This window comes from Chenopodium album, chromosome 2, assembly GCF_948465745.1.
Source record: "Chenopodium album chromosome 2, dcCheAlbu1.1, whole genome shotgun sequence".
Classification (NCBI taxonomy): Eukaryota; Viridiplantae; Streptophyta; class Magnoliopsida; order Caryophyllales; family Amaranthaceae; genus Chenopodium; species Chenopodium album.
This window is the reverse complement of record NC_137835.1, coordinates 3,234,829-3,306,362: the sequence shown is the minus strand read 5'-3', so window position 1 is coordinate 3,306,362 and position 71,534 is coordinate 3,234,829. Positions and strand designations below refer to the sequence as shown.

Here is a 71,534-nt window from a genome sequence, read left to right as displayed (position 1 = left end):
GAAAATGAGCTTAAATTATTGGGTCGAAATTCGGTTTGTAATTCGGTTTTCGGTTTTTTTTAAATTATTGGGTCGAAATTCGGTTTGTAATTCGGTTTTCGGTTTGTAATTCGGTTTTCGGTTTTTTTTTCAAAAAAGAAAAAAAAAAAAAAAATAAAAAAAGAGAAGTAAAAAAAATAAATAAATAAAAAATAAAAAGATATTTGAGTACGTAGAAGTGTAGTGTACCAATTCATGTGGTATCGTGAGGTATGAAAACGATTTATTATTAATTGACCTAAAATAGGTGACGAAAATAGTAGGTAACCCTTTGACTTAAGTTAGCAAAATACTTTTAAGTCCTAATTAATAATTATCCATTCCACAAATGACATAACAAATGGGCCAATTAGCTTGTCGAATTTTTAAGTGTCACCTAAATATAATGATTTGACTAATCACTAATAATGTGTATGTCTCATGCTTTCATTTTTCAACCAATGAAAAACGCATTGCTATTTGCATGACAAGCAAAATTTGTGCACGCAACTCTAACAAATAGTTGTTTTGATTGGTTCAAATTACATTATGTGGTACTGTAGCATCATATCATTTTTTTTTATAAAAACTTTTTATATTAAGGTGAAAAGAAATTAAAAGTGGATGGAATGAAATTTCATTACTCTTGTATACAAACAACTTGCTCACCTTTTATTGAAACATAAATGAAAATAGTCCATCAAGCTTAGTGCTTGTAATTGTTTTAAAAGGTATTTTAAAAAATCTATTATGCTTCATCATGATTGTACATAAACGCCTTACAAAAATCGCTTTATATCAATTTTTGTTGTAAGTCAAAGAACGAGAGATAAATTAAAGCATCAAGTTGAGACAAAAAAAAATAGTATTTTATCTGTTTATTTATTGTTGATTACCACGACAACACAGTGCATAAACTTTACGTCTTTATAATTCATACATTAACTTTTTCCTTCGTAAAAGATCCCCATCTGGATTGGAAGAAAATGCTAAACACCCCACGATATGATACAAACATTAAAAAAGATCCATTATGTAGAATTTATCTACTTAACTAATCGTTATCAAGTCTATTCCATCTTATAGATAAAAGTTGTCCTTAGCAATATAATGATTCTAAAATTGATGAGACTTGCCTATTGTTTGCTTAATATAATCAAATTGGCGCTAGATAATTTTTATGTGGTGATTCTTTTTTAATTTTAAAACCTAAAATAACTTTATTATTATGTAATTCTTTAATAATCCACTTAGCTATATATAATAGATTTATAATGTAATAATCATTGATGAATCACATATAATTGGACCTATTAAAAGTAAATAAATAAATAAACTTGAAAAAATTAGGAGATTGAAAATATAAAAAATAAAAATAAAAATAATATATATATATATAGTTCGCAAATTAAATTAATGAGTGAACAATGTTTTTTTTTTTATTAATTTTTTTTTATACTCAGTAAATTGAAATAAGTTCCACTAAATTTAATTTAATATTTCATACTCTGTCCTTTTTTTTATTGGACCATGAGGGATTTTATGTCTGTCAATGCATTACTTTGGTTATTAGTATATTTAATTATAATTTAGTAAAAATTATAAAAAAAAATTGGTATTTAAAAAGTAGATTTCGAGACGAATCTAACTAGATTCAAAATGACTATATATTTTTCTAATGGATAAATCACAAAAGATAGTCAAAAAAGATTAAGTGAATAATGTAAAAGTCTTTATATTGCAATAAAAGAAAAACAGAAGAAGTATATGATTTAATACACATGTTTTATATTATTTGCAATAATTTGACATAAAATATGAGTAAAAAGTATTTAATCGTTACAAATAACACCCCTATATAAAAAGAAGTTAAAGTAATTGGACTTATTATATGAGAGACAATTATAAGATGATCCACTTGATATGTCTAGCTAATACACGGTAGGAGTAATAGTTTGTATCTTATCATAATGTTTCTCCAAAAAAAGAAAAGTTATCATATCATAATCAACAAAAATCATGTTAGTGATTGAAGTTAAAAGACGGGTGTTGGGGTTTAGATTCAAGAGAATCCCATGAAATAGAAGGTTGAAATTAAGGAGTAAATAAAAAGAGGGGACCAACCAATTACATGAAAAGTTGAAGTGATGGGTTTTTGGAGAACCAAAAATACTGATGGGTGCAATCATTTCATGTCTGACTATATATTTTGATTAATTATACCACTCGCATACGCATCACGCTTTATGCATGAACCCTTTTGCCTCTTTTGCTTAAAATTCTCTCATTATTTTGCATGTAATGACTACTTTGTCCTTAAGTTAATATTGCTTAATTAATTGACTCAACTAATTGATTAGCCATCCATTTCAACTACAAGCAACCCCATCTATACCTTATTCTTAATACGAATATAATTCAAAGGAATATAATAGGGTAATGAAATCATTATTCCACACATAACAAGTATACTCCACTTAAAAGAGTGTTAAAGTTGGCATATATCATTTGTCTTTAGGAAGAGTCTAGCTAATTATTGAATGTTTTGTCAGTAAATTATATGCGCATGCATTTGCATTTTGTTGTCATCTCGACCTTTAGAAGTTTAAATAGGATGAGATGTAAGTTGTTCTGATATGTTGAACCATTTTCTGCAGACTCAATCCTGTTTTGCAAATACTACCTCCGTTACAGGTTATATGCAACGATTTGACATAAAGTAGATACATTATTTTTAGAAGAATTATTTACAAATAAGTAAGCTCATGCCAACTAGTTTATGTAATTATTTAAAGGCAAATTATTAGTACATATCTATCAAATTAATTAGGGAACTTGGCTTGAAATGAAGAATTTTTAATTATGTTGAGGGTGACTTGTTACATGAGTCCCTTGCTTCAAAAATCACAATAGGAGTAATGATAATCTACTATATTGCTACAATAATATGTGGAGTTAGCTACTTATTAAATTTAGAGTCTCTTCTGTTGAGCTTAATTTAATTCAATTCAGTTCAGCATCCAATCATTTCAATTCAGTCTAGTCCAGTTCAATTCCTAATTTCCTCCTATCATAAACAATTCATTTAATTTCAGCCCCTACTAGTTCAATTATTTAGCTATTTTCAGTAGATTGGAACATACCCTTAGTGATTATAAATAAATACAATGTTTATATTTTTAGGAAAGTCACGTGTAATTTCTTTTCCTAAAAAAGAGAGAGAGAGAGAGAAAGAAAGAAAGTTTTTTTTTTAAAAAAAAAAAAATGTCTTAGAACATGTTATATTCAGCTTAATTTCAGTTTAGTTCAGCTCCAATCAATTTTTTTTCCTAATTTACTTCTCTCATAAACAATTCATTCCAGCTATATTCAATTCACTTTAGTTTAATTCAGCTCTTATCAGTTCAACTCCAATCAGTTCAGTTAAGTTGTTTTCAGTAAATCGGAACAAGCCTTTAGTTTATACATTATATGTGCTGAATGAGTACCCATATACATATACAGTTTTGAGATTGATGAACCATCTTGTATTACCCCTTTCTTAATATTTGGGTGAAATACAAATAACCTAAATTTATAACAATGCATTCAGATTAGAGCTAAGCTCGGAACCATACATGAAAATTAAAAGAAATTTAAATATAAGAGAAATCTATTTTTTACTCCTTCCGTCCCCTTTTGATAGTCCATTATGCGTTTTTTCACGAGAATTAATAAACACAAATAACAATAGTAAAAGTACATTGAAAAAGTAAATTGACATTGGGTATGTAAAAAAGCAGATAAAGAAAGTAATAAAAGTGCATGGAAAAAGAAAATTTACATGAGAAATTTAAATTCGCACAAATATTATTGCAAATTGGAGGGAATTTGGGTAAAAAATTAATATTAATGGTTGTTGGAAAAAACAAATGGGGTGAACATTTTGGGACTAAATTTTGTCCATAAGGGACTATCAAAAGGGGACGGAGGGAGTATCACTTTCACTAGTAAGATTTGAATCCCACACAAGCACACAACCGCACTTTTAAAATTGAGTACCAATTTTATTTTATAATTTTTAATTTTTTTTTAAAGGAACTTAAAAATGAGTGTGGTCTTGTTTTTTTTAGCTTTTGACGGAACAAAACAGATCACAATAGCTCAGAAGAATAGAGCCTACCTCATTGAATTGAGTAGTAAATTATAAATTAATTGAAGTCTTTCTAGAGACAAATAGAACCAAATTGTATTACTAGTACTAGTACTAGTACTTACAAATTAAAGAGAAGCAATATTAGATTTTTTTTAAGGAAATTAAAAAACCTTTATTACGTTTATATACCTTAAAAAAAGAGGGAAATGTTATACATAACCCTTAGGTCTACATATAAGCATTAAATTTACACTAAAAAATCGTAAAAAAATTGAGAAATTATCAGAATATAAACACTAATAACAATGATTTACGCATGTTTTTGTCATGAATTTCTAATTTTATACAATTTCCAAGAGTATATTTAATGCTTATATATAACCCTTAGTGCTAAATATAACATCACCCCCCCAAAAAAAAAAAAACCTTCACAACCAAAATTAAATTATGAAAATTAAAATGAAAAAAAAAAAGGGGTCAATGATTGTAAGCTTATAGGTGTCGGGTCAAAGAGAGACAACATAACACGCACGATCGGATGGGTTTGCCGTATGCGTGGATCCCACTTTCCTCCTTTTTCTTATTTTCTAAAAATACTTAATTCGTTTGCATGGGAAGGGTGAGGAGTGTGGTATGACACCCACGTGTCACCCAGCACAAACATGTTTTGGGCCACGTGAGTTCCTCATCTAAATATTCACTTGAACAAATTAATGTTTTTTCTTAATAAAAATAAATAATAATATTAATAATAATAATAATAAATGTATTTAATTATTCTGTCTTATTCTCAAAATACCCTCCATCTTACACTTCATTTTCACAAATGACCCCTCATCACCCTCACGCCCACGTGAACTCCCACCCGCCCATGTCCCAAACCCATCTCCCCCATCCGGGTCCACGTCCACCCCTTCTCATTTATTGTTTTCATGACTTTGGCTCTTTTGCCTATTCAACTAACTACCCCCTACATTTTTCCTCCAATTATCCCTTTCTCTTCATTCATTTTTCTCTTCCTATTTTTGGTATCTTCATTTTTATTTCTTAGCTTGCCCCTCCCTTTTATTCCTATGTTTTAAATATCGCACTTGGCCGTGTTAAGTTAAGACATGTAACGTGTTTATCTACTCATGAATTGGCTCTATACGACACGTACTGTACTGTGGTTTTATACAGTGTCGTGTCTATGTATGTTTCTCTTAAATAAATTATAATTACTCATGCACGTATGGACTTTAGTTGTATTTAATTATTAAGATTAAACATGTTTTTTTTTTTAAAATAAAATAAAATTAAACCCTAATTATTATTCCTTGATATGGATGTGGTTGACAATTTCTAAATCGGCCTTTGTAGTTATTAGCAAATTTATTACTCCGTATCATCTATCTAATAAAAGAAAAAAATTAGAAATTTATTTAGTTATTGGTTTGATTCTAAATCATTAATAATAAAATGTCTAGAAGTCAACAAAAACAAGCAAAGGTAGAACAAAGAAATAAAAGGTTTGTCATTTAGTACCATCAATAAAACTATACACATAATGATTTAAGAAGAATATCAAATCAGAGATTGGTTAATCTGTCGACATTTAATTCATGTATTATATCATTAGCAAATTTCACCGTACTAATAAAATTAATCTCAATAACTTCAAATTTAAACGATCAACAACCAATAATAATTGATTGTCAAATGAGAAAAAATCAAATAAAAATAGAACTAACATCTTATACCCTGTTTTTTTAAGCTTTTGGATAAATAGAACAAAGTACTACCTCTGTTTCATATTATGTGCAACATTTTACTAAAAATAGATGTTATACTTTATTTGCAATAAATGTTTTCTTCTTTGATTGGTTGTCATTTCTCTCCTCATTACATGGTTTTTTTGTTTTTTTTTTTTTAAAAAAATATTTCTCTCTTCATTTACCACTCACATACAAATTTTATCTAGGAATTTGTGTCGATGTTTTTGTTGGACATAATGTGTAACGGAGGTAGGCCCTGTTCGGCTGTTCTTTTGAGCTTCAGGGCAGAGCAGGGCAGGACAGAGCAGAGCATGCAGAATAGAGCAGGGATAGGTTTTCACACATTGCGGAGCAGAGCAGAGCAGGACAGAGCAAAGCAGCTCTAAAAAACCGGATCTGTAGTAGAATGAGTTTGAAAACGAAATTTTCATAGAGTAGAGCAGAAAAAAACAGTATAAAAAAAAGAGGATGTTAATCTAAAAAGTAGCAACCTTCCATTGTAAAAGTATTCAAAAAGCATTTTTAAAAAAATAAATAAATAAAAAAGGTTGGTATACGAAGCTCATAATTGCAAGGCTGTAGTATGCAGAAATAGGCACCACCCTCCATATGCAATCATGGCATTCTTATGACCCAACTCGATTCTCTTTGGACATTTCCTCTGTTTAATCCACTGCGCTATTATTTGTGGGATCCACTCTCTTTTTATCTTCTCATCCACTTCACTTTCATTGTGCTCACGTGACTCTCACGCTCTCATTTCATAAGAGAATCAGAATCCTAAGCTCATATTTTCTTCTTTATTATGGAGGTGAAATCACGCGCCAATCCTTAAAAATAGAAATAAAAAAAATAAAATAAAGAAAAAGCAAAAAAGATGTATCTGACCAAAGAAAGACATTATAAGAGGGAAAGGGTTAAGAAAGCGACTCCTTTGTCGGGGAGATCTACACCCCTCGTGCAGTCGTGCTCATACTCCCCTGCTTCCCTTTTTATTATTTTATTTTTTCAAAGTACTCTTTTCTTGTATTAATCTATTAATATTTTATAGTATAGGTTTTTTTTTTTTTTTTTTTCGATTTAATTTGTTGGTAGTCCAAAGAGTTAAGTCAAGGCTCAAAAGAACAAAAAAATACTTAAAGATGCTTAATATAGTCCTAGGTTGTGGTGACTGATAAGCATTAGAAATTGCTTTATAAATCTATTCTGACTTATTTTGTTTCGTTAAAATCAAGTCCAAATAAATAACGATCTTGCTAACGAGCGCCCCGAGGCATTAGATAAGGATAAATTATATTGGTTGAAATGGTATTAAGTTAGGAATTCATGACAAAATCACGCGTCGTTCGGTGTAATTAATGTTAATTTTACTCTAATATTTGCATTTTAATTCTCTTATCTAACACCCCGGGGGCGCTCATTAGCTTTTGCCAATAACTAATTATAGACCATTAACTTATGTCTCACTACTTCAGTACAAATACAGGTTATGCAAAATTTTCTATAATTTGATTTGTAATGTATCTACGCTGAAGAACGCAAATCTATACTTAGTATTTAAAAACTCTAACCACATAAGACACATGTTCCCATCCTATTACACTTCTCTATCTTATTCTCTAATCCAAATGTCACATGTCTTCTTACATATTTAATGTTTTAAGTCTTTCTTCAACTCTTTCATTAAACTTATACTTCATCTTCCATGCACACTTCATCTTCATCTCCCCTCTTCAATTCAACATTTTCCTTTTCTCTTTTGAATTTTAGCCCTTCCACCTCCGATCCTTTATTTAAGCCTCATTTTCAATTGAAATTCCAACAAATTAATTTCTTAAATCATATTTCGATTACACATTATACCTATTGATATTTTCTCACTCATCTCTCAATGTCATTTTTTGTGAATAACCCGTGCAATGCACGGGCAAAAGGCTAGTTAATCAGTAATATAGTTGTAAGTCTATACAAATATTCTTTAAAATCTTGTTGGCTCTTTATTGTTCCATAAAAATAATTCCTAAAATAGACATTCCGTATATTAATAACTTTGCATTAAAAAAAAGTTGATGTAATATGAAAAAAGTTACTAAACCCATACAATGAAATAATGATGGTACAGTAATGAATTTAGGAAGATGGGAGGAGTAATTAAAAAGGTGGGACCAAGTGTGATGGAAACAATATGATGAGGTTTTGATCTGTATTGTTTCTCCCCAATCATAGCCATCCAATCTGCTCATGATTTGATGCTTGTCAATGTCTTCCCCTTTTTCTTTTAATTTCCTTTTTTTTTTTTTTTGTAACAAAAAAATAAACAATTAACCCTAAGTTTGAGTTAGGTTAGGTTAGGATTATTGGTTCGTTCAATGATGGGGGTTGAGTTCAAAGAAGATCAGAGCCGTTGATTTAAAGTAAGGTAAGACTTTGAAAATCAACGGGTGATGATTAATGCAAGGACTTTTTTGATGGGTCATGTCTATCTGATGGTGGGGTCAGGTAAATGTAATTAATGAATGAATGATGAGGGCTGTGTGTGTGATATGATGCTGTTTTCTGCTGTTGGTTAATTTGTTGCTCTCTCTTTTTATTTTGTCCTCGATTTTTCCCCTTTTATTTTTACATTTTCTTATGCAAGATTACCTAATTTTTATTGTACATACGTTGAAGTTTTGAACCTATTTTTGTGTTTTTATATTTTCCTTTTGGTGCATTATCTTTCCTTTGCTTTATTTTTTAGGTAGGGTTGTACCGGTTATTGAGGAAAGTGGGGTTTTTTACTGTCTCTTTGTCTCTAAGTTAATGATGTTAGATTATGTTGAGTTATTAATTTTTGTTTTGTTGATGATTACAAGACTAATGGTCAAAATCTCACTTAAAGAGTTAAAGATCACAATTTTGAAACACTAATTTAAAATAAGAGCATGAATATTATTTCTAACACATACATGTACACCAATCTTCTAACTCGAAATTGGGTTTTTAATTTGATAATCATGTTAGAACTAATTTTCGCAAGAATGGTATAGTGGGACTCCAAGTTTGTGTTATTGAAGTACTCCGTAAACAATTTGAGAACTTAATTAATTTGGCAGTTGAGAAATTTTATCATGTGAATTTATCACTGATAGAGTACAAAATATATTCTTGGGCTTCAACCAAAAACTTAAGCTGATGATTGAGACCCAAAAATATGTTTTATACTCTATCAATCACAAGCTTTCTTGTCCTCGAAATAACTCTTGCTCGATACTTTAATCACTTACGTAAAATAAAATGACACCAAATAATGATTGAATTAGAAGTCAAAAGTGTGAGGCGTGACTAATGTTATATGAAATCTTAACTTCGTCCTCAATGAAGTGAAGATGAAATATTATACGTACAATAGTGGCCTAAAATTGTGCGTGGATGGTAGAGATTATAATCAATTTACGGTGCTATTTTAGTACTCCATATTATTCATAATATGATCTTAAGACCAAACATACAAATGAAAAAGGATGAAAAAAGACAATACATCTACAATTTATTATTGTACTTCAAAAATTAATCTAAAAAATAAATACAAGTAGTTTAAATGGATTGACCAAAATACTCTCCTCTATACATAGACCCTATTTATAGATAATTGACCAAAATAACTTGAAACAATTATGAATTGAGGATTGACCAAAATAAATATAAAATATTAGGTGCAAGCGTGTAACATTACATAAAATAAAATGCTATAAAGATACCACATTAAAAACTCACAATAAACAAATAAGGAGTTGTAAGTTGTAACTTCATGTGGTTTGTGCATGAATTGAATGGGTGTAACTACTACATAGAAATTCAATTAATTGGGGTGATACCATATATAATGTGAAAACCTCTACCTCGTGAGATGAAAAAATAATTAAAGGCTAAGAATTTAATTCAATTCTAAATGCTTTCACGTTTGTTCACGTTTGTTCACGTTTCACTCATCAATAGGAGTAGAGTCATAGGTATTTATTACTGTGGTAAATGGTAATAACTCCTTTTTACCCCCCCTTTCACAAAATTAATTAAAGAAGTGTGTGATTAATAATTAGGTATGTACCCTAAAATAGATAAAGTAAAGTTAAAAAAATTCTTAGCTTCATTAACAAGGGAAGTACTAAAATGTTAAATTAATGCATTTTGTTTGCTAGAATAACACTTTAATTTTACTTTTTGGAAAAAATGGTGGTTTTTAAGATGGAAAATGAGAAAATAAAATAGGGTAAAAGTTTAGGTAAAGGGTGCATAAAAAGTAGAGGGAATTGAATTGGAACTCTAAATAAAGAAAACACATAAATTGCATTTTCAAACACCTGAAAGGAAACCAATCTTCTTAATTTTCTCTCTCCTATTTTTTTTTTTTTTTTATTAATATATTTTTAATTTATAATTTCACTAACCTTCTACCGCTCGCAGTCAACGGTCAGCAGAGGACCCATACGCATGCAATTTGGCAAAGCAAAACCAAGATTATGAGATAAAGTCCATTCATAAAGATCAAATTTACTAACCCTTTTTTCCTCCTCCTTTTCAGAGATCATTAAAGGATGCATTATTCTCGCATTCTTTTTTTCTTACTTTCTTTCTTAATTATTTTTAGTCAAATCCCATCTAACTCTTCTTATTTTACTTTAATTAATCTCTTTGTAATTTTGTTAGAATGGTTCAATTTATAATACCTTTAAATCATAATTTTAAATTATCAAATATATTATGGAGCATTAAGGTTATGCATTGGATGAAATGAAAATATGTTCAAATTAGATAAAATAATTTCTTTGGACTAATAAAATTGTAAAGATTGTAAGGTTTGATTAGTGGTTAGAGCTATTTTTTATTTATTTATTATAATTATTATTTTAATCACAAATTCTTATACGTAGGTGGTCAATGATTTATGGATTAGTTGATTAGTATTATAGCGATTAGGGACCCCTCCTTAGGTGATACTTTGTATTATAGGGATTGACAGTGTTATAAGGACAATTGTATTCTTTTTACAAGCAATTGCGTGATGTGACCAGCCACACACAAACAATACAGTAGAGTTGTTTTACCTCAAAAATACTCCATATAACTGTAAAAAAAAAAAAAAAATTGTAGATTGAGTGATAGGTCCTACCAAATCCTTAGGAAAATATTATGCAGGTTGAGAAAATAGTGATAATAAAGGCAAATGAGTAGTCCAAGACACAAACAAGACACCCTCTTTTGATACAGTAAATTCCCAGATTTTACTACCCAATAACAACACCCAACAGTTAATTACTCTACTGATTAAAATAAAGGAAAATGCTATATATAGCCCTTAGGGCTACATATAAGCATTAAATTTACACTTGAAAATCGTAAAAAGTTAAGAAATCATCAAAATATAAACACTAATAACACTGATTTACGCGTGTTTTTGTCATGAATTCTTAAATTTATATTATTTCCAAGATTGTATTTAATGCTTATATATAGCCCTTAGGGCTACATATAGCATTACCCTAAAATAAAAATAAAAAAAATGATTGAAAAAAAAAAAGGAGAGAGAAACGACGACTAGTGCATCCCCTCTCATTAATTAGTTTTCTCTCTCATACTTTCTCTCTCCACACTGACAACATGTCATGATTGAACTGTTACACTTACATCCCTCCCTCCCTCCCTCTCCACCTCTTTCTTTTCTATATAACCCCCCTTTCCTCTTCTTCTCCCTACCTCCCCATCTTCCCCTTTTCCTTCACACTTTCTCTCTCCTCTCACTTTCTCTCTCTACAATCTGCAACTTTCTGGGTTTATTGTTATTATTATTCCATTCTCATCATACAACTACACCAACATGATGGTTGCTGGTAAAGAAGATTTGGGTTTAAGCTTGTGTTTAGGATCCTCTAATCCTAACAACAACAACAACAATACTACTACAAGTACTAGTGGAAATACTCATAATCATACCAATAATATTGGGTTTTTCATGAATAATAATAGTAGTAATAATAATCATAATAATCGTAATTTTCATCATCATCAACCTCAACCACAACCTCAAACGACGTCGTCTAACGCCTCCCCGCTACAGCTTAATCTCATGATGATGCCTTCCTTAGCTTCTTCCACCGCTTCTCCTTCTCCTCTTCTCCAGAAGCTTCCATGGAACCGTAGCACCGACTCCTTCCCACCTTCTTCCGGTCAGTTCAGATCTACTTTCTCTACCTTTCCACTTTTATTTATTTTTCAGGTTATTAATCCGGTTTTATATTCGGTTTTTTCAGATCGGAACTCAGACTCAAGCCGGTCATTTCTCCGGGGAATCGACGTAAACAGACCCGCCGGCGGTGACGAGGAAGACGCCGGAGTATCATCCCCAAACAGCACCGTTTCAACCGTAAGCGGTAAACGGAGCTCCGGCGAGAGAGACTCCATGACAACCGCCGGCGCCGGTGACGATATCGAGGTCGAAAGAGCTTCGTCTCGCGGATTAAGCGACGACGAAGACGGCGGCGAAAATTCTAGAAAGAAACTCCGATTAACCAAAGATCAATCCGCTATCCTTGAAGAAAGCTTCAAAGAACACAACACCCTCAATCCCGTACGTATTTTATATACACCTTTTTCTTAACCCATTTTCTATAATAAGGGTATTTTAGTCATTTCACTCACATGGTTTTAGCTTTCTTTACAGAAGCAAAAGCTGGCTCTGGCAAAACGTCTCGGCCTTAGGCCACGCCAAGTCGAGGTCTGGTTCCAGAACCGTCGAGCAAGGTACGATAATCAGAGCCGTTTCTCGGTTTCTGTCATTTTAGATCAATCAATTCCGATTTTACCCTTGCGAGTAAATGATATTAAGTGTTACGTATTAACGGTTTTATCATACTTGATTTGATATTACAGGACAAAGTTGAAGCAAACAGAAGTAGATTGCGAGTTCTTGAAGCGGTGTTGTGAGCAATTAACAGAAGAAAATAGGAGGCTGCAAAAGGAAGTGCAAGAACTAAGAGCGTTAAAATTGTCCCCACAATTTTACATGCAAATGACCCCACCAACTACCCTCACCATGTGCCCTTCATGTGAGCGTGTGGCGGTCCCACCTTCCGCCACCTCAGCATCGCCTGCTACTCAACCACAACAACAGCCTTCTGCTACAACTATCCCTGATTCACGGCCCAATCACACGGCCCACCATCGGCCCATGCCTGTTAACCCGTGGGCGGTTGCTGCCCCCGTGCCCATCCGATCTTTCGAGGCGCTTCGAACTCGGTCGTAATCAAGGGTGTTTTCGTCATTTCACAAGTTTTGGTTATCAGATCTGGAGGATGAGATTTTTTTTTAAAAAAAAAAGGAAAGAAAAAGAGAGATGTTATGTGATTATATAAAAATTAGTCATGTAATGTTTTGATTTGTTAGGATTAATATGGTGATTTTGATGTGGTCTTTAATATGTTTTGGTTTTTATTGACCCATCAATCAAAATTAGATCAAACCAAAAAAAAAAAAAAAAAAAAAACATCCTCTTTTAGTGAATGTTATTTAGCCTTTTTTTTTTTTTTTTTTTTTTGTTTAATTACAAAAAATAGTGCTGATTTGGCTCCCTAGATTCAGGAGAAAGGTATGAGAAGTAGAGAAGTATGTTTAGTTGTAAATTATCTATCTAATTAATTAAATTTAATTATATTATTATATAATTGGATCATTAGCTTACAATTTTCCCATATTTGTGGCAATCCTGTTTTTGACTCTTCCTTCCCTGCATTTTCTCTTGCATGACCCAATCATTTACTCCTTAACTTGTGATTATTATTTGGGGCCCTAATTATTGCTGCTATAAATGAGAATAGTGTGAATCGGAGAATTTCTTCTTAATCAAATTAAAGCTATATTCAAATCAAGAACGAAATTACTGTGACGGAGCAGATCAAGGCTAATCCCTCTTGGCCTCTTTAGATTTAGTCGTCGAGTTATCATTGTGATGTATAAATATTTTCATTTAGTCAAATTTTAACATGGGACATATTTGAATTTGGAATTGAAAAGTGATTTTTTTTTTTTTTATGCCCCTTATAATTTTAAAAATTACTTAACAATCCAACCATTATTAACTACTAACTTTGTCTTATGCTCCACCACCCATACCACCACTCACCTTTGACTGGGCCACCACCACGACTCCACCTTGACCGGTCCACCACGACTCCACCTTGACCATCATACACCACAGCTCCACCTTAAATGGTCCACCACCCACGACATATAAAATTAGTCGACGACGGTCGGCATTCATATCGGAGGCACTTGGTGGGGACGACAACCGTCGAGTCAAGTATATGTCGGACTTTTTTTTCAATTTTCGTTGTACCCGGTCGCATGTTATATGCGACTCTACCACGGTGTAGTCGCATGTAACATGCGACTGTACCAAAATAAAAAAAAAAATAAAAAATAAACTTACCGGTGTTTTCCCCACGTTTCCCGGCAAATGAACCCCCTTCCCACGCCGCGATTCCATTGTATTAAACCTCTTCCTTTTTTCCGGTTGATTTGGTATGATAAGTGGTTGATTTGGTGTGATAGATAGTGAGAAAATTGGATGATTCCGGCGACCTTAGGGTGGTGGTGGTGATGGTGTTTAACGTGATGGTGATTCCGGCAACCTTAGGGTGGTGGTGGTGGTGGTGATGGTGTTTAGGGTGATGGTGGTGGAAGGAGTATGGTTGGTGAGAAAAATTGAATGATGTCAAACATGTAAGTTATAAGGGTAAATGAGTAATTTAACACCGCGCCCTAAGTAATTCTATTGTGGCATTTAGTAACCCCCAAAATATATTGTTTGAACTACTTGTTCTATATAGCCTTCCTTAATAGATACATGGAATAACTGAGATATAATTGCTAAAAGATCACTAGAATGTTTTTGTAGAGTTTTTCCCCCTAAATTATTGTTATATACCAAGTGTATAGGGTGTGTATAGCATAAGCTTGGCAGTTTTGTCATTTTTATGATTTATATCACTTGGTAAAAGGGTATCGCTAATTTTGTGACCGATTAGCCCCTTACTATTTAAAATTTAAGTATTTTTTTTTGTCATTTTTATGTTTATATCACTTGGTAAAAGGGTATCGCTAACTTTGTGACCGATTAGCCCCTTACTATTTAAAATTTTAGTCTTTTCTGTGTAAAATATTTGGATTTACAAATTTTGATGATTAAATATAATTGTGTTTCTATTGATAGTTGATTGATTGAGAGTAAAACTTAAAAATTGAGAAAATTAATCAAATGAATGATTGTTATAATGCTTGCCTGTAATTGGACGATTGCCACCGGCAACTCAAAGCAGACCTCACTTTAAAATAGGCTTTCAAAGTGTGAAATGTCTACATTGTAGCCTAACATTTCATTATTATTATTATTATTTTGAAAGGATGTAGCTTAACATGTCATCATTAACTAAGAATGTCACCTTTTCTTAGCTAAAACATCCATATCTATAACTTCGATTGGAATATTCTTACTCCGTATTTAGGATTTATGATTCAACGGGTTTCCAATCTTACCCTTTTCTAAATAGCCTTGTTTTTCCAGACATCTTCTATTTCGTACACCTTAAGTAGTCCTTATAAAGTTATAAGAATATAAGTAACATTATTTCTTTGCTATTTAGGACATGTTCTCATACGTTAAAATTCAGTTCAATTCAGTTTAACTTCTAATTTCCTTCTCTTATAAAATATTCATTTCACTTTAGTTCAGTTAAGTTCAGTCAATGAGAATAAGATCTTACCTTTGTTTTAAAGTGTCTTTACATATTATTCCCTCCGTCCTCGAAAGAACGACTCATTTAACCTAATTTTAGTCTAAAAAAGAATGACCCATTAGCATTAAAATACCCATCAATTTACAACAATATTTGTGTAAAATTAGCTTCTCCGTATAAAATTTTATTTTTCCATATACTTTTATTACTAACTCTCTCTACTTTTTTTATAAACCCCATATAAATTTATTTTTCCAATATACCTTTACTTCTCTTTATTTAACTTTATTAATAACCGCGAAATCAACCCAAAAGGGTCGTTCTTTCGAGGACGGGGGAGTATATATTAGTCGTATTATCTATAATTACAACATTTTATTTTTTTTTTAAAAAAGTGATATGTTAAAAGATTTTGAAACAAACATAATAAGATTTTAATTTTTTTTCAATTACGCATATATTTAAATCATCAATTACAATTAAAATTTAGCATGTTTAGTAAGTGGCTCTATATACTTTGTTTTATGTACACCTACCAAAATACTTTGGTTTTTTATTTTATTGTTTATTATCTATTTATTTTTATTTTTTGTGATTTTTATTTTGATTATGTACCTTATTCAGTAAAATTTGCTGTGAAAAATTACAGTAAACATCCAAATAAAAATCATAGATGCTAAAAATAGTTAGTTGCCCGCACCAAAAAATCTAAAATTTTCACTAAGTAATGAAAATTGACCTAACAAAAAATCAATTTGAAAATCCATGGACTTCAATTAACATGATTGTCAATTTGTCACGTTTGGTTTGCCAACTTTTATAGCAAGTCCTTGAAGACCCGCACTAGCTTAAAACATCCAAATCCAAATAAAAATTCGGAAGACCATTCTAACCTCTGTTCTCACGATAAATTACTACAGGTCGATTTCAAAATTCCACCTGATTTAAAAATTCCACCCGATTTACATAAACCTATGGTAAAAACAACTCCGTAGGTAGTAGCTCTTGGAATAAACGGAGAGAGTACAAGACTCTTCCACGCATAGTTGTAGAAGTGGGGACAAATTGCAAGCAAAGTGCCAGCCAAAAATGATAATCCCAAAAGGCACAAAACCCTTGTAACCATATTCCTTCATTAAGACAATGCTGAAATGATAAGTAAATTGACAAATGGATCACAATTATATGAGATGTGTATGGCCCAATAAGACAAACTGAGGTTTATGATAGTGCCACTAATGTGGTCCTTTTTCATCCATTACGCAACATTACTACATCCCATATGATCTCATCTTAGGCGGCCCAAAAGTTATTCCCCCCATTTCATCAATTATTAGTAGCCCATTTTATACTTTATACCACTATTTATATTTACATTTATATTTGTATTTAGTTTTAAGGATAACGGGGACCATAGATTGTGACAAACTAACCAAGTTTCTTCTATATATCATATGGTATCCTATTCCTAAAGTAACTACTTTAATGGAAACATAGAACTCTTTAGGGAAGGAATATAAATAAAGAGATGTACACGTTAAGGGATCTTATGTTACGCGTCACTCTATATACGTAGTAATGTAGTATATATGTTGTTCTGAATGATAGACAATTTGATAGATCGTTATTCTATGTGGAATGTGCTCGCGCTAGGCTCATACAATCGATTTAGATCCATAGGGAGAAAAAGTACATGAACATTGGTGATACTTGATTATGCTACAAAATTCGATCAAGTTGAAAGTTTTAAGTGTTAGAGCATCAGATCACACAAATCAGCATAAGAATACATACATATATTGAGCATTCTAAGAATATATTCATGCAAAGAGGTTTTTAAACACGAAATATCTAATTGTCTATGCCTTTCAATGCAACTTGATCTTTGAATGTATGCCCTTCTTTTTTTTTTTTGCTTTAAAAGGTAGGGCATTAGCTATTTGTATAATATGCTTGATTTTTTAGGTGTTCTTTGGTCATATTTTTGCCATTTATAACTAAACATGTAATTGGTATACTATAGCCTACTTGTATATGATTAATGAACCTATTTATGAAGTTATTGAATAGTAATAAAGATATGAAAAGGAGTAAGCAAACAAGAGCTTTCAATTCACGGGTTAGCTGTTTGTTTTGATTTTATTCATTTCAAATTTTTCTATGGCTATTATCCATTATCCCTTCGCCCCCTCCCCAACCCCAAAAGGAGGGGCCAAAAGAATTACAACCCCACTTTCGTTGTGAATGGTGTTTAATTTGTACTTCGTATGAAGTTAAATGTTTCTCTATCCGGTTCTAAATGTTTTCTATTTTAATTATTTAAATTTCTAATAGAATTGTCGTCAAAATAAATAAATTAAAAGATGGATGAAGTACGACATAGAAATGGATAGACGAAGAGGATCAAGATTAAACAAACAAACAAAATGTAAAACTTGTATTAATCGGATTAAAAGGCTCATTTAAGAAAACATTACATGTGAAAATTGACTTTGTTCTACCAAATTTAGTAAAAGTAGTCTTAGAAACATTTTGTTTCTGCATCTAACACTATTTATATAGTCAATCAATCTTCAAGTTTGGAATCTCTTTTAATATTATCTCAACATATAATTTTGAATTGCTTGTCCTTCATGATGAAGTCCTTTTTTGTAACTTACTTGTTGTCTCTTGGTTTATTTTACATGAATTATAGTACACTATTTGATTGACAATAAATGCTGTGAGCCTGTGATAGTAACTTTCGGTCTTAATCTAGTGTTTGAATGTTATCTATAATATTTAATAGAGATAATTTTGTGGACCTAATATTTCATTTCAACTTTTATTTTAGCCAATTATTATGTCCGATTACATAATATTTATAGTTGTGTTGCTATCAAATGAGTGGCATGGCAAGGCAAGTTTCTTCCATGATTGTGAAGTTTTGGGTGAACCCAATAGCTTTTAATTTTTTCTTCTGATAAGCATTCCATTTATACTGAAAATGATTCAATGTTATAATTATTACCACATATTGATGTTCTTAGGGAAAGATGAATCAAGATGTTTTGTGATCATGACATAAAATCTAAAGTAAGTTAATTGTGTGAAACAATTTACATGTGAATTCTTGTCATGTTTAAGAATCACGTAGAATTCTGTACTATTTGGACAATATCAAGTAAAAAAGTACGTAGTATAATCTTTCCTCGATAAAATGATTTGAAAAATTGTTGATTGTGGGTTGATCATGATAAGAGAGGAGAAATAAAGTCAATAAACATTTATTATTCGTAATACAAAATTTTGATCATGACTCCCTCCGTCCCTAAATTAAAAACCTTTTTTTCTTAAATTAAAAACCTTTTTTTCTTTATTATGTGAGTAATAAATGATCAAAAAAGGATTTATATTAAGGGACAGATGGAGTTGTATATTAAAATGGAATGTCCGTAAAAATCATACTCACATTCTTAATACGGAGTACATTAAAAGTATACATATATACATTCAGACAAGGAAGGAAATGCGAGAGAAGAAGTAAGAGTGAGAGACATGGGCTGAGCTGAAAGCAAAAGTGAGGATTGGATAGTTTTATTTGGACTGGGCTGTGTTTTGAAGTTAATGGGCCTGCTATTCATATTTCAAGCCCACATTTGGCAATAAATTGGGCCCTCAAACTCGAGGCGGCCAATAGTTCAACCCGAAAATAAAAGGAACGTAATTTACGTGATAATTTCAATGTTGTTATTTATAGTTTAACACAAATTTTCATACGTGACTAACCTACTACTTTAATATAGAGTAAGAAAAAAAGAAAGAGGAATCAGTTTTCTAAAGATATAGGCCTTGTTTGGTAAATGGTTGTTGGCTGTTGACTGGTTCACTTGGCTTGTTTGACCAGGTGGAATGTTTGGTTGTTTATAATGGCTTTTGAAATTGGCTTTTTAAGCTGATTGCAGCCCCGTTTTTGAGGTTTTGGTGGCCCAGGGCAAAGATACAAATTGGGGCCCTAATTAAAAAATGGGTGTGCATTTTTTTTTACGGATACATACCACGAAAGTTCCCCTTATTGCATACGTGCATGATTGCATCTTTTATTCTTTCACCACTCACAAACACCCACTAACCTATACAATAAAGCCACCTTAACCTTAAACCCACCATGACACCATCAGCTTCTCTAACTCCTCCTCACCGCACTCGACCGCACCACCATCACCACTCCCTAAGCACCAAATCAACGCCTCACAAACCCCTCCTGCAACAGCACCTCCACCCACAACCACCAAGTTTAAAAAATATGAAGTACAAGATAGTAGAAACAATTTTTAAATGGAAATCAACAAAATATTACAAAATTACATAATTATATAAGAATATGAACTTACAAATTAATCATTGCCTCTTTGGTAACGGTTCAAGACAACCAATCAATGTGATATTTTTTCCCTCAATTTTTTAGTTCTTGAAATCATTTATACATATTAATGAAAAATTAAGGGAAAGAAGAAAATTTGATGAGTGATGGAGTACATGCTAAGAGGATTACATACAATTAGATTGATGCTCATTGAAAGTTAAAGAGTAAAATAACCGGTAATTAAAATTTTCAACTTCATTTGAATGGAATTAATTTGACTAGAATTTGGAAAGAGATACAATTTTTTGGAAAGAGAATTAAATTATTAATTGGAAAGTGAATAAATTAGACGGATAATCAAAGACGAAGGAACTATAGAAAGCATTTGATATTCTTCTGAAATTACTTTATGCTTATGGCCCTGGTTGTTTATAAAAGTGTTTGGTAAATAAATTGTTGGTTGTTGGCTGTTTATTAGATAATTTGGGGGCCAACAAGCCAAAAGCCATCAAAAAAGCTACTCAAAACAGCTTTTTCATTTTGTGTTGAAGAACAAACCTCTCAAGTGTCACCATATGTAAGTGTCCCACATTAGTTGAAGAATAAAGAATTAAACACTTTATGAGGCTAAGGGGCTACTCCTCCTATTGCCATATGGTTTTGGGATGGAACCTCCTTTGGACTCGTGAAGTGGACTCTCTCTCTAAGTTTGCGGGTGCGGCCCAGACTCGCGTTTAACATTTTGGCTTAAAAGTCAGCTTTTTCGCTGACTAAAAAGCCAATTACCAAATACATTTTTTGGCTGTTTGATCACATAAAAAAGCCAAAAGCTAACCAAAAAGCCATTTATCAAACATGGTCATAATGAAAGGTTATAAATTGTGTATTATATGATTCAAAAAAAAAATGTTCATCAATAAGCACAAGCTTGTGATTTATACTCCAGTAGCATTAATAAATATAATGAGTATGTATTCTATGTAATTAAAATTTGGTTTTTATTTTATTTATTTTTTTTTGAGGAAAATTAAAATTTGGTAGTTGATTGTTAATGATGCTATGTCTTAATAAATCCACAATCAGGTGGATGGTGTATCCGGTGTACACCACATTTAGCTTCTCCAATTGGATGAAGTGAAGATCCAAGTTTGATTGACAGAATTCAAACCAAATTCTACCTACACTTGGGAGTGATCCTTTGATTCCTTTCCTTATCTTAGAATTTTATTTATTGTATTATCCACTAAGAACTTCAATTAAGATTTAGCTAGTGCAATGATTACCCATAAACATGTGAATCATAAAAGATATGCCATGGTATATGGAGTATAAAGAAACAAACGCATTACAGATGTAAGCAACAAATATCTAAACCTATCATATTGCAAGATGAGATTTGTGCTCGTATTAAAGAGTATATACTTCTTCCGTTTTATAATAGTTACAACACTAACATTTTTAAACTATTTAAAAAAAAAAAAGTTGGGTTCACATGATTAATACACTTTAAAATGCAATGAGAGGTTGTTTGGAGTATAATTTAATGGGTTATGTTCTTTAAATAAGATAAATAGTACAACTTTTTCCAAAAAAAAAACTTTCATTTATAGTGTTTAACAAGTATTATGATATTTTATTGGAAATTCTAACAATTACCACCTTCTGTTATGTCCATTTTAACAATTACCACCTTCTATTTTTTATTTTGAAAATTACCACTTTCTATTTTCAAAAACATGAAAAGTTACCACCTTCTTACCCCCCAACTACCACGTGACGTCATTTTGGACCCATTCTTTCCATTCCCTCACATTTTTATTCCTATTTGGATTCTCATATCCCCTTTCACTTTTTTCCCCCAAACCACCAATAATTGTTCGTCAATTTTGATTTGGACGAGTGAATTGAAGTGTTTTTGATTGTTTGGGGGAAAAAAAGTGAAAGGGGGATGAGAATCGAGTTATGAATGAGAAATGTGAGGGAAATAGGGAGGAAAGGGAAAGAATGAGCCCAAAATGACGTCATGTGGTAGTTGGGAGGCAAGAAGGTGGTAATTTTTGATGTTTTTGAAAATAGAAGGTGGTAATTTTCAAAAAAAAAAAAAAAGGGGGAGTGCTAAACGCAACCTGACTTTACTTAGCGCAGCCTCTATTCCACTCATTTATTAGATGTAGGGAGAAAATAACCATTTTATATTTTTTTTCCTCTCAAGTAATCTCTAATAACAAGAGTGCATTAATTTAACTTAAAATACATTGAATTTGCAATGGGTAATGATTTTTACATTAGCCTCTTCAAATTTGATAAGAATCATACGAATCTATTATGTGTAGAATCAATAAAACCACTTTTCATCCTTAAAAAAAAATAAAACCACTTTTTAATATTTCGTTCAAATTGTATGAAATGATTGAGCCTATTTCGTGTGTCACCCAACTTCATCCGATTCGTGTTCATATTCATTAGATCTCATAATATTGTTCGCTAATTGATTATGTGAGTAATTCAAATAAACTAAGGTATAAATTTCTGGAAATTAGGTGTGGAAGAAGGTGGAAAGGAAAGCAGGCAGAAATGTCGTGAAGATGATTTTAGCTTAGAAGGGTATTTATGGTATTTAGGAGGGGTGTATAGTAGTAACTAGAGGTTGCGTTTAGCAATCATGAAAAAGAATAGAAGGAGGTAATTGTTAAAATGGACATAATAGAAGGTGATAATTGTCAAAATTTCCTATTTTATTTAAAAAAATTGTTGCAAGTATAAAAAACGAAGGAAGTATATACGTAGTAATTTTTTTTCTTAGTGTCCCACTCGGTTCACCTTTTAGGTTAATTCGGATTTGGAATTCAATTATGAGTAATTAAGTTTCAATCTCCTCCCAATTGTTTTTTTTTTTTTTTTTTTTTTTTGAAACCTCTCCTCCCAATTGTTATTACATGGGATTAAACATGCAGTACTCCCAACCAAGTACAACCCTAAATCTCAATCACCACTGCATCAACAATCAATTAATATAGACCGAAAAAAAAAATATGGAGTACTCCGTATTACTGAGTACTGTATATTTTTGCAAAAATGTACGCTAGAAGTCTAATACGTAGTACATAAAGATACACAATCGGTGATACTCCACGCCGTAAAGAAACAGCACGTGAAAGCATCTGACTAACCTAAAATAAGCTCATATCACGTGATACTCCTAAATGCAATCTATATCTTCCACCAAACGCAACATAAAACACACATCTACCGATCTACGAATACTGTACAAAATACACGGCAAAGTCAATTTGGTTGAACAATACAACCCATAACTGTAAACATTACAACACATGACAGCCCTGTTGGTCAAACAATTTAAGCAGAATTGATTATTAATCCGACACTCCGAGAGCCGAGAGCCCGAGAGTACATAAAAGAAGATACAATATACATCCAGTATCACGCATGCTATAAAGCTCTCAACACGAGCAAAATAGGCCTGAGTGTATACGACTCTACGAGTATGCAATTTGGAAAACCTGCCCTGTTTAAAAAGTAAACTCCAGATATAACATTAGGAGTATTTACTACTTGTATATTACACAACCCCCTTTCAGAGGTCTACAATTGTAGGTATCAATCAAACAATTTCCAGATTTCCACCAGAACGACATATAAACTTCCACATGCAGCCAACAATGACGGTATACCAACCATTCACTAGTCCAAACACAACAAAGAAAGGGAAGGGGAGGGGAGGAACAAGTCCAAGCACACTTTACGTATGAAGAAGGGGAGGAACAAGTCCAAGCACACTTTAAATATGAAGAATCTGTAACAGATTGATCCTACAAATGAAAGAATGAAGAATATTCATGTGAGCTATTTCAAAGTCAGAATTATATTCTAATTTCATCTAACTTACCTTTTATTGAATCTGACTATCTAAATAAACCTAAAAGATGACGACTACCATAGCAGCAGATGAAGAAAATTCAACTCAATCATGAATACTCCACTTTTCCATGTAAGGAAATAACCACTTGCCTATGACTCTAATCTAACAATCTGACCCTCAAGCATTGTCTTGCAAATAAATGCAAGAAACTGTACGTACAATCAGGACTGAATACCAATAAGACATAAACTTAAACAAGTATTTCTAATCAGAGACTATACAGCAGCCATTAAGCATAAAATTAGCCTCTATCCAGCATAGATCAGAGATCACCACTATTCTGCAAAGGCTGATTGATACAAAGAACTACAACAAAAAAACGCCAAAGATGATAGATAAACAGAAAGAGGACCAAAATACAGAAGTTAACAATTCAATACAGAGAATGATAAAGAATTATGGACGAGAAAGAAGATATAATGAAATCGTAAGACACAGAAAAAAAAACTGCCACGGAAAAGACACAATATGTATCACAAACCCACTCAAATATTCAAGAAAATGTAAGCAAGATTTGAAAATAGAAACAAAGGGGAATCCTCGGAAGATATGCATTGTATGGCCAGAGAAAAAAAAAGATCAAAGACTTCCAAACAATCTATGTTTTCTACTTGCAAATAACTAGTTACCATTTTTACATAGAGAATGATAGAAGGTTTAGTGGAATCACAGGGCATTGTGAAGTGGGATTGTTTCATTAGAGGAATGAGTAATTGAAACCGAACATTACTTACTCCTCAACATTCCATCACAGTCCATGCCATGTATCTATTCATGAAGTCTGACACCATCTCTCTTAAAACTAAAAAATGAAAGCCATTTCAATCAAATTCGCATTTAGTCGTCATTTTGCTACCAATGACAAGCAAGAGAACATAACAGGTAAAAAAAAAAAAAAACAATAAAAACGAGAGTAAATGAAACATGCAAGAAGCACAAGAAATTTCAACCTCCACAGATATTTCCTTGTCCAGAGAAAAGGGATGGAATAGTGCTTTACATAAACAATAAGCTTGGAAAACACAGATAAGATTTTCAATTTTGAGATTTAGGGTTTCGAAAAAGAACATGAATGCTAATCTGTTCCCAAATAAACTCAGGAAGCCTGTCACACATCATAATCCATAGTCAATAAACCACCTTTTCTCGAAATTTTTTAAGTCACTGAAAAAACTGCTGCAACTATATGAAGCTCACAGGCTATAATCAACACCATTTAATCATAAAATCAAAGATCCTTGTTATACATACTGCAACTACCCAAATCATCATGAAAATTAATCTAAAATAAAACTAAATTACCCTTGCCATTGCACTAGCTCTAGTTCTAATCTACTATGTATACCAAAAGATATAAAGCAAAAAAGTCAATGGGCATCATTCTTCTATATGTCCAGACGTCCCAAATCACCCCTCTTTACAGAGAACAGTACCTCCAAATAGAGGCCCAAACCCGGCAATCGGCAAGCTTTCAAAAAAATTCACACTCCCCTTCAATCATCCCCTTCCTATGCACCTGCAAAATTGAAACAGCAACACAATCTTAACATCCAAACCCTCAACAACTCACAGATTACAACATTTGAGCAAAATACTCAAAATCAATGCTTAAAAAATCCAGAAACAAACACTTTACCTCCTACCCAAACAGCCAGAAATTAAGCAAAAACACTTTGCAATATGTTCATATCTACCTCTGCAGAAAACAACCCAATTCAACAATCAAACAAAAATAACAAAAACCCAGAAAAATCAAAGAAACCATGAATTAAAAACACACCTTTGGCGGTACATCAAGACAACGATAATATTCAGGCGAAAACCCAACCATCCATAACCCTGGAAACACATTCTACAAAAAAAACACCAAAATCATCAACTCAAAAATCAGCAAAAACAACCCAGCAACATCAAAAACTGAATAAAACCCAGAAATTAAAACTTACATCCAATTGTTTCTGAACATTCTTTGGGCGCTTTTTAGGGCGACGAGAAGGCTTAGAACCAGTCATAGAGTAAATATCTTCTTCAATCTCTTTATTCGATAAAGAGATCCAAAACCTCTTAGTCCCTCTTCTCTCACTTCCTCCTCCGCCGTTAGCTCCGCCATTACCTTGCGTCTCCAACCCTCGCAACCGCATCGATTTCGGCAAATTATCACCCCCACTTTCTCCCACAGTAGTAGCAGCACCAGAATAAGTATTCGTTGGAGTTGAATTAGTAGCAGAAACCCCTTTCATGGCGGCAGCTCTTCTCGGCCGTAGATTCCACCCTTTCTCACCATCTCCTTCACCTTCATTTACAGCAACACCAACACCAACACCAGAACCTTCTTCTGTAACTTCTGGTTTCTTCCCACAATCTCTCTCCTCTTCATCATCCTGCGCAGGTGGCGGCGTTGGCGGAGGATGGTTGTGGTTGTTGCGGCGGTTGCGAGATGATCGAGATCCTTTAGAGTTTGAGGGCTCGGCGTCCGATGAAGATGGCGGCGGAGGAGGTGAGAGAGGAGAGTCGTAAGGTGATCGGCGACATCTTTGTTGGTCTTTCTTTGAACCCCATTTCAGAAATGTTAATGGGAAATTGTGTAGCGGCGACTTAACTGGTGCTGCCGCCATTAACAGAGGAAACGAAGCTTTCTCTCTCTAGATTCTTTCTCTCTCTAGATTCTTTCTCTCTCCTCTGGTTCTTCTTCTTGATGTTGTTGCCGTGAAGAGGCAGCGAGAGTTTGATGTTTGTGTGTGTTGTGTTGTTGGTTTCTCTACGTATAAAAGGAGTGATTGTAATTTCTTAATGTGACGATTATGCCCTTTGAGTAAATTTGGGGAGGAGTGGTGGTCGTTTTATGGGATAGGGATTGTCGTTTATGAGCGTGTTAGTGATGGGAAGAATGTGGTGTAAGAAAGGATCCTTCTCTATCTGGTGCAACTTGGGGCCTGTTCTCATCATATTATTTTTAGTTCAGTTCAGTTCAGTTCAACTTATTTCAGTTAATGAGAACAGACCCTAGGTTATTGAAGTTCATCGAGCCATCGTAGTTTTGTCAAAGATCATGGTTGTTTACTTTGTTTAAGGCGGTATCTTTGAATTGAGATAAAAAAATCTCGTCAATATATGAAATATTATATTGCGGTTTTATAATCTAATATATATCATATCATATCATATCATATAACTAATATATAAAGCTAAACTTTTAGTCAGGTCACGAGACAGCGACACTTGGCGTTTTAACTTTTTGCCAAGTGTCTCGCCACGTTGGACAGATTAAAATAGACTTTATAAGAAAAAAAAAAAAAAAAAAAAAAAAAAAAAATTAGTTTAGAATTCTATTTGGATAGAATTTTAGGATAAAATTTTTAGTTTATAGTTTTATTTTCGATAAAATACCAATATTAAATTGAATTATAATTTTATTCAAAAATATTATTATTAGTTTTTATTATGTACCTACTGCATAATGTAAATAAAAATTATCTTAAATTCAATAAATACCCGAGCATCGCACGGGACACCAAATTAATATATTAAGCTAAACTTTTAGCCAGGTCACAAAGCAGCGACAATTGGCGTTTTAACTTTTCGTCGTCAAGTGTCGCGCCACGTAGGATAGACTTAAATAGACTTTGCAAGATAAAAAACGGTTAGTTTAGAATTCTATTTGGATAGAATTTTAGGATAAAATTGTTAGTTTAGGGTTCGTTTGGCATCGTTGTGGTTTTCTGTTTTTTGGTTTTTTTGTTTTTTAAAAGTATACAATATATGTCACATAATGAATCAAAAATTATTTAGAATTATTAAAATCGTGATAATTTTGAAAACTGTCAACACAAAAGTGGAAACACCTTTTTCCTATTTCCTGTTTTTGGTTTTTAGTTTTCAAAAAAACAGAAAACTGAAAACCAAAAATGATGTCAAACAAGCCCTTAGAGTTTTATTTTCGATAAAATATCAATATTCACAAATTGAATTACAATTTTATTCAAAAAAAATTATTAGATTATAATTCTAATATAGTTCAAAACGTAAAACATCCATTTATAATATATTAAATCGGCTAAAATAATATGAGACTATGAGTACTTCATAATCTAATAGAATTTTATTACTATGTAAACCCATCAATTAGGATCGGTTTATGAGTCATCTCGAATTGGGTTACTTCAGGTTATGAGTCAAGAAATTTTCAACTCTTGCCCAAAGTTTTAGGTTCGGAACAACCCAACGGGCTTTGAACATTTATTTCATTTAATTTATTTTTTGCTATTTTTTTAGTGTATTAAATCGAACATTTCCACCAACATTATTATTAGTCATTACATGTCTATTAGATAGCAAAATCATCACAAAAGCACATCAATTCCTAACTAATTTGTATCAATGATATATTTTAAAATTTGATATATAGATTAAAAATTTATCTTACAATTCAATAAACAACCCGGGCATCGCACGGGGCACAAAACTAGTATATATATAAAGAGGAGTTTTTTTTTTGTTTTTTTTTTTTTTTTTTTTTTTTTTTTTGAGTTTTTAGAGAGCCACATAAGATTTAATTTTTTTAGCGTGCCATATAGGATAATAATTTTTAGTGATAGCCAATTAAATACGAGATTATTAATTTCTTTTAAAATTAAATAATTTAAATGACACATTGGCGAATGAGATTTCCCAGTTTAAACTAATTAAGTATAAAATATTATCTTTTGGTATCAAGAATTTTATCTAAAGATATAACAAATTTTAGCACATAAAAATATGCATAAAAAATTATTTTAAAATATTCAAACAAATCGTGCACGGGCTTTATCTAGTTTTGTATAACACCAATTAATGTAGTCCATATGAATTTATGCTATGTTTGCAAAATTATTATGAATTATAATATTGATCGCAAGCCCCTATGAAGAATACTCAAGTGCAAACTTTACATGTCATTATCTCAAAATATTTTGGTTCATGTACATGCCTCATTGAAAACGAAAATAATGAATATTGCAACTTTGCTTTGGTTCATGTACACACTACACCTATTTTATGTCTTTAGTATCTGTAAAATTATTAGCTTAGGATTGCAGAATGCGAAGTATACAACAAAAGGCTAATAATGAATAAGTAAAAATTAAGTGAACTAAATGACTTCCAATGGAGTAAGATATAGGATAAAATTTGAATGATATAGTAAACTCTTATGCCGAGCTTAGCTAAGTTATAGCCATAAACCCTTTGGAATGATTAATAATGTAAATGTGGAACAAAGTGAAACCAAAAGGTTGTGTATATGCAAGTAATGCAACTACAAGTTGTAAGTGATTTACAAATGACCATATTCATAATTTCTCTTTTGAAACTAACAACATTTAAGTGTTGTTGATGATTTGACATTATGCTTTTGTATGCTCTATTTTGTTTAAACTTATACATGTATATGATGAAAAGGACATTCAACTACTTTCTTAATATATTACACACCATAATGAAACCAATGTCAATATGAAACCAATGTCAATAGGAAACCTAATGCAAAAATACAATGAACTTATTAGTACAAATACACGATTTGCCCATTTTAGTTGCACACTCGTAAACTCTAAGTTTCTTGCATATAGTTCTTATCTGTAAGTCAACACACTGATTGAAGTTGAAAGTAGTACTGAGATGTTTAAATCCTTTCAAATGAGAAGTTATTCAGACAAAGGAAAACTCATTAATTGATTTAAAGTAGTGTGGTGTAAGACTTCTCCATATTTAGGACCATGATTCCATGCATAGGTACATACATGTTTATAAGAGATGGATATTATCTAATCTAGTAAGAAACGTTGTCAATTGACTTTAATTATCTCTACTCGTTTGGATATGTTTAATCACTACTCATACAAAATTTAGGCAACTTTAGAGGATGACATGGTTTAATAAATTCATCCTACAATAAAAAAAACTAGTGTGTGGTCCGGACGATGCTCCGGGTTGTTAGTTTGTACTTGTTTAATTTGATAATTATGTTCGGTTATTTCTTCGTAATGATTTGATAATTATCTTGAAAATTTCATAATTATGTTACAAAAAATTGTATTAGGAAAACCATATTCAATATTTTGTAAGTTTTGATTTATATATATTCAACATTTAATGATTATTTACGGGGAAAACAAAATTAGTATTTTTCATCTAATCGAAAAAACAATACGGGGTTTTTCAAACTTCAAAATTATGACATTACATAATGGAGAACAAATAGGATACTTAAACACTAATCATTATATCCAAGCTAACTATAACTTTGTTGAGTAATAAACGTTGTAAATGAATAGCGAAGGTGGTATAACTTGTAACTTGATACTTGTTTCAAGTCTTAGGGCCTGTTCTCATACGTTGAATTCAGTTCAGCTCCTAATTTCCTTCTCTTATAAAATATTCAGTTCAGCTGAGTTCAGTAAATGAGAACAAACCCTTAGTATTTGAGTTGATTTAATCTCTCGGTGCGATCAAACGTTGACCATATTTAATTATTCAATTAATTTATCAAACGTTGACCATATTTATTTATTCAATTAATTTATCAAACGTTGACCATATTATTTATTCAATTAATTTATCAAACGTTGACCATATTCATTTTTTTTTTTGGTGAAGGAGAGGGGCAAAAGCAAACATAAAGAAGTAAAATAAAACAAAACTAACAAAACAGCCTAGAATGTAGCCAAACTACATTGCTCCACCTCGATCCTTGGTCACCAATCTTGGCCAAGCCCTCCATTTAAGTTCTCCAAAAAGACCGGACGAAGGTCCCTTTGGATCGCTTTAAAGAGAGTTAAGTTTTGTTCCGCATTCACCAATCTAAATATATATTTTTCAAATTTCTAAATTAATTAACAGGGTAATTCGATGGCCCTCTTCTAACTATAAAAATTGGTTCCTTTAAAATTTAACTATAAAAATTGGTCCCCTAAATTTTTAAGGACTATTTTTAAAAAGTTACAATTATTATAATTATAAAATGTTTTTTTTTAATTTTTTTTAGTGCAGTACTACAAATCATAGAGCTAAAATGTTCATATTACTACGTTTAATAATAATTCAATAAAACAATAAACAAAAACTTTTTATTTAAAAAGTATCATCCTTCCCACATTCGTGAAGCAAATTATATCTTCATAATCAATTTAATTTTGTTTTGGAAATTAAAAGGCAAAGTTAGATTTGGATTATTTTTGTGGGTTTTAGTTTGAAAATGGTGGTCTTATACGGGAAAAAGGTGAATAGGTAAGATTATGATTTTTTTAATGAGTCAATGTTTTTTTGTATAAAAATTATAGGCCCCTGATTTTTGGGGGCCTTGTTAAGAGGGTAAGAAAAAACCGATTCAAAGCCGGGCTTGTTGATTCATGTAAACACCATGCATGCTTATGCAAATGAGAATGTAAAAACACCATAGTCAATAATAATAATAATAATAATAATAATAATAATAATAATAATAATAATAAAATAAAAAAAAAATAAAAAAAAAACATATAAAATTACACTTTACTATTGTGTACTGTTGATCATATTTTTGAATCAAAATTGAGTAATTCTATTTTAAGGACTATGAATCATATTTATTAAAAAAAAAAAGTATATTCATTTGAAAAAGGACACACTATTGACTACTCACATGACTTTTGATTAAAGAAAGGCATTACAAGAAAAAAAACATAATATGAGAAATAAGTATGAACTCACTTATACGTTATCATATGTGACGAGTTGTAGATCGTCCACTTGATACATTTTTAGTTAAAAAGAACAAAAAAATAAAGGGAAATTCTCAATGATAGCCCTTTATTTTTGCTTATTTTCAATGGTAGCCAATTTTTATTTTGATTATCTTTGGTAGCCATATACTTTTATAAATTCTCAACCGTAACCTTAATGATATTTTTTTATTAAAATTCCGTTAAATCTAACATGACTAAGGGCCTGTTCACATTGATTGAACTCAGTTGAACTGAACTGAACCGAACCGAACTGAACTGAACTGAACTGAATATTTTATAAGAGAAGAAAATTAGAAGCTGAACTGAACTGAACTGAATTGAATTTCAACGTAAGAGAACAGACCCTAAGAAACTAAGGTTAACTTTTAAAAAAATAAAAAATAAAAATGTAGTGCTTGTAGTTTAGTTAGAGCAATCCCGCGACCCCCTCCATTTTCATTCCCCTCTTTCCTCTTCAAAAAAAAAAAATTAGGGTTCTTGATTCTCTCTCCTCCTCCTCATGGATTAGCAGTTTTAGCACCATTATTGGATAATTGAACATCAAAGCCACACCCTAATTCAAGCACTAGAAATAATTGATTCTTGGGTGGGGTATCTTGATGGGTGATCGGTTTCGTGGGAAAGGGAATATTTTTCGTGGGTGGGGTTTTGGCGGATGGTGTTTTTGTGGGTTGGGGATTTTTTGGGTGGGGTTTTGGTGGGTGGCCAACTAGTTTCGTGGGGGGATTTTTCGTGGGTGAGGTTTTGGTGGGTTGTGGTTTTTGTGGGTGGAAGGTATTTTGAGTGGGGTTTGGGGTTGGCGATGGCCGATTTCGGGGGAGGTTGCGGTGAAGGGGATGGAGAGGGGGTGGTTTTTTGCGGTGGAAGGTGTTGTTGGTGGAGGGTTTTGGGGTTAGTGCATGGTGGCAGCCTGGCAGCCATCAAAGATAAGGGAATGAGAAAGAAAATGGTTAAATAGAGATAAGGGTTAATTGTGGTTAAAGTTAACGGCTATTTAACGGATTTAGGCTTAATAAGGCTACGGTTGAAAATTTATAAAAGTATATGGCTACCAAAGATAATCGAAATAAATATTGGCTACCATTGAAAATAAGCAAAAATAGAGGGCGACCATTGAGAATTTCCCAAAAATAAAATATTACCGAAGCATGTAGTCTCCGTACTACGAACACATAAACACAAACCATGCATGTTTCACTACGGAGTACTTTGAAATTCGTAACTGAACATTTTTTTAAATGACTGTGCCATGGGTCGAACCTAACCGAGCACACCCACCATTTCACAACCTCTTTCTCTCTATGTTCTTTGTGGTTCTAGCCTTCTAGGTTGGAATGTTAGATGTATTGGGCTATTATTACACTGTTCTTGCCGTCTTGGGTTTACTCCGTAATATTTGAGACCTCGGAGTAAAAATACGCCGGAAGATTCCCCCAAATTATCTCTGACGGCTCTGTAAAAAGAACCCTCACCACTCCCAACCAAAACCCCGTTTCAATTTTTTTTTTCTTCCCAATTTCTAAAACCCTATTTCAAAATTTCCCCAATTGTATTAAAATTCTCTCTCTTCCTAGAACAATCTTATTAATTTATTCACCAAATTCGAAAATTCACGGTAAACCCTAGCATTATCTTTCTCACTATTACTCTACTTCCAATTAGGGTTTTTGTTTGATTCATTTGTGCGATGGACCAAATTCGATACAACACCGCAAATTTCCCCTCTGAATCGACTAATGGTGTCAGATTTGCTTCTTCTTCTTCGCAACCAGATTTCAGCAGCAAAGCTGTTCAGGTTTGTTTCTGGAATCTCAGTTCAGTTCGTTTAGTATGTACTGCAATTTTTGCGCTATATTTCCTTGATTTTCGAACACCCCTTTTGATTTTTTTGGGTAAATTTGATTTGTTATTGCGGGTTTGTTAATTGGTGAAGTTGTTCTAGAGCTTGGCATTGCGAATAATGCAACTTGGTTAACTATAAAATGTGGATTAGTTGTCGGTGTTATTAGGATTAGTGAACTAAGTTTATCGGCGGGTAAAAGCTGGATCATTTTAGGGAGTAATTGGGAATTAGGGTAGCATTAGTGATGCAATTTGGAAGCTATAGCTTAAGTTTCTAGTATCTAGATTTATGTGTATGCTCACTATGTGGAGTGCTAAAGGGGAGAAATTAGAAGCTCGGTTGCGCCCATGCTATCGCGAGAATAATGAATTTAGTATTTGGAAATTGAAATTAGAGTTGAGGAGATTGGAGGTTTTAATTCATATAAAGTATATGGTAGATGCAAGCTTCATTGCCAAAAAGAGGGGTATAATAGAATTTGTATAGGGGTTTGTGTAAATTTCGATTATGGTAAGAAAATTAGCATTATTTTTCATTAAAATTTACTAGTGTTAAGTAAGAAAGTCTATGGCTTAAGTCCAAAGAGGAAAAAGGAAGTAAGTTGTAGAAAGAGTGGGCATTTTGGGGTGAGACCGTTGCTGGAGATGTGTGTTCATAGGAGTGGAAATAGTGGATATAGGATGCTAATAATTGTTCTAGGTGGCACTCGAACTTGTTTCCATCCGAAGATTGATAGCTATGGCACCTCATGTGTAAGGAAACTAGCTGATATAATTCTCTCCTTCCTGTATCTACTAACACATGGTTAGTCTCATTATATGATGTTGGGCAAAGTTTAGATGTATGTAGCCTTTCTCCTGACAGTCCTGAGTGTAGTTGCAGATTATTACTGAAATGCATATGTAACAGCGTAGGTATTGGATTTAGTTCTCGTTGAAGGAATTTATGGTACTTGAGATTTTAATGTGGATTGCAGATGATTTTCCATGCCACGACATTTGATTTGTGGGGGTGCTGCTTTTATTATCTGTTAGAATTTGAAATTCCTGCTCTGCTCAATGGCAGTTAGTCTGCATTATAATCATATAAATTACATTCTAACTCTTCTTGCAAAATTATAGGATGCTCTGCGACACCTGGCATCTATTGATCTGATTGATTTGTGCAATGAGGCAAAAGTTGAACGATGTCGTGCCAGCAGAGACCTGAGGAGTTGTGGTCGTCTTGTGGAGTCTGTGCTTAACTCATGTGGGCATGCATCTTTGTGTGCAGAGTGTAGTCAACGTTGTGATAATTGCCCTATCTGTAGAACTTCTTTGCCTAAGAATGGAAACATACTGCGGCCTCGACTTTACTATGAGTGCGTTGAGGCAGGTCTTATATCAAAAAATTGCAATGACAGATTTCAAGAAAAGGAAGATGGTGAAATACACCTCACTGCGGACGTCCAACGTCTTTATTCTTTGTTTGATGTTGCCATGGAGAACAACTTATGTTGTTTGATAAGCCATTGTATCCTCTCATATGATTTCTAACATCTTTGTCCTTAGTTCTTTTGTGTATTAATTTGTGGGCACATATTCTAGTTATTCACCAAAATCTGTTGATCCCATTTTTTCTTTTGCTTTTATTTAAGATAACTAAAACTCCTTTTATAAGAAAAGATAAGCTTTTAATATCCCTTGTCCAATTCAATTATTTAAAGTCAGGGCTCAAGGGAGATTTTTTTGTAAGACTGATGTGTTGGAGATTGTATTTCCTTGACAGAAATATTATAGATGTTACAGATGTTTGCATGGATGAAAGTGCTGTATCAAGTGATCCTGTAATAGCATTTCTGCTGGACGAGGTGGTTGTCAAGGACTGGTGCAAAAGCGCATTCAAAAACATCATAGAACAACTTCGAGGGATATGTATCCGAGTTGCTTATGCTTTTTTAGTTTCTTACTTTCTTATTCCATTCTTAGCTAGCATATTCTTGATTGTTTTCTTCTGTTGCTTGCATTGTTTGTTTCTTGACTTTCTGACCAGATAATCTTGAAATAACTGAGATGAAAACAAAAATGGATGCACTTCTTAAGGTCTTGGCGAAGCTAGTTGGCTTGTCCAGTGTGCTGGAAGTTTTGAACTTGTCATTTAAGGATACACATTCAGCCAAGCTTGATGATCTTAATCGCCTTCAGGAGAGCATATTGAAGACCAAGCAGGTTTAGTATGTAAAATTATCTGTTTCCTGTCCAGATTGTCAACACTGTTGAAATGTTTATACACACACACACACACACGTTTGTATGTATAATTATTCCTTTATTTCTCAATACATGTATCATTTTGGCTTTTTAGTTTTTACACTCTTCATATACCAACTTTGACCACAAGCTATTGTGGATATGTGAAAATTATTATCATTATTGTAATCTTTGTTGGATTATTTTCAATGTATGATTTCAAAATATCAAATATTAATAGTTTTTTCAATCTAATATATAACTAAAGCTATTGACAGTTAAAGTTGCATGTTGACTAGTGTGAAAGTCAAAAAGATGTATGTATTGAAATGCTTATTTCCTGCTTTTGCTATAGAATCGTTTTGCATTTATAAAGACCATCTGAGTCTGCTATATGATTCTAATTCTGCTCTGATTTCTGTTGAATTTCAGCATATGGATATGATGTTGTGGTGCATTAGACATCAGTTTTTGGAAAATGTCAGGTCTCGCCATGACAATGTTTTTACATGGCGTTCAATTGTGCGCGAAAGGAAGTCAGCTGCTGTGCAGCGAGCCTGGCCTGAAGCAGTTGAACTTTTTGGAGAGTCCACAGGACAAGATAATTCGAGTCTCTTTATTGAGGACGCATTGTTGAATCTTGAGGTTGACAAGGGTGATGAGCAGGCAAGTGCAGTTGAACTAGAAGTTGCATCTTTACAAAGGGATGGAGGTTCATCTTTCTTCAGGTCTAAGATTGAGGGTTTGGGAGGCAGCTATCCATTTGAAAACGTGAGGGCTGCCATTGATACACTCTTTCTTTGCGGAGGTTCTGACATGGTGGTTGCCAAACGTGCTATTGTATCCTTTACTTTTCATTTATATATGTTAGAATTCTGCCTTTATGCAGGTTTGTTTTAATTTAACATGAGAAAGATGCTTCTTAACTCCTGTTCAGTTGTTGTATTATCTCTTTGATCGCCATTGGACGATGGCTGATGAGGAATGGAGACTTCTTGTAGATGATTTTGCTGCTACTTTCAGTATAACTAGGCACTCTTTACTAGAGTCTTTGACCTTTTATCTCCTGGATGATCACACTGATGAAGCCCTACAGGTACCTACAAGTAGTTTTCACTTGATTAATATTGTATTATTGATTTAGCAGTGTGTTTGATGAAATGAAATGACCTATCCTCTGGATTATTAACTAAATTGACTTTCAATTGGAATTATGTTAAACATCTTTAGTATGGTACTATAATTGAGTTAATTTTTTGATAAAATCAATGCAACTTGAGTTATCTAGCATTATTTTTGTCTATCAGCTAGAATGTATGTATATATATATTTTTAGTCTTTTATACAAGTTACTTGCACTGAATAACACATTAATTAAGCATTAAAATGTGGCATGGCCAGTGATGGAATTTTGTGTACTTCTGTTATGGGCATGCTTGGATTATAGGTAATGCATTAAGGGGGTGTTGAAGGCTAAATAAGATGAGGAAGTTTAGTTTAGGTGGTGGTCATAGGGGCGATGTAGTAATAACTCAAGGAGGGAGGGTAGGAAGGGGAATCATCACCCATGATGGGTAATTATTATCCCCAATGAGGTTAGTAATTCCCGCATTCCTCCCTCCTCCTTACACAATCACTATATCATTAGATCTACTACCATGCTCATCCACCTTCCGTTTATTATTTCTTTTTTTACTCTCTCCGTACTTTATCATCAACCTAAGCATGCCCAAACTGTTAATCATTGGCTGGAGGATTTTGTGACACGGCTATTAGGTCCATGTGGTTATGTGCTCATGAACAGTGAAGCCAGTGTCTTTTAAAATTTGCGGTCTCTAATTTTTTGGTCATTATGGTTTGTTGTAAAAATTCCTGTAACTGTATTTTCACTGATATTTTTTCAATTTCATTGTTGGAGTTTAATTTTTGTAGCTCCAAACGGTTGCTTTCATATCATTGGGCATGCTTCAATCTTATAGTGCTCAAATTGTTATATTATGTAGGAAGGTTGCCACCTTCTTCCAGAGATAGCAGGTCCAGAATCTCATCCTAAGATTGCAAAAGTTCTGCTAGAAAGGAAAGCTCCTGATTCTGCTCTTATGTTTCTGCGGTGGTGTGGCCGTGATGGTGGAGCTGAGGTTTCCTTGAGTGAGGCAGTCACAGCCATTAGGGTCAGAGTGGAATGCGGCTTATTAACAGAAGCTTTTATGTACCAGAGGATGCTTTGTATGAAAGTCAAAGAGAAGCAATTGAATCATAAATTGCCAGTTGATGCTTTCGATGAATCTGAAGGTGAAGTCAGAAGTTGGACAGATTGGGTGCTTGTACTGGTAACTGAGATTTGTTATCTTTGTGTCAGAAGGAATATTGTAGACCGTGTCATAGAGTTGCCCTGGAATGATGATGAAGAGAGGCATCTTCATAAATGCCTTTTAGATTGTGCTATAGACAATCCTCTTGCAACTGCTGGAAGTCTTCTTGTTGTGTTTTATCTCCAGGTGATTACTCCCTCTCTTTTCTCGTCTCCCCTCAATTTTTTTTTCCATGTACATCTATAATCTTGGTAAATCCAGTTTCTTTCCCCATCCCATTTGTCATCTCGCTTAAAAGACTTCCCATTTTCTAAAATCTAAATTATCAAGTTGATGCAATTCTGTTTCTCTGAAGAAGAATTTTATTCAGACTGTTGTAGGCCTGGATCTGCATATTATTCAAATTAAAGCTATAAGGCCTATAACCATAGTTTCCTGAAATCTAATATAATAATATGGTTGTTTAAATACTTCAGCGCCACCGGTATATTGATGCATATCATACAAATAAGGAGCTTCAGTTAGTGGAGGAGGATTTCTTATCAAAGAACAGTGGTGATGAAGAGGGCTTGTGCAGAATGAGATCGTCAGCTGACTGGAGATCAGGATTGGTTGTAAGTACTGCCACTCTGTACTGATCTCAATCTTGTGTACTTGTTATCTCTTATTTTAATCTTGATAATCTTGTGTTTGTAGAATATTGTTTTGATTTCTTTCTCAGTTTTACCGGACTTGCTTGAGTTCTCTCTGAGCTTTTACTCTTGGTTTTTTTTAATTTTTTATTTTATTAAAGAGTGAGTTTACAATTTTAATTATTTCTGGAGATGATCTTTGGTTTAAAGTGTTTTGTGTATACTAGCTCAGTTGCATTTGCCACCATGCAACTGAGCTAGTTTAAAATGAGAGGAATGATTTTTCTCACGTGCATAGTGTGTTACCGTTGGTTATGGAAAGTACTTATAATTTTGTTGGTAGTTTTTTTTTCTGGCCATTTTTCTTTCAGTCAAGCATACTGCTTTTGTGCTGTTCTCAATATTAATTAATTTCTCTGTTCCCCTAATATTGCAACAATTGTCGTTTTCAGATGTTTCACCAAATATTGCAAGATTACCATTTATGCACATGCTCTCTCTCTCTCTCTCTCTCTCCATAATCATTTTCATTGCACTTCCACTGTTTCATATTAGTTGACATGTTTTGATTTTGAGCATTGTAAACATAAGTTAATTTGACTTCATATTACGGAGTATGATTTATACTTAAGAACATGGTCATGTGGGGTCTTGTTATATTCGTCTTAATGTATCTTTTTCAAATACCTCTTCATAATTTTTTTTTCTTATTCTGATTATTGAGGATGCCTGGAAATGTGTCAACTGAAATGAAATGGAGGGAGTATTTATAGTCATTTCACATGGTACCTCCATTAAAAGGCCACCTCTGTGAACCGGCCTCTAGTAGAGTATTGTATATTGTTTAGGTTAAGTCTCTCACTAATGCACTCTCTTGATCTTGTTTTCCTTGCATGTATACCTGTTTGGCTTTGACTGAATTGGTATCTCTCTCTTGATCAGAATAAAGCTGTGGAGCTGCTTCCAGAAGTCGAGCAGCAGCAATTGATGGCTGGAAAATTGCCGGAGGATAGGGCTTTATGCGTAGACAGGGCTGATTGTCAAAGAGAAGCAAATATTGGTAGGGTGCGAGAAAAAGCTAGTTCTATGCCTTCAGCATCCTCTTCCTTGTGCTCTTCCCTTATTCTTCAGATGGAGCATGACACTTCTTTCAAGTCATCTGGGTTTCCAATTTCGAAACCAGCTGGACATGTTGGTGATACTGAACCTGAATTTCAAAATCATGCATCTCCCTCTACTTCTCATGGAAACTTTTTTATGGACACTGAAAAATCATTAAAACCTCCATTCAGCATGGTAAAAAATTCCAAGCTTGATGATGTATTGACCTCTGGAATTCGTTCCATGAAGGCTTCGGCTCTTAAAGATTTTAATAGAGCTTCATCAAGGCTTTTCAATGGTGAATTTCAAGATGCCCAACTTGATGAAGTTTCTCCCCCAGTAGAGCAAAACGGTCTGTTTGGACCTCTTCCAAAAGTTAGCCCTCCACATTCTCGAAGGGTTATGGCAAAACCAACAAGGACGCCAAGCAGTAACCGTGGCTTATTTGATGACTCACCTGAAGAAAGATTCAAAACTGCCTCTGGCAAGAGGTTCTCACCAAGAGACCTAGATAGACCTGGAAATACGGCTTCTTTAGGTGATGCAATGGATATATCATGGAGGTAAAAGACTTAACCCTTTTGATCCTTTTGTTTTTAGCTCAAGTTGATTCCTGACTGGGTTAATAATCCTGCTCTCTCTCTCTCTCTCCCCCCCTCCCCCTCTTCTCCTTCCCATGAGGCAGGGGTGCTATCACTTTGATTCGTAGGTAAACTTATGCAGCTTTGAATTTTGCCCATCTACAATCTCTTTATTATAATTCACGTATGCTTTATCTCATAACAGTCGAGAAGTATTCAGCTCTCCTGCCGCTGATTTCAATACTAGTAGTGCTCAAAGATGGAGGTCAGATGAAACTAGTGATGAAGAAGAGCAGCAAAGTCCGGAAAAGTTGAGGGTTGCTTCGTCTCGTCCAACAACAACGAAAAGAAGTTCTATAAGGGGTCGACTGTCACGTAGATAAATTTGTGAATGTTGACTGTCGCAGGTCCTTAATTTTTTAAAAGTGGGCCAAGTTGTGAGTGTTTGCAATACTTGTTAGAAGACGAGACAGAGTTGTACACATAGCTTGCAAAGAAAAGAAATATAGCAATACTTTGCTGACGCTGGTCTCTCGACTACAACTTCTGATGGTTAAACTGCAGTGTGTAGGAAGAAAAAATTTGGTAAGAGAACACCAAATTTCACAGTTCAGTTTCAACCTGTGTTTTTTCTAACTTGAGGAGAGTGATTTGCAGAATCATGCATCCTAAGTTGAACAACGTGAGGCCTGATACTTTGCCCTTGTTCCTCCTGCATTTGTGCATCTTCTCATAGCTTCTCTACTCATCTGATGTAATTTATGTGCTATGAATTTTTTTGAAAACAGAGAATGTGAGCTTGGCTTGGGCATCATATGCCAATCAGCTTCAAATTGATGGGATTTGTTTTGGAAGGTGTCCAAGCTCAAGTAACGATACGGTGAAAGTCATTTTTTGTCCATGCTCTATCTGTAGTTCAAATCACCTGCAATTTTTAACAGCATGCTTAGTATGATCTTTGATGAGCCTCTTCTTGCCATTGTTCATCCTCACCTCATTTGAGCTTTAAATGGTGACAAGTGACAACAGTTTGAAAAAAAAAATGTCAAAGACTAAAAAGTATTATTGAGGTTAGCCAGTGTGGCTCTCTCAGAGAACTATATTAAAATCTGGAATTGATACGAATCACTGCTTAATCAAAACTGCAACAGAAGTGTTTGAATAATTCTGAAGATCACTCTTTTGATTTTCTAGAAATTACTCTTCACTTATCAAGTTATCATACTTATGCGCCTGAAAAACAATTACTGCCTCTGATTTTTATTATTTGTAACTTTTGGGTATTATTTGTGAGATATAAAATACTCTAAAGTTGCAAATACTACCTCCGTTTCAAGTTAGTTGCAACTTTGAGCTTGACACGGATTCTAAGACAAAATTTCATAATGGTTGATTAATGAATTAAAGTACAGTAAATTAAGGGTAGGAGAGAGAAAGTGGAGGTAATTAAAAAGATGACCAACAACAACAACAACAACCACACCACAACCAACATTCAACATCAGCCACCTTTAGACCACCCATTTCACAGCCTGAAACCACCTGCTCTCAGGCCGAACCACCCAGAAACCACCCACACGCATTCCGAACAACGCTAAGACCACCACCTATTACCCCCCCGAGCAACCCCAAAATCATCACCTCTTAGCCCGAAACCACCCATATCAGGCCGACCACCCATCTCACAACCCTAAAACCACCCCTGCAGCGCGAACAACCCCAAAATTACCCCCTCTCAACCCAAACGACTCGAAACCACCCCCTCTCAACTCTAACCACACCGACACCAACTTCTCACAGCCGAACCTCCCTAAAGCCACCAACACTAGCCATAAACCATCCCAAAACCACCACCCTCAATCAGCCGCAAGATAACCCACACATACCCTAAACCAACCCAAAACTACCCTTCCTCACCTTGAATCACACTAAACCATCCATAAACAACCCTGAACTAGCCCAATTACCCCTCAAACTATCAGATCTACACTATTAAAAGAGAGAGAGAGAGAGAGAGAGAGAGAGAGAGAGAGAGAGAGAGAGAGAGAGAAAAGGAGTGAGAAAAGGAGTGAGAAAGGAACACTGAAGGAGTAGGCGGCGACTTTGAATATGGTGATGAGCAGCGACGACGTTGACAGTGGTGGTGGATGCGGCGGCAATGGTAACAATGGTGGTTAGATGTGGCAGCGACGAGGTTGTGAAGGTCGTGTTCAGATAATTCTTGGGAGTTGATTGAGTTGAATGATTTTTGGAATTGAATTGTTTTTTTAATTTATGTGTTAGATGAGTTAAATTAGGTGAAAATATTATGTTAATAAGTTAGATTAGGAATTTAATGAAATCTGATTTAGATAGTTAATTATGTTTATAAGTTTTTTAGTAAGGGTATTTTTGTATTTTCAGTTAAAAAAACTTACTAAAATAGGAAAAAAATAGAAAGTTGCAACTAATGTGTAGCACCCCGTTTTGGCAAAAGTTGCAACTAATATGTAACGGAGGTAGTAATAAAAATCGGAGGTAGTATATGAATGATGTGTTACAACCGCACAATAAGTAACTTGTTAACTTGAGAACGCCTGGAACTTCAGGGGTTGATAACTTTTTTTTTTTTTAAATAAAAATAAAAATACAGTCATTTTACATAAAATGTTTTTGTTTTTTTGTTTTTTTTTTTTTTAACAAATATTATACGTAGTATATTCCTGCATAAGGCAAGAAATTAAAAGAAAATTGAAGGGTATTATCTTACATTATACGGGAATTTAGCGTAATGGTAGACAGAAATAAACGTGGTTGCTTAGTGGAGTGTGGTCACTAAGCCATTAACCGTTTTAACCGCCACTTTTGAAAATCAAAAAAGTAATCTGTCGTACAAAAGAATAAGCAAGCAAGGGCTACTTCCGTTCCTAAACAAAAAACATCTAAACTTGATATGAATTTATGATGAAAAAGAAAGGTTTTAAGGATCAGTCAAATATTAGGAAGGGTCCATGGTCTGCTGAAGAAGATGAAGTTCTTATCGACTTCGTCAACAAAAATGGACCTAGAGACTGGAGCTCCATTCAATCCAAGGGCCTTCTTCCACGAACTGGCAAATCTTGTCGTCTTCGTTGGGTCAACAAACTCCGACCCAATCTCAAAGTGTGAGTTACTCCTTATAGTATTGCATGATTGAAGTGCAATAATGTATGGTAATCTCGATAGTATTGCATGATTAAGTACTTCTAGAAGAGATCAATGTAGGATAAATTACTTGAAAAGTAGAGGATTCGAAAAATAGACATCTCATCATGTATGAACTATTAAAAATATGTCTATGATGTGTAGGGTTTGATTAATGTCTCTTAAAAACAACCATTGTAGCCAAAGCAACCACAATCTTAATATTCGCAATTTGCAAAGGTAAAAGGCAGCCATTGTATAAATTTTGAAGATACATATTATATTGTTTGTAGAGAACCATTTTAAGTTTTTAGTAGCTTGAACAATTTACATTTCATTTTTCATTTAGTAATCTTTAAATTTTGACATGCTTTTAAATATTTTGGGTGTTATTTTTTTTGTTTCATTTTTTTGTTGGGTAAAGAGGTTGCAAATTTTCAGCCGAGGAGGAGAGAATTGTGGTGGAATTACAAGCAAGACTTGGGAATAAATGGGCAACAATTGCTTCACATTTGACAGGAAGAACTGATAATGATGTCAAGAATTTCTGGAGTTCGAGGAAGAAAAGATTAGCAAGAACCTTGAATTCCTCTTTACAGCCCAACAACAAGTGCCTTTACCAAGATCAGAGCAAACAGAAATCAACCGTGCCAACTCCTCAACTTCCATCATCGAACTTGGAGGTACTTAATACTCTCTATAGATAATTGCTATGATCATAAATTGTATATATGCAGTAAGAGTATCTATGTTAATTTTCAACTTACGGTTTAAGGATAATTACAAGTTAGCACTAGTGCTCAAGGATTATTAGAAGTTGCAATAAAATGTTAACTGCTATTATTGGGTTGTCTGTTAGGATTTTTGGTTTGAAATCTTATCTACAAGCTCTAATTTTCTGTTGATACTATCATGGTATTACATGTGTTGTATCTTGTACTCTCTCCGTTCCTAATGTATGACACAATTAATCTCAGCAATCTTAAACTAACAAGACGGATATAGTACATATTAGCATCATTTTGTGCTACTAAAACTCATACATTCCATAACATTTTGAGTGATTTAGGCCATATTTTGTGCTACTCGTCTTCTTTTGTTATCTTTAAATATATATGTAATCAATGGCTGATGTTATTATGGAATATTAAGTAGGTTTATACAGTATCATTAACTATGGTGCTAACAGTCTAACACATTTCATACACTAACACGTACTTCAGGTTTCTGAGAGCTGCACTTCCATGATTCTAGTGGGTGCACATCCATCTTCAAGTTACGACCTTCTTGGTTCCTCATCCCGGCCTTTAGATATCGAACCAATAACCTCATTACCTGCACCAGATACAGCAAGCAGTGGTCCACTGATAATAAGCACCAACCCTTCAGCAGAGTCCACTCTGTCAGAGACATCTTGGTTTCCCCAGCAGCCTAATCCTGCACCAGTCGGCGAGTCATCATGGAGTACATTGTCATACCCTCTTCCTTTTCTACATGATCATCTCATGAAGGATTTTGAACCAGTGTTTACTGAACCAACAAGCTTCTGTCAGTCATTGCCTTGTGATTTTGGGATGCCGTTTTTCGGAGGATCAATAGAGGGAAGCTGCAGCAAGAGTATTGTGCCTGCTGCGCAAAGAGATGCAGTGCAAAGTCTACCCAACCACCCAGATGGTTTCTTTGATGATTTTCCAATTGATGTTTTTGACAGTCTTGATCCTTTACCAAGTTCTTTGGATTACTTTCATTCATTATAATTCATTGAATTTTACTCTTTATACACCTATTTCAGTTTTAATCATAGACTTATTATAGTGTTACCGGATAAATTATAAATATTACTTCGTAGCATAAAATGTAGTGAATAGCAATATGAAAAAATTTATAGGGTTTTTCTACACAATGCCCCTAAGAATTTTATAAGCGCGGTAACCCCAAGGTACCTTTAATTTGAGATGTGATGGAAAACTTGACATGGTGAATGATGGAGAACGAGGTTGCTATGTGGAGAATCCAAAAAATAAACTAAATCCTAAGCCAAAAAACAGAGAATAAAATGGTTATTTATGGAGGAAGGAAGAGTACTGTTCTTTTGGGGGGATATTTTATCGTACACACTAAACATACCTTGGGATTAGTGGGTTACATACAAAGTGAAATTTTGAAAATGAATGGGCACAATTTGGAAATGTAAATACCTTAGGAGTACTGCGTAGAAAAACCCAATATAATACTAAGTATATAATTAAGATCGATTAGATCTAGTCATGAATCAAATGTATAACTGTCAATTTCATGTAATGACCCCAGGCCAAAACGCCAAGGTGCCAAATACTAAAAAATCTGTTTATGATTTCATTTATATTCAGCAATCTCAACTACTCTTCTGTCTCATTTATTATAGTACAATTTATGGGTTATTCTAGCTAATCCACATCAAATTATTAGAGCTATATACAATGGAAACAAAATTGTCTTACTCTAAAAAAATTGATTTATAAGTACAGTATAATAGTATATATTAATTAATTAACATTATATCTAGAAATTTTATTGATAATTAATTAATGGCAATGACTGTAAACACACTATATACAACATATATATGACTAGAGAAGGAGTTGTTGCCTGTCAACAACTCCATAAAAGTGACACAAACTGACAACGGTAAACAGGTAAAGTCAGATATAATAATCCAACTACTTTTATTATATTAAAACATGGAAAATATGATTGAAGCTACCTTAATTATTAGCTTTTGTGTGTGTAAAAAGTAGAGCTTTAGGAAGATGGAAGAAGAGAGTATTGCTATTGCTAATCTTCCTATCATCGACTTATTGTCGCCTGATCTTAACTCTACTGCTGCAACACTTCGCCAGGTTTGATCCATGCTTATCTTACTTATTACTACGACTATATCAGTCTATGTGTTCACTTCGCCTAATTTTTGCTAGACTAACATTATAATACTTTGGTAGTTGAAATTGGTTTTATTAATTTTGTAGGCATGTATCGACTTTGGTTTTTTCTACATTGTGAACCATGGAGTGGACAAAGAAATGTTTAAGAAATTATTTGAGGAAAGTCAGAAGTTCTTTACACTTCCTTTGGAAGATAAAATGAGAGTGGCTCGCAAGGGAATTTGTGGGTATACGCCTTTATATCATGAGAAATTGGATACCGCCAGTGTTACCAAAGGTATGATTTTGCTTATTTGTAATATACAAAGTACATTCGAGGTTAAATCAGCTCTTTATTTTTCATTATTTGAAATATGTTGCGACAGAGGGAGTAATATGATAAAGAATAACCCAATAATTATTGTGTTATAGTACAATATATTCTTACCTTGATTTGTATAATAAATGCAATAGGTGACTCAAAGGAATTTATGGACATTGGCCCGTTTCATGATAAAGATAGTGATTTGAACCAATGGCCTTCTGAAGGTAACGCACTTTAATAAGTTTTTGCATCAAAAAATAAGCTGATATAGTGCTTACGGATCATCTTCATTTGACTTTAGTTGTCACTATTATGGGTATATGAGTAGTTAACAAATCTTTGTACAATCCAGTTTTACAATAATGTTGTGAGATTGATTAGGGCATTTATATTATTATCCCATGTTCCAATGATGGAAAAAAAAATGAACAAATAAAATTAAAAGTAACAACTAATTCATCTATTATCTAATGGCATTTCAGAGCTTCTTCCAAACTGGAGACCAACCGTTGAAGCTTACCATGATAAAATTTTGTACGTTGCTATATGATATAATTCTTGTTTATTTATTCGCCTTCCTAGCACATATACGTAATGGAAACTAATAAGGGGAGAAATGCCAACAATATCCTTAGCAAAAGCCTATTTATAATGTACTTATCAGAGTAAATTTGGACATTTCACCCCTTATTAGTTGCATATCAGATACGTTTTCTTGTTTATAGTATCTACTCGTATATATGAAACAGTACTGATAATGCGTACCATCATGGTGTGGCCTCAGGACTGCTGGTAAAAGATTATATTCACTTCTTGCTCTGGCCTTAAACCTAAGTGAGAACTATTTTGAGGACATTGGAGCTCTGGATCCACCTATGCCTTTCATTCGCCTCTTACGTTACCCAGGTACTTCCAATAATATACGTGTGTGTCGTGTGATATGATAATTCAATGTCTAACACAGATAATTTGTATCAATACTCATCATAATATTTTTTTTTCTCTGATTTTACAATTTCAGGGGACCTCAGTTATTATACTGATGAAGTTTTAGGTGCTTCTGCTCACTGTGATTATGGAATGATTACATTGTTAGCAACTGATGGTGTTCCTGGACTGCAGGTATACATAATACAAGTACATACCGCGTAGTATATTTGCTTATTGCTATGTACATTAAGTTACATGAATTTTTCCTTAGATAAACCATCATATTATTATGTGAAGTTGCAACTGATTATCGATCATGCATGTTTATTTATTACCTAAGGTTTGCCGGGAAAAAGATCGCCAACCTCGAATTTGGGAGGATGTTCGTCATATTGAGGGGTAAATCTTACACTACAGTCATGGAACTACAATTATAAATTGTGGACGCAAATTAATATTGAGTTATGCTTTTGATTTTGAAAATTTGATACAATTTCAGGGCTTTAGTTGTCAACATTGGTGACCTTACTGAGAGGTGGACCAATAATGTATTTAGGTAAAGGACATTATATTATTTTGTCGATTACCAAACCATCATTTACATAATTACATGACACTGTGTTGTTGTTGCCCGTGGATATTGACTGATAACTTGATACGAGTAGTATTGTATCAAATACTTGGATCAAATCAATCCAAATTGCGGCATATACTATGGATTTCCTACTCTCCTGGAGTAAATTTCATGCCAACTTAAGTTTTCTCCTTACAGATATTGTCATGTTTGATGGTTGCAGGTCGACATTGCATAGAGTGGTGCCAACGGGACAAGAACGTTACTCTGTATGTGTTACTTTGTATTCTTTTTGCTTCAATGCTCTTCTATTCTTCATCTAATTTTTACCGTACCCTTATTCTAATAATTCAATTTACTATATCCCTTGTAAACTATGCCACAAAAAAATTAAAAGATACTTCATTTTTATTTTATTTTTGATAAAATACTTTATACTTACAAGTATAATTTTCAAGCTCTCCATAATAATCAATCCTTATGAAAACTATGTATGTGTTGCTTGACAAAGACTAAAAATGTAATGCAGGTGGCTTTTTATCTTGATCCATCGCACGATCTTATAGTGAAGTGCTTAGAAACTTGTTGCAATGACTCAAATCCTCCAAGGTTAATTTCAAACTTTTTCGTCTGCTTTTATTTTTGAGTTAATCGTACTTGTGATATGAATTTTAAAAACACTTGATCCGTTAATGTGCATCAGTTTAATTTTTTTTTTTTTTTTTTCCTTTCATGAAATCGAATAATTAACCTACTTCTTTCATCAATGGCAGATTTCCTCCATTTCGCTATATTGATTACCTTCTAGAACGCTTCAAGGGCACATTTGAAGCTTGAAGTTACACGCACGGAGTAAATAATAAGATGGAATATATCATGTAAATTAAATAAAGCCTTAGAATTTACAAAGGATAGATTATTATCATGTGATGAATGAAAACTCTTTGAAAAGGGTGTTAAATAGCTTTGTCTCTTTAATTTCGATGATTTTTTGTTGTTTGTTTGATGTAAAACCTGACATGCTAATGTATGTCTCAAACGTGATTTGGGAAGAACACACTTCTTTTTCAAGTTTAAGCTTGGGAATTGAAGCCTAGTTTCATTTGTCAAGAATTTTGGATTTGACTAAAGCTGTTTATGTTTGTTAAAGAATTAGTGTCAATTGGAATGATATATACATCCTACCTTCGTGTTTTAATAAGTGTTACAGTTTGACTAAAAATGCATGTCGAGGCACGACTTTTGACCCTATATTTATCTAATTATATGTTAGTAAAATCATAGAAAATTTGATATTTTGAAAGTATACATTATAACGAATCCAACAATTTATTATACAATAACATATGTTTTTTATTTTTATATATTAGTAAATTAATCAAGTCAAAATCATTATTTGAATAGTGAAAAAAGACAAACTGTAACACTTATTAAAACACGGAGGGATTATGATTTTATGAACCATCCACCATTTAATTTAACATCTTTCAAGTGACTTGTTTAATTTACGGTATATTCTTTTCATCCATCATAATAAAGCATTAATCTACTTTCTCTGTTTTATAATAATTGCAATACTTTGAACGGCACACATGTTAATGCGCAACTTTAACCATTAATATTAATACTACTTTCGTTTCGTATTATTTGCAACGATTTGACATAAAGTGTGAATAGAAAAAGTTTAATCATTGCAAATAATATGAAGCAGAGGTAGTATATGTAATTATATGTTCTAAGAAGTATATAATGAAAATGTACTCAAAAAATAATAAAAAAACACTTTATATTTTTTATATAATGATAAAAAAATATAGTCAAATTAAACATATAAATAGTGCAAAAGTCTGTGATGCGCTTATTACAAAACAAAAAAAAAAAAGTAATACGAGTATTAAAATTAAGAATTTAACTCCCATACTATATAGATCCAATTCCACCCGTTAAAAATTTTGAATAAATTAATTTATGATAGAGATACAGATACCCACCTAATTCATTGATTGTGTGCTAAAAGCCTAAAATAACTCAATTATCAACTTACCTATTCCTCTTTGAAGTTTGAATTATTGCCGACAAATTTCACCTGCTTTCGTTGTAACCAAAACACCTTAAACCCAAAAAAAATAATTAGGATAAAAATAAGTGCTTGTAAAATCCGAAGATTTTAGAAAGGAGAGAGGAAGTGAATTGGTTGAAGAAGCAACAGTGGAGCAGAAAATAGACTTGTTGAAAAATGGGAGAAGTTAACTTAATTGCAAATCTTCCCATCATCGATTTATCGGCAACTGATCGAATTTCTACCGCTGCTACACTTCGTCAGGTTTCCTGCTTAACTTCTTTCTTTCATTCTTTCTATATATGTTTATGTATTCTTTTATGTTCCCGAATTAGTTGTCACGTCAATAGTGTAATTTGAACTCGCAATATGATAACTTAACTGACTGGTGAGTTAGAATACATTACATACCAAGGTTATTTTTTTTCTCGTTTGTTGATTAAATGAACCGTAATCATCAAAATGAGCAAGATGTTACATCAGGGTGTATATAAGAATCTCTCTAAAAAATTTGCTCGACGAATGGAGAAATTATTTTTCTTAATCATTCTAGAGTATTAGGTGACTGATAGAATGGACCAATTTATTTAAGAGGACAATAATTGATCTCATGACACAGAAGAATGAATTATCTAGAGTTGCATTTCTTGTAGAAATGCCATTCAGGGAAATACATTTTGTGTTGCTAACTTGCTACATTTGGGTGGTTTAGACATGCATCGAAGTCGGTTTCTTCTACATTGTGAATCATGGAGTGGACAAAGCTCTATTTCAGAGATTGTTTGAGGAGAGTAAGAAATTATTTTCACTTCCCGAGGAAGAAAAAATGAAGCTTGATAGGAAGGAATTCAGGGGATATACAGCATTATATTCTGAGAAGTTGGATACTTCTTTAAAAACCAAAGGTTTTGTTGATCCAACATCTTATCTATTTGTTCTTTTAATTGTCAAATCACCTTATTTTGTGTACAAAAGTGCAAGGAATTCTGAAGACTTAGCAACTTATCTTATTTGATATTTTGAATTTTTGATTGCAGGTGACCCAAAGGAGTCTTTCTACATTGGCCCGCTTCATGATGAAATCCGCAATTTGAACCAGTGGCCTTCTCAAGGTAAGCTTGTTGTTAAAGCTCAATTTTTGTACTACCTCCGTTAGTGCAACTTTGGAATATTTTATATCTCACAAATAATACCCAAAGTTGCACATAACATTGTATAATAAAACTTTATCAGAATTCGGAAACTAATTTTAAAGTGTGCTGATTGTGTCATACCAGAGCTTCTTCCAAATTGGAGACCAACTATGGAAGCATACCATAGACAAATTCTGTAAGTTTTACAATTTCATCATGTCCAATATATGCAATGTCCAGGCTTGTGTTTTGTTGAGGGATATACTCTACTGTCAGGTTTAGGTGGTCTGATCTTGTTGGTTTCTAATTTTAACTGGAAATGGCAATGTCAAGGAAAGTTATATCTTCTCTTCGTGTTACTTTTCCAAGAATGTATTGGTTTGTTTAATGAGCGTCCTTAGATCCTGTAGTTTCATACTGTATTAAGGTTGTAGTGGAACTTCCTTGACAAAGATCAAGTCAGTCTAAATCTGATGGCATACACAATATGTCCTGGCAACTAAAGGGAGTCAGGGTGGTTTGCTGATGAATTATATGTATGATGTATTAGTGTATTTCAGTTTATGGCTTCTATAATCCAATATAACGCTTATATGTGTGGTGCCTCAGGAGTGCAGGAAAAAGTTTATTATCACTTCTTGCGCTGGCATTGAACCTTGATGAAAAGTTTTTTGAGAATGTAGGAGCTCTGGATCCACCAATGCCTGTTCTTCGCCTCTTACATTATCCAGAAGGTTTGGTGAAATACATGTATTTATTATATCGAAACTATTTCTCAACTTGATTTCCTATCCTTCCCAGCATTTCCTGTTTATATATGTATCCTTGTGGGACTGAACATTCTGTAATTTGTTCAACTTGAATCCTGACTTAATTTCAGGAAGTCCATCTTAATACTTCTTTTCTTATATGTATTTTACTATCAGGTGACCACAGTTGCCACAATGATGAAGTTTTAGGGGCTTCTGCTCACTCTGATTATGGTATGATCACTCTGTTGGCCACTGATGGTGTTCCTGGATTACAGGTATGTCTAAATTAGTCAAAAAATTAAAATCATTTGATAGTTGCTCAATGATGAAAAACACATTCTATTTTGTTTTCTTAGGTCTGTAGGGAAAGAGATCGTCAGCCACAAATTTGGGAGAATGTTCCTCATGTTGAGGGGTGAGTTTTCAGTGTAATGTGGCATAAATGCCGAATCTAGTCAGTTGGATGAAGCTGCATTTAAATGAACATTACCCTTGTTGCTCAGCTGTGAGATTTATCATTTATGTTGCTCATAGACTTTATTTGGAAAATGATAATGTAGAAGTACTATGCAAAATCATTCATTACTCCAGAAAGCTTCACAATTGTAGCGCTTGTAGCTCTTAAATGGGTTCTCAACTTCTCTTTACCATATCTAACGGTCTTAAGGTTGCCTTCCTAGCTACACATGTATTCAGAAGAGCCAAGAACAATGAAGATTTTCCGTTTTCTCTATTTTATTTTTCTTCTTTACATGTAAAACTCAAGACATATTTCAGGTAACATAGACCATGTATTACTTTTCAGGGCTTGCTGCTACCCCCTTCCCTTCTGATTTCTCAATTTTTTGCATATGATTGGTGATGGCTTAGAAATTCTGAGTAATAGTATTATGTTTTTGCAGGGCAATAATTGTCAACATTGGTGACATTATGGAGAGATGGACAAATGGTTTGTTTAGGTAAGTACCACAGTTAAATGGTTTGTTTAGGTAAGTACCACAGTTTAATGGTGTTTGTCAAAGAACTTGCATGATTAAATATTCATTCTGTTCTTCTTACCAGGATCAGTTATCAAACCTTTCATTTCTTCACACACACACACACACACACACACACACAGTCACTGCTTCATTATGCTATAGGGATGCAGCTAGCAAGGTCTCACCATTTCAGTGGGTGATATCGTGATACACAAGTACACAACAATACAAGATTTGGGATGTAATCCCTTTTGCATTGTACCCTTTCCTATTTCCTTACCTGTTTTGTGTTATATGATGACAGGTCAACATTGCATAGAGTGGTGCCAAAGGGACGAGAACGATATTCTGTAAATAATCTTTCCCCTCTTTTCCTCCTTTTCCTTACAGTTTTTCTAATTAACCCTCCTAGTTCAGCAGGCATTCATCATATGCAGTTCTGTTTACCTTTTGCTGTTGTGCACTTGCATGTGTATGCCATGTTTGAAGTTTATAATAGCATCAATCTCCACTTGCCAGTCTTATTATATTATTTAGATGTTAACTTGATAAGACTAGAATGTTTTAGAATCTCTCAAATTTGTCCAGAAAATTGATGTTTTATTGTTTTTATGAAACACAGAAACGTTCTTGGTGTATTTGACTACATTACTAAGCTAAGACTTATGTGCTGTTTTATTTGGTGAAATATCTTCAGGCTTTTCAGCTACCTAAATTATATACAACAATGTTGAGTGAGATTTTTACAATAATGTTGCCATTGTAAAGCTGTCTTGTAAATTAAATCAAATACCTATATTTATTTTGACATTTTGTCACTAGAACTTGAGAAGATCAGAGCAAGAGCCTCTGCATTTACTGAGGACTTATATAGCTGCATTTTCTATGATATTATACTTGCATCTTTTGTTTGAATTGTTAATCTAATATCAACAGTGCCTAAAGTCACGAATACGAGTATTGCTAACTTGTGCAGGCAGCTTTGTTCCTTGATCCTCCACACGATTTTTCAGTGGAGTGCTTAGAAACCTGCTGCAGTGAGTCTAATCCTCCCAGGTAAACAAAATAACGGCTTTATTCTGTAAAAGTGTTCATACTTCAGCTCCACTATTCTAGAGTTACCTCATGCTCATTCCATTCAACTTATTTTAAGCATATGCATTGACATAGATCAAGAACAGTTGTTATCAACATATCGTCGATGTTGAACACCCATTATGCTTGCTCACTTGTGCAGTTTTGCCCGTGGCATTACAGTTACATGTGTTGATAAAATAGATGCATTTTCTTCCTTCCATCGTAGATGTCTTTAACCTGATGTAATATATTATATATCTTAGAGCAGGCTAATAAGTTAATTATGACTTTACTGTTACCCTTTTTATTGGCAGATTTCCCCCCATTCGCTACAGTGACCACCTCCAAGAACGTTATAGGGTTACATATGGAGCTTAGCTAGGAGCCCCTTGGAAATCACTTACGTACTCGTACCTTAAAGAGCAAATGTTAGCCATTTTGGGAAGTGCAAGTACGGTCATACACAGTAATACAGTATGACATTACCAATTATAATGATATATGTGTGGATCAATAGGTGAAAGATGGAACGAACTTGGAATTCCTACATTTATAAATGTGCTCATATTATTGTATCTCGTAAAAATGTAAAATCTGCTGGATGACTTGCTTTCTTTTAGATTCATATGAATCTGAAGGTAAAGTTAAGTAAATCCAAAAATGTTTTGTGTAGTGTGTGAACGGATTATGAAAGAAATTCCATCCATTGATCTGTTTATTTACTCTGAACTTATTCTCTGATTATTATATAGTTTGAACTATAAGAAGAACTAAATACAACCTAAAGTTTATAGTTTGTGAGCATTAGGGTTAGAAAATATATATATACTGAGACTTTTGTAAGCCCAAAATCGGTTTATATTATATGTTAATATTTAATTATTTTTTTGTCAACAAATATCTTTTAATTTTCGACTTTTGGGAGACTTTTGGTACCATTACTGTCAAATTTTTGTTTTTTAAGACCCAGATTCAATGATTGGTTACAAAAGAGGTGAAGAGTGCATGAAAAAAGTTTACATAAATAACAAAGCACTTAATAATATTCCTCCGTCCCTTAATTATATACTTCGTACTTTGTATTTATTTCTCTCTATTATATGAGTAATAAATGAAAGAAATAGGCATATAATTAAAAGACGGAGGAGTATTGTATTACTAACTAACTCTCATAGTTACTCCTAATATAATAAATGTTCCATAAATGTATGATAGTTGCCCCCACCTATATCATTGATCGTGTACTGTGCTAAATTGTAGATAAAGTGCAAATGATATCAACCTACCAAAACCTCTTTGCTTAAATGCCTACAAATCTTATCAACTACTTGTATTTGTGTTTATCTTATTGTTGTAACTGAAACACCTCAAATCTAAATACGAGTAATAAAGAGACAAGAGCGGAGCAAAGCAGAGGAGATCAGAGAAGAAAAAAAAATATGGGACAAGAATATTTGATTGCAAATCTTCCTGTCATCGATTTAGCGGCACCTGATCGAATTTCTACAGCTGCTATACTTCGTCAGGTTTGCTACTTGCTGTACTCCTTATGTTCTCGAATTAGTTATCACGTTGATAATGTAATTTAAACTACCAATATAATTTTAGTTCGTCAATATGACTTTCAGTTTCACATCATCCATATCCCGGAGTATATGAATTTAAATCATTACAACTGAAGTAGATATTTTTACAATTAGTAAATAATATAGAGGGGAGCATGATTTGCATTACAAATCCTATATAATACGGATTATATGATGCTCTGTCCCTCTTTATATTTGAGCTACTCAGAAACGCATGTGATAGAACATACCAAGTACCAGTATAAATTAATCTTTTGGGCTTTAACCATTTGTTTAAGCCTTATTTTGTTAAACTACATGGTTTCTTAATTAGCAGTGTAGAAATATGGTCGTGGACTCAACTTTCTACATTACTGATATTTAATCATGATAAAGCTGTAGTGTCAATGGTTGATTTTTCTCATGACATAAGAATTTTCTAAAGTTGGCCTGGCAATTCAGACCTTGACCAGACCCATGACCCGAAATCATCGACCCAAACCCGTATTGATCCGATCCGAGTTGACCCGATACCCAAAATGACTCAATCCGAAACTGACTCGACCTAAAGTTGATTCGAAGTGTTTAACTAGAACAAACCCAACACCCAATTTTGACCCAACCCGATTATGACCCGAACATACTCGATCCGAAAATAGTTTGATCAAAATTAACCCGACCCGAGGCAGACTTGAAACCCGTACTCGACCCGACCCGCACACAACCTGAATGTTAGTTGACCCGAAATGACCCGACCCGAATGACCCATTTGTCAGGTTAATAGAAATGTCACATTTATGGCATGCTTGGATTGACGGTAATGTGTTAGGTAATAAAATCCAACCAAAAAATGAATGTAAATATAAGGGAGGAGGAGATAGTGATGGAGTGATTACAAGGAATTTTATGTAATGGTGATGTGGTGATAGGTGAAGATAGGGGAACCATTAGGTCTATTACCCTCATTTTGGAGGTTATGGTTACACTAGGGGGAGAATGGGTATGTAACTATTATCCTCATTATGAGGATAATGATTCTTCAACCTCTTTCTTTTCCTCATGTCACAAATACCTTATTTCATTCATAAACACCTTATCTCCCTACAACACCACCTTTAATTACTAATGTTTTTCCTAACTTGACTTTTATTACCCCTTTATTTAGTACCCCTAATCCAAGCATGACCTTGGGGTGATACATTCATTCTTGCTAACTTTGCTATGTTTTGTGGTTTAGACATGCATTGAAGTCGGTTTCTTCTACGTTGTGAATCATGGAGTGGACAAAGCTCTATTCGAGAGATTGTTTGAAGAGAGTAAGAAATTCTTCTCATTTCCGGAGGAAGAAAAAATGAAACTTGAAAAGCAGGAATTCAGTGGATATACTGCATTATATTCTGAGAAGTTGGATACTTCCTTAAACACTAAAGGTTCTGTACTGTTGATCCATGATCTTAATTATTTTCTCTTTTAATTGTCAAACCACCTTATTCTATGTTACAAGAGTACAAGGAATTTTGAAGTCTTATTAACTTACCTTATTCGACTGCAGGTGACCCAAAGGAGTCTTTCTACATTGGCCCGATTCATGATGAAATCTACAATTTGAACCGATGGCCTTCTGAAGGTAAGCTTGTTATCTGGTTGGTTCTTGGTTGGTTAGTTTGGGCTCTACATTAATTTGTTCATGCCTTAAAGGAATGATGTTAATGCTAACACCTTTTTTTCCCCTGCTTAATTAAACCTTATCTACTGTTTGTGACATACCAGAGCTTCTTCCGAATTGGAGACCAACTATGGAAGCATACCATACACAAGTTACGTAAGTTCAACAATCTCATGATTCTCATCATGTGCATATATGCATTGTCCATATTTGTGGTTTGTTGAAGGACATTACTCTACTGACAGTTTTAGATTGTCTGATCTTGTTAGTTTCTATGATTGTTCTTGTATAACTCCATTTTAACTAGAATTGTCGCTGTTAAGGACAATTATGAATTTCAATCGTGTTGCTTTACCATGTATTGGCTGTTGTGCTCATTGTTTCACCTTTACATCCTGTAGTTGTTGCATACTCCATTAAGGTTGTAGTGGAGGAAGTTCCTTGAATAAAAAAAGTCAGTCTAATACACAATACGGCTTGAAAATTAGAGGGGATGGGGATGGTTTGTTGATGAATAACAAGGATCTGGTGTATCAGTCTATTATGTTGATGGCTTCTATTGCTCTATGTAACACTTAAATGCGGAACCTCAGGAGTGCAGGAAAACGTTTACTGTCACTCCTTGCGTTGGCATTGAACCTCGATGAGAACTATTTTGAGAATGTAGGAGCTTTGGATCCACCAATGCCTAAACTTCGCCTCTTACATTATCCAGAAGGTCCAGTGCAATATGTTTATTTACCATATGGATACTATTTCTCAACTTAATTTCCGATACTTCACATTATTCCTAGTTGGACTGAACATTCTGTAATTTGCTTGACTTGATTCCTAGATAATAATTCTCTTTTTTTTGTATATATATTGCTACCAGGTGACCCCTGTTGCCACAATGACGAAGTTTTAGGGGCTTCTGCTCACTCTGATTATGGAATGATCACTCTCTTGGCCACTGATGGTGTTCCTGGATTACAGGTATGTCTAAGTTAGTCTAAATAAAAAAATAATTTGATGTTTAATGATGAAATCACATGCTTTTATGTTTTCTTAGGTTTGTCGGGAAAAAGATCGTCAACCACAGATTTGGGAGGATGTTCCACATGTTGAGGGGTGAGTTTTCGGTGTAGAGTGGCAAAAATACCGAAATTAGTCAGTTGGGTGAAGCTGTACTTAGATGAACATTACTCCGTACCTATGAGATTTTGTGTATTATGCTTTTGCAGGGCATTAATTGTCAACATTGGAGATATGACAGAGAGGTGGACAAATGGTTTATTTAGGTAAATTTTAATGGTGTTTGTCAAATAGCTTGCATGATTAAACATTCTGTTCTTATCAGGATCAGTTATCAAAACTTTAGATTTAGCTGGCATTTGCTCATTCACACGCACGAGTGCACACCCACACACTTCCATTGTTTCATTATGTTATAGGGATGTCAACTAGTAGGTATCAGTGAGGTGATACACAACTAATGTGATCCATTTTGCATCATTGTCCGCTATTTTGCTTTTTTACTTACCTGTTCTGTGTTATCTGAAAACAGGTCAACATTGCATAGAGTTGTGCCAAAGGGACGTGAACGATATTCTGTAAGTAATTTTTCTCCTCTCCTTTGCTCCTTTTCCTTGCAGTTTATCTAATTAACTCTCCAAGTCCAATAGGCACCCATATGCAGTACTGTTTTACCCCTTCTGTTGTGCACTTGCATGTGTATAACATGTATAAAGATTATTGTCGCATAGGCTCCCCTCATTTTTGGACTAAGGCTTTGTTGTTGTTGTTGTTGTTTTTGTAGCATCGGCTCCCTCTTGCCAATCTTATACCGAGTATTATTATGTACGAGTAGATGCTAACCTTTGTAAGATCAGAATGTTTTAGCAACTCTCAAATTTGTCAAGAAAGTTAATTTACAGAAATATTCTTGGCTTATTTGACCACTAGTTATACATACCAAGCTAAGAATTATGTGCTATTTTACTAGGTGATGTTCTATAAAGTACAAACAAGCAATATAATTTACAGAATTTCTACTCTGTTGCTCCTGTAGGCTGTCTTGTGAATTAAATTGAATACGGATATAAACTGAAGATTTATACTACAAAAATACCTGCATTTTTTCTGATATCATACTTGCAGATTTCATTTGTACAAGTATATGTTATCATAATATCAGCAACACTTTATGTAACAAAAACTAATATGGTGTGCAGGCAGCTATGTTCATTAATCCTCGCCACGATTTTTTCGTGGAGTGCTTAGAAAGTTGCTGCAGTGAGTCTAATCCTCCCAGGTACGGTAAACAAAATTTCTGGCTTCATTCTTTAGTCTGATCTTCAATTCTTCATTATTACTATTTTATATACCATCCAGTCTTTCATTTAAGTTTCCATACTGTCATAATTTAACAATGCATAAGCCAATAAGCCATTAAACATAGATTAATTAATTAGAGCTGTTATCAACATATATTGGAAAAAACATTGTGAAAGCTTAATTGTTAGTGTACTCGACATAACATTTACATGATGTATTGCTTAAGTAGATGCATTTCTTCCTTTGTTAACGACAGATTTCCCCCAATCCGCTTCAATGACTACCTACAAGAACGTTACAGGGCTATATCAGTTACATATGGAGCTTAGTAGAATGTCTTGCCACTTTTACTGGAAATTTTCGTGGATCAATAGGTGGAATTCGGAACTTAGGATGGAATTCATACATTTACAAATGTGTTCATTTTATTTATTGTACTTCGTCTATCTGATTAAGTGTCTCGTAAAATTTACTATGAGTAGATAATTTGCCTCTTGCAGCTTTTTAGTTGCCAGTTGTATGGTAGAGTTCTGTAAATTCCAAAATTATTAGTGTATAATGTATGACTACCGAGTAAATACAAAAGTAATTCTATTACTCTAATGTAGAATATATACGCGTGTATGAAGACTTGAATGACTTTTAGCACAAACTCAATGAATTACCACTATAACAAAACTAATATGATGTTATTAATTGCATTAAAATTGTATTTAATTTATAAATCTACACCTTTACCCTGTGGGATCGATGTCACACAGGTCCCTTAATAGGTCCGCCTCTACTTGTATACTTCTATAATTTAAACTACTTTGAGGTAACTAATAACCTAAACACTAAAATTTGAGGTAACCCTGTAACAAAAAAAAAAAAAAAAAAAAAAAAAAAAAAAAAAAAAAAAAAAAAGGGTTACCTTCCTTCAATAATTTAATCGAATAGAGTAGTGGGAAAATGATTTGGCACTAAAATTTTGAATAAAGTTTTATGATATTTTTCTCACAAATAGATATGCCAAAATCACTAACAAGAATTGGCTCAAGTAGTAAGCAATTTAGTCTTGGCGTATTTAGAAACTCTTGTTAGGAGACTCACCCATTATAAGTCAGGTGTGCTAAGCTCCGATGAATCGGTGCGCAACCTAAAAAAAAATAAAGTGGCAAAATCAATTTCTGGTTATTTGACATCTATTCTAAATTGTATAAGTGAATAAAGTGAAATAGTTATCTGATATTAAGAGTAATTAAAGTCTAATGACTTAATTTAAAGATAATGCATCCATTAAGTTTGGATAGTGATAGAACGTAAGGAAAAAGTAAGGACAAGGACATTGAACAGTAGTAGACACTATAACAGCATTTGCAAAGGACTTAGGCTAACCACGTGTTTGGATTCCCTCAACTCATCAACTTCAGCCGTTAACTTTCATACCAACCCGTATTCTCTTCGCTCACGTGATCCCGGAAAATCACCTACATTTTGGATTATTTGTGTTGCATTAATTAAATAAATCAAACACCTGATTTTAGACTAGCCCTATTTTGGCCCTATAATCAGCCCATCGTGATGCTTCTCTCTTTCTCATTAAAGACTACTGAAATATACTACGGAGTAATATTCATGTTAATTTACGGAATATTTTTTATTGTGTACTAAATATATTGGGGTTTTTAGAACATGTTATTAGATAATGTATTATGAAGTAGATAAGTAGTTTTTTTTAATTTTTTTATAATAATAAGTAAAATTGGAAGTTATTGGATTGTATAAAAGAGTATAGAATATAGATGGGATGGAAATGTAAGAATGGGGCTTTGGTTTTCGATAGGTAAAAGACCTAAAAGTTGAAAAAAAATTATTTGCAGTTAATATATAGATTGCCTTAGTTTTATTTCAATTTATATTTATCTTACATCATAACTGATTATGAGTACACTTATCAGTTCAAGTTAACGGGTCGAGTTTGAATTAGATTTCAGATCAGCTAAAAAAGCTATCTCAAATTGTATAAAGAAAAAACCCTGATATCACTATAAAATATAATAAATTAGTCAAATTGGATCGAATTGAGGGTCGGTTTGTGTTCGGATCGGGTCGGGTTATTGAGTTGGACGAGGACTAGCAACTCTAACTCTGAGGGATTAATATTTATTTTTACCGAGTTTTCTATCTCAACAAAATCAACCCAATCAAGAAGTTACCATAATTTTGTTAGTAGAGATGGGCATATATCAGGCCATATAGTCCATATGTCATGCCTATAGCTCAATCGAATTGTGTCTAGACTCTAGAGCGGCATATGTCTCGACATATTGAGGGTAATCTGAAATAATATAAGTCATCTCTAGTAAATTCTATTTATAACCTATTAATGTACTCCGCCATGAATTTATTCTATGTTGCTTTAAGTTGCCATTTGAAGTCCTTGATGACATTACGGACGACATAATATGATGTATTGATGTTTACATGATCTGTTATAGATAAAAAAAATGCTAACATGATACTGCTAACAGGTGACCTGTGTGTGTTAGAGGACCATTTGAACCAAATTAAAAACTTAAACTAATGGTTGAAATTCAGGATCGATTTATATACTCTATCACACCCTCTCACATGAGAGCTCATTGAGCTTGAAGTGTGTCACGCTAACTTTGATATCATATTAGAGGAGCATCTCAACTAAAAGTTTAAGCTGATGATGGTTAAAGCTCATGATCAGTTTATATACTCTATCAATATGTACTTGTTAGAATTTATAATTTTATATATTATCCTAATTTTTGTGGCTTTGCTGTCAAATTTTAAATAACTTCTACTACTTACAACAAACCATCAAAAATTAGAGAATGGTAAACCCAAATCAACCTATAAATTTTGCAACCTAGCTAAAAAAATTAGGGCCTGTTCTCATTGACCGAAATCAGCTGAACTGAACTAAACTGAACTGAGCTGAGCTAAACTAAACTGAAGATTTTATAAGAGAAGAAAATTAGGAGCTAAACTGAACTGAACCGAGTTGAGCTGAACTGAACTGAATTGAACTGAACTGAATTTCAAAGTAGGAGAACAGACTCTTACTTTGTATAAAATACGAGTGTGAGCGAGCTAGACTTAGGCCTTGTTTTTTTGAACTACTATGCTATGTTGACCTTTGCTATGCTGATTCAATCGTCTCTGTTAACCTTGGCTCTGCTAAACTTGTTCAAAATCTCAAAACAATAGGGTCTAATAAGTTCCCTTTATATTTGTTACTCATTAGAAAAATTATTTATTTAATACGAAGTAAACTATAGAGTTATCATATAAAGTACTATTATGCACCCGAAGATTGAAGGCCACAAGGCGAACAAGTCTATAACCCTTATAAAAGCCCCAAGCACCAAGACTGTAGCAATTTTACTGTTCCTTATGAACAGGAAATTGACGGTTTTGCCCTCCCTGCCCCTTAGCACCCTTCTCTGGTTGACCGAATTGACCAGGGCTATTTTGGTCTTTCTGTTTTTTGCATTCTAGCTGTTACTTGTATGTTAGACGCGTCGTTTCTTGGTGTACATTTGTCTGCTCTCTCTTTATTCACTTTCTCTCTCCTCAATTGAATCCTCATCGTGATTGAGTTTTGATCATCAGGGTTTCAATTAATTGTGAAATTCGGATTTATTTCTTGGTTGTGAGGATAGATCATTGTGAATTTAGGGTTTTCTTGGGAATTTGGGTGAAAATTTGAGAGAATTTTGTTGAGTGAAGAGGATGGGGAGTACAGAAGGATTGTTGAAGCAACTTGGAGTGACGAAGCCGATTTCTATGGCGGGACCTTCTACTGTTGATTTGCGGAAGACTCGGGAATTGGAGAAGGTTTGTTGATTTGATTCTTGAATTTTTAGTTTTAATTAGGGATTCTTGTTTATCGTAATTGATTGTTGTTGATCGCTCAATTTGGAATTTCAGTTTTTGGTTGATTCTGGTTTGTATGAAAGCGATGACGAGGAGGCGAAGAGGGAAGCGTAACTCATTCTCTCTCTTTCGTTCCTGGTTAGCCGAGTCTTGTTTGCTTTTTTTTTTTTGTTCATTTTAATTTTCTCCCTTCTTTTTCTTTTTTCTTTCTTAATCGTTCCTTTCTGATTTTGTAAGGGTGTTGCAGCGGTTAGTTCGATTGGATCGTTTCATGGAGCTTGTGGTGCTGTAGCTTTGGGTCTGGTTGTTGCATGTTGTAAGGTGCGTGGATTTAAATTTGTAATTCTCCCTGGTTTAATTGGTGTTTAGTAGCAGTGGTTTCATGTTCGGTTTCTTTTGTAGAGCTTGAAATGCTAACCCAGATGCTTCAAGAGGTTTGTGAGCTAATTTTTACTCAAACTCTTAAAAATCGTTGTTTGTTTTGGAACTGGTTTCTAATTTGTGCGTGTTTTCGTATTTAAATGCTACTTTTTGTGCTAATTTTTGTAGTACATTCCAATATATGTCTTGGGTCAGATTTTGAGGGCAGATTCAATCTTGGGCTTTTATGTACAGTTTTGGGTAATGTGTTTAGATGAATTGAGCTATTTTCAATTCACAGACCTTAGCCGTTTTCGGGTGAATAGAACAATCTTGTGATTGGTGTGTCTTTAATCATGCTTGAAATTGATTTCTTAGGGCGTTTTATCAGCTACATGCTCATAGTATGCTTTTATCTGTCCATATCCATAATATCTACGTATAGCTTTGATGGATTCTAGAGATAATAGTGATATCCTAATTTGGGCTAAGAAGGGGAAATCTAAGACTACTAGAAAAACTAAAGAAAGCCTTCTCAAGCAAAGGAAGTTCAATTTGTGTCAATTTTTTTTTTATTAGAATTGGCTTTTAGGATTTTAATTGATGAATTTTGATTTTATGTTTGTGGGTTGGCAGAATCACCAGCATAATTCTTTGCAAAGAAGAAGAATATTGCTGGAGTTGACAATGTAAGTCCCAAGCTCAATTTTTTTAAGCACATACTAAGGTTATTGTAGAAGAGTTATAAAGCTCACCGCGTAACTACTATTGGTCTTAATAACACCAAATTCTTCATGTGATTGAAGACCTATTAAACTAAATACAATTAATTAAGTGAGCAAAAAGTATTTATGAAGGATTAACTATGATGTAGATGTAAGAGTAACATATATAAATAATACAGACCATGCTTGCCGGCATCTGACAGCTTCTTGGCGAACACTCCTCTTTGGATCATCAAGAACCTTGGACAAAGCTATTAGCACCTATATTATCAAACATGAAATCCAAAATCAACCAATTCCATCTCTTTGGCATTACATTGACTCAAAGGAAGGGTATTTCAGATAGTCTCAATTTACAACTAATTGAACTTGTAAGTATCCTCTCTTTGTAGCTATCTTCAACTATGATTTCAATTCATGTGATTTTCAATGAACCTTTTTCAATGGTATGAAGCTTAGTATACTACTCAGGAGATTTTTGGTTTGTAGATTTTAGGTATGAGATACAAATTTAGAATGAGTAAAACCTTTACCTAGCGTTTGTTTTAGAAAATTTTCAATTTCTAAACTCATATCTCAAATCACAAGGTATGAGGTTTAGAAACCCAAGGAGTTGGGTTGGTATAGCTCATACCAAACCTCTTAAGTACATTTTTGATGCTTTGAAAGTGAAGCGCTTATTTGAATTAATATTGTGAATTCGGCTTTAGCTTTAAGCACTAATTAGGAGTATACACTCTACTGTAATTGTATGACGGGTTTGATTTTCTGTGACAAAAATTGAGTTTAATAATGGTTTTATGCTCTCTTCTTTGCGAGGGCTTAGTAAGGGTGTGCTTTTCTCTGTTTTCAGAGGATAGTGAGGGTTTGCTTTAACTGTGGTTATACCACTGATGCACATAGCTCGTGCTGTGATTTGAGGATTCTATGTGATGATCAATCTGCTTTGGTTTCAGAGACTTGTATGAAATTGTTCATTTTTTGTCGCTTATTGTTGTTTTAGCAGGTTATCACAAGTTTCATGATATTTATTTCAGTTATTCGACTTCGGGTTACCATAAGTTTATATGAGTTGGTGAAATTGGAGTATCTAATGTGTTGAAATTTGAACTTGTTGCTGCTCTTTTGATGTAACCTATTGGTGTATTTCTGTTGTATTCTTGCCATTGCAGTTTAAAAAAGCTCGTTTTCTGGTTGCTATTGGGTTATATATGTTCCAGGCAAATTTTTGGGTATTTTGCTACTATATAATTCTCAGCAGATGATAGAGTGTAATACATACCTTCAGCTGTTGTGTAATACTTTCTCTATAGTTTGAATCTAATACATAGTTTCTGTTGTGTAATGCTTTATCTGCGGTTAGAATGTAATACATACCATCTTTGTTATTTAATGCTTGCTTTAAATACTGCCCCTTACATGGAGTATTTTGAAGTCATATACGAGAACTATACTTTATTCAAGTTATGATGACTTACATCTGATTTTTTGGTTTCCAGAATAATCTTGAGGACATATTTAGTATTCTTCGATTTTTAAAGGTGGAGCCATGGGGAAATTGGGCATGGTAATCTTCTGCTCCGTTTCTTTTACATATTCGGAAGATTGTTATATGAAAGATAGCAGCTATTTGTTCATTAGTTTAGTGAGTTGCTTAATGGAAAATTAAACCTTGTGCCTGCCTAATAAATTTCTTTTTATTTTATTTTTATTATTTAAAGGTTGGATTATGAGCTTCGGGAGCTAGGATTAAACTAAGTTAAGTGTTCAAACTGTAAAATAGGAGCTAGATGGTGGAAAAGGTAACAAAAAGCTGTGAGGAAAAGTGATAGGAAGGAGGAAAAAAGATAGGAAAGATGGAGAAATATGCAAGAGAGATACCAGAAAATGAAAAAGAAGGAAAAATTGAAGAGAACTATAAGAAGAGTGATAGAAAGAGGTGGGAGTAGGATCAAGTAGAAATTGACTTTATAAGTCAAACCTATAAAAGAGAGAGAGATAACAATAAAAAAAAAACGGTTTTTTCACCAAATGCCATTCACCTTTTGCAAAATTCACCAAGTACCCTCAAGTTTTTCAAAATACCTCTATTTTTTGAGGACAATACAGTCAGGAACTCAAGATTACACACCGAGGGCATGATGATTATTGCTCAGGACAACCAAGCATACATTTTGTCATTTGATACCTCCTTGTACATAATTTTGGGTTCAGGTGCAGACACAAGAGAGGAATTCACAGTTCTATGTACATATTGTACACTAATGTGTTATGCTTTTTTGTGTAGATCTTTTGTTATTTCCGCCTAGAGTGAGATAGTAATTTATCATGGTGGAGGTTGTATCATGAGGTGATGAGAAACCAGTAAGAAAAGCTGAACGATGTAAGTCGCAAGCTCAATTTTCGTAAGCACGTACAGTAGTGATTTTATCCCCAATTTGAAGATCTGGGTTTTATTTTTCTAATGGGTTTATGTTTAGAATCTTTAGATGTTGATTGTTTACTCATATTTTGATTTTTAATGGTAAGGAAAGTAATATTTTATAATTTTGATTTTTAATGGTAATGTTTAGAACTTTGTAATATGATTTAGCGTTTAAGATTTTCCATTTTGTTAGACGACTATCCATTCATAATCTAGGTTCTTGAAAGTACAGTCACTTTAGGGAACAAAAGTAAGAGGAAAAGGATTGCTTCTTTGGAAGCTGTGATTATCAAATCTAGGATGTTAGTTGAAGCATGTGACATTGAAAGGGGTATTATATTTTAGTCAGATAGCTTCTAAGTGAGAAACGACCATTATTTTTATTGCTTGCTATAATTAGTGTCCAATTCAAAAGTATTTGATGGTGCTTTCTTGTATTGAGTTAGTTTACAGTTTGTCTGCAATTTAGACATTGAAGAAGGACTTTAATATTATGAAGAACGTGGATTTACTAAAAGCTGAAGTGCTTTCTTATTTTATCTATTGACCTTTAAGTTTTGAAAAGAGCTGAATCTGTTCACTTAGGACAATGTTCTTTATTTACATTCAACAGTTTTCATTTGATTTCAAGTTCAAGTGAAAATTTTATTATATAAAGTTATACACTATTCTAATAGTCAATCAGTTTAGTGTAGGTTAACTTCTTAAGTACTCTCTGCTCTTATTTCCGATCCTTCACACCTTCAACCAGCACCTCTATTCTGCATTCTGCTTACAGGATGTGATATCGAGGATCTCCATGAACTGAAGCCAACTAAGTTCTGCGGGGTCCTCTGGGTTTCTGAACATTAATACACTGATATATATGCATTTATGAAACCCTGAAGTTGTCCTTAGTGATTTTCTTTTTGCTAGATATTTTAGGTTCTTAAATGCTGCTTATAAAAACTAGAAAGTCATGTTTGATTTGTAGAAGTTGGGTCTCTTATATGAGTTCTATCTCTTTTTCCCATCATTTGCTCATTAGTTTTCATTTTAACTGGTATCTTATTTCCATCTTTCCCTCGTGACCTCTTGCTATGAATTAGTAATAGGGGAGCCAGGGAAGGGATTTTAATGATAGGGGTGGGGGAAATTTAAGTAGTTTCATCATGAGTCATTGTCTTTAATAATAAGCTATTTAGTTAGAAAGAGAGCTCTATAAATAGAGCTAATGATAGAGAGGAGTCTTGTTGAATATTGTGATGACTGATTAGTTTGTTGCTTTGGGAGAGTGCCAGTACACTTGAAAGATTGGCTAGGCTGTAAAGCAGTAATTCAGTCATATTTAGCTTGCTCTATTAATCCTCTTATTCCCTTAATATATCATTTTAATCCATGATCATTCTTTCTTTCTTTTTATTTATTTTTCATTTTTTTAATGCCTGAATATGTTAATTCATAATGCTATTTTTATTGTTAGCTGGTGTTTTATTTCTATTTTGATATAATTAATGGTCATATGGCTTTCAACTAAAATATCTGGTTTTGATTAATTGGAACTCTGGTCTGACTCTTTCAGTTTAATACTAAGGCAGCAATTGCAGCTCATTGCATCAAGCGGATCGATGACAATTATGACTTCAAATGCAACAGGTAGCTTGGGTAGAATCTAAAAGTTTAAATCTATTGAGTTTATTCTGGACCTACTGAACTCGTACTACATGTAATGATTGGGTAGAGTGATCGATGGTGTGCTTATAAATTAACCATTATACATATAAGCAAGTTTTTTGTTTGGTGCAGACCAATTCTGTTTAAATTGAGAACCTGATAGGACATGCAATGACAGGGTGTTGGAGACTGCGGCAGTTAGCGTTGCTCTCCATCACAAGGTGGTCCTGAATTTGCTGGTTATATTCGTGGTTCTTAAGGACGTACCGTCAATCCTCTTTTAAAGGTGTCGTATCTCCTTTTCTTAAATACTTTTGTTTCACTGATTACGCATTTAATAATGGCAATGCAGTTACAGAGTTATGGAAATTAAGAAAGCTTTAAACGGCACAACTTTGTGTTGTCAATTTAATACACTTTTTTCACCTAATTATTTGGCAGGTGAGCCTGGTGAAAATTCTTCCAGGATTTCTACAAACTGTCACAAGCAAATATTGAAGCAAGTATTGAGAGAACAACTAAAGCATGATTTATCGTAAGAGTCGGATTTTGTAGCAATGAGTCATGCTTGCTTGGCATACAATGTAGAGCACTGTCGATAAGAAAATATACTACCTTGGTATAGGTAATGGGTGTTTGATTAAGCAGTTTAGAAATGCAACTGGTTATTGATGTTTATTTAAATAGAATAATGATGTCATATGTATATTTAACATGTTGCAAATATTGAATAATACTCCCTTAATACCTCATTATAAATGCCCGAATCTAATTCATAATGCTATTTTTATTGTTAGTTGATGTTTTATTTCTCTTTTGATATTATTAATGATCTTATGGTTTCTGTTTTAGTTTAATAGCTTAACTAGGTTAGTTTCCGTAACATGCACGGTAATTTTAGTATTAAACTATCATTATAATTAGTTTTTTATTAAGAAAAAAATCTAAAAACATAATTGACAAATTGTGATCAAAATAAAGGATTATACGAAAGATATGCTAGACATAAAATGAAGTAAATATTTTTATTATTATGTTAAGACTTTTTATTTATAGCTATATAAATATTTTTGTCAATGATATGTCAAATCTTTTTTATTTTAAGGAATTGTATGTTAAATCTTTTTTATTTTAAGTAATTATATTTTATAAAATTAGAGAATTATTATGTATAAGATTTGTTTGTGTTTGTTTGTTTAATATACTATGTAAAATTTTATTTTTTTAAGAGAAAAAAAAAATAAAGACACACCAGGAGATGACACGTGTCATTGTTGGTGTGTCTTTTAGTATATAGTATTGATGATTGATTGATTTATAGCTATATAAATATTTTTGTCAATGATATGTCAAATCTTTTTTTATTTTAAGTAATTATATTTTATAAAATTAGGGAATTACCGAATTATTATGTATAAGATTTGTTTGTTTGTGTTTGTTTTATATGCTCTGTAAAATTTTATTTTTTTTAAAAGAAAAAAAAACTAAAGATACACCAGGAGATGACACGTGTCATTGCTGGTGTGTCTTTTAGTATATAGTATTGATTGATTGATTGATGAGGCTAAGTTAATCTTTAATGCTATGTTTGGATAACAAATTAGAAGGGAAATAGAAGGGGAAGGAAGGGAAAGTAGAGGGAATGATGAGCTCTATTTTCCCTCCAAATCTCTCCAATTTTGAAGGGATGGTCTTTATTAAAGGAGGAGGGAATCCCTCCCTCCCCCTCCCCTTCCCTCCCCCACACATATTATCCAAGCAAGGAACTTTGTCTCCCTCCTTTTCCCTTCCCTTCCTTTCCTTCCATTTATTGTTATCCAAACATATAGCCTAAGTAATTTTTTGGCCTATATTTGTTCACAATTTTCATTAATTAAAGTTTAGTTTAACCTCATTAAAAAGAACAGTTTCCATTTTGAAATTAGTTTGCTATACTTTTAAAATCCGTTAAAAACAAGGGAACATAAAGAACGATAAAGGAAGGAGTTTATGAGAGAGTGAGTGTGACCTATAATTTTCAAAGAAAGAGCAGGCAAACAAGGCTAAGGGAAGGGAGGAAGAGAGGATTTAGGATAACAAAGGAAGGAAAGATGAGTAGCACTTCAAGAGACCATTTATAGTGTTTAATCGTAGAAGAGACACAACGGCTACAAAGAAGAAAAATAAGAGAAATTAGGAATGAAAATAAATTAAGATGAAAAACAATGAGGGGGTTTAAGGAAGGAGAAAGAGATGAAGAACCCTTAAATTATAAGGCTATTTTTAGAATTTTAGGGCCTGTTCTCATTGACTGAGCTGAGCTGAGCTGAGCCAAGCCATAAGAGAACAGGCCCGAGCTGAGCTGAAACGTAAGAGAACAGGCCCTTATTAAGGAAGAGATAAACAAAACTTTTTAAAAAGATTCTAAATCCTATAAAACCGTATAAATTACGTGTAAAAATGTAAAGGAAGATGAAAAGGGAGAGGATAGTAAAGAGGCTATAAATTTTGCTAAATCATAAGTTAGGGAAGGAGGGAGAGATGGAAGGAAGGAGAAAGAGAGCGAGATAGAGATGGTTACTTAATTGCCTATTTTATGTGCTCAATTAACAACATTGATGTGATACTTTGTATAGAAAGTCAAAA

General features: G+C 33.4%; 5 protein-coding genes and 1 pseudogene across 8 annotated transcripts; 5 read left to right on the top strand and 1 right to left on the bottom strand.

Moving 5' to 3' along the window:
* Positions 1-11,628: 11,628 nt before the first annotated feature.
* Positions 11,629-13,591, top strand: LOC145593089 (homeobox-leucine zipper protein HAT4-like). Of its 2 annotated transcripts, none has more exons than XM_081649605.1 (4): positions 11,629-12,110; positions 12,195-12,511; positions 12,605-12,684; positions 12,814-13,591. In XM_081649605.1, exons 1-4 carry the CDS (start codon positions 11,762-11,764, stop codon positions 13,184-13,186), a joined length of 1,119 nt encoding a protein of 372 aa, XP_081505731.1. In that variant the 5' UTR covers positions 11,629-11,761; the 3' UTR covers positions 13,187-13,591. The 2 variants fall into 2 exon arrangements, with proteins under 2 accessions (XP_081505731.1, XP_081505722.1); XM_081649596.1 differs by having other exon boundaries at positions 12,593-12,684.
* Positions 13,592-25,160: 11,569 nt separating this feature from the next.
* On the bottom strand, positions 25,161-26,668 carry LOC145579860 (uncharacterized). Its single transcript, XM_081637149.1, has 4 exons — positions 25,906-26,668; positions 25,740-25,811; positions 25,596-25,655; positions 25,161-25,475 (listed from the first exon to the last, which is right to left on the bottom strand). Exons 1-3 carry the CDS (start codon positions 26,572-26,574, stop codon positions 25,650-25,652), a joined length of 747 nt encoding a protein of 248 aa, XP_081493275.1. The 5' UTR covers positions 26,575-26,668; the 3' UTR covers positions 25,161-25,475; positions 25,596-25,649.
* Positions 26,669-33,141: 6,473 nt separating this feature from the next.
* LOC145593075 (E3 ubiquitin-protein ligase HOS1-like) lies at positions 33,142-41,352 on the top strand. 2 transcript variants are annotated; one of them, XR_014102543.1, is made up of 11 exons: positions 33,142-33,514; positions 34,684-35,074; positions 35,341-35,475; positions 35,594-35,769; positions 36,223-36,630; positions 36,728-36,886; positions 37,794-38,288; positions 38,579-38,716; positions 39,677-40,398; positions 40,622-41,098; positions 41,205-41,352. XR_014102543.1 is itself a non-coding variant. In XM_081649585.1 (10 exons), exons 1-10 carry the CDS (start codon positions 33,407-33,409, stop codon positions 40,797-40,799), a joined length of 2,910 nt encoding a protein of 969 aa, XP_081505711.1. In that variant the 5' UTR covers positions 33,142-33,406; the 3' UTR covers positions 40,800-41,352. The 2 variants fall into 2 exon arrangements, 1 of the variants encoding a protein (XP_081505711.1); XM_081649585.1 differs by having other exon boundaries at positions 40,622-41,352.
* Positions 41,353-43,359: 2,007 nt separating this feature from the next.
* Positions 43,360-45,335, top strand: LOC145606240 (transcription factor DUO1 pseudogene; annotated as a pseudogene). Its single transcript, XR_014105229.1, has 3 exons — positions 43,360-43,559; positions 44,003-44,261; positions 44,802-45,335. The product of XR_014105229.1 is annotated as a transcription factor DUO1 pseudogene (transcript).
* A 962-nt stretch (positions 45,336-46,297) lies between these two features.
* On the top strand, positions 46,298-49,384 carry LOC145593064 (azadirone synthase LFS-like). The gene is made up of 11 exons (XM_081649575.1): positions 46,298-46,457; positions 46,584-46,776; positions 46,953-47,027; positions 47,286-47,337; positions 47,588-47,709; positions 47,825-47,925; positions 48,074-48,132; positions 48,233-48,289; positions 48,531-48,576; positions 48,837-48,916; positions 49,081-49,384. Exons 1-11 carry the CDS (start codon positions 46,368-46,370, stop codon positions 49,142-49,144), a joined length of 939 nt encoding a protein of 312 aa, XP_081505701.1. The 5' UTR covers positions 46,298-46,367; the 3' UTR covers positions 49,145-49,384.
* An 854-nt stretch (positions 49,385-50,238) lies between these two features.
* On the top strand, positions 50,239-60,249 carry LOC145606228 (uncharacterized). The gene is made up of 23 exons (XM_081662269.1): positions 50,239-50,630; positions 51,079-51,271; positions 51,404-51,478; positions 51,644-51,695; positions 52,109-52,233; positions 52,426-52,526; positions 52,608-52,666; positions 53,154-53,210; positions 53,536-53,581; positions 54,208-54,287; positions 54,623-54,685; positions 54,982-54,984; positions 55,669-55,834; positions 57,111-57,303; positions 57,426-57,500; positions 57,644-57,695; positions 58,133-58,257; positions 58,414-58,514; positions 58,591-58,649; positions 58,763-58,819; positions 59,086-59,131; positions 59,753-59,832; positions 60,112-60,249. The coding sequence occupies exons 1-23, from the start codon at positions 50,544-50,546 to the stop codon at positions 60,182-60,184; spliced, it is 1,968 nt and encodes a 655-aa protein (XP_081518395.1). The 5' UTR covers positions 50,239-50,543; the 3' UTR covers positions 60,185-60,249.
* The last annotated feature ends 11,285 nt before the right edge of the window (positions 60,250-71,534 follow it).

Bases quoted from the DNA above. Each gene is read 5' to 3' on its own strand.
- LOC145606228 (XM_081662269.1), top strand. From the start codon at position 50,544: ATGGGAGAAGTTAACTTAATTGCAAATCTTCCCATCATCGATTTATCG. The intron at 58,258-58,413 runs GTCCAGTGCAAT...TATTGCTACCAG, and splicing joins CCTCTTACATTATCCAGAAG to GTGACCCCTGTTGCCACAAT. The intron at 58,515-58,590 runs GTATGTCTAAGT...ATGTTTTCTTAG, and splicing joins ATGGTGTTCCTGGATTACAG to GTTTGTCGGGAAAAAGATCG.
- LOC145593075 (XM_081649585.1), top strand. From the start codon at position 33,407: ATGGACCAAATTCGATACAACACCGCAAATTTCCCCTCTGAATCGACT. The intron at 35,770-36,222 runs GTTTAGTATGTA...GTTGAATTTCAG, and splicing joins GCATATTGAAGACCAAGCAG to CATATGGATATGATGTTGTG. The intron at 38,289-38,578 runs GTGATTACTCCC...TAAATACTTCAG, and splicing joins TTGTTGTGTTTTATCTCCAG to CGCCACCGGTATATTGATGC.
- LOC145579860 (XM_081637149.1), bottom strand. From the start codon at position 26,574: ATGGCGGCAGCACCAGTTAAGTCGCCGCTACACAATTTCCCATTAACA. The intron at 25,812-25,905 runs GTAAGTTTTAAT...TTTTTTTTGTAG, and splicing joins ATGTTCAGAAACAATTGGAT to AATGTGTTTCCAGGGTTATG.
- LOC145593064 (XM_081649575.1), top strand. From the start codon at position 46,368: ATGGAAGAAGAGAGTATTGCTATTGCTAATCTTCCTATCATCGACTTA. The intron at 46,458-46,583 runs GTTTGATCCATG...TTAATTTTGTAG, and splicing joins CTGCTGCAACACTTCGCCAG to GCATGTATCGACTTTGGTTT. The intron at 47,710-47,824 runs GTACTTCCAATA...TTACAATTTCAG, and splicing joins TCGCCTCTTACGTTACCCAG to GGGACCTCAGTTATTATACT.
- LOC145593089 (XM_081649596.1), top strand. From the start codon at position 11,762: ATGATGGTTGCTGGTAAAGAAGATTTGGGTTTAAGCTTGTGTTTAGGA. The intron at 12,111-12,194 runs GTCAGTTCAGAT...CGGTTTTTTCAG, and splicing joins CTCCTTCCCACCTTCTTCCG to ATCGGAACTCAGACTCAAGC. The intron at 12,512-12,592 runs GTACGTATTTTA...ACATGGTTTTAG, and splicing joins AACACAACACCCTCAATCCC to CTTTCTTTACAGAAGCAAAA.